At 35.2% G+C, this 72,089-nt stretch overlaps 1 protein-coding gene across 1 annotated transcript; it reads right to left on the bottom strand.

Moving 5' to 3' along the window:
* Window positions 1–16,362: 16,362 nt before the first annotated feature.
* Window positions 16,363–51,715, bottom strand: PDE329 (calcium homeostasis regulator). Its single transcript, XM_089788183.1, has 3 exons — window positions 51,149–51,715; window positions 50,903–51,067; window positions 16,363–16,860 (listed from the first exon to the last, which is right to left on the bottom strand). The coding sequence occupies exons 1-3, from the start codon at window positions 51,569–51,571 to the stop codon at window positions 16,555–16,557; spliced, it is 894 nt and encodes a 297-aa protein (XP_089644309.1). The 5' UTR covers window positions 51,572–51,715; the 3' UTR covers window positions 16,363–16,554.
* Between the last annotated feature and the right edge of the window lie 20,374 nt (window positions 51,716–72,089).

Genomic DNA, 72,089 nt, shown 5'->3' with positions numbered 1-72,089 from the left:
CCCTAGAAAAAGTTTTAACAAGGCCCTAGTTATACTATGTGTGAAAATAGAAAACCTACACATTATTTGAGTGGGTTTGAATATGAATCTTTGACAATGAGTCTTTGACAAACATCCTACAATCAAATTGCCAGTAAGTTGAAAATGTTTGAAGGATTCTTTGACATACGTCTACAGAAAATGTTGAGCTATTTTAAAAATCAGACCACCACAAAAGACAATCTAGGATTAACATTTAGTAATGAGCATATTGTAAAATTAGAAAACCTAGCAATTGCTCACTGTTTATGAAATAACCAAAAAATTGATGTCAAAAACCATACAAGATTTCCCTATTTCTAGGCAAGTAAGTAGTGTCTCATGCAAGATAGGATGTACTACTATGCGAGTTTCTAGGAATTTCATACAGAACAATATTTCTCCATGTGATCCATAATTAGTTGTAGTGCGAGTAAATAGAAGACTCGCACAAGGAAACAACAAATTCAAAATGACAAAATAGGACGAAAATGGGGCTAGAAAATTATTTTTTTAAGCCCCACGATGGGTGCCAAAGATGTATCTATCAAGTGTGGCCTTGTACCATAGAAACACACTTCAACATAGTCCTTCTATGTTATATTATACATGAAAGTGTATGTATAAAAAGTATCACACTTCTATAGGCCATTATTCTCAAGAATACCCATGATGAAGAGCATCTCAAAAGATGGCCTACAACTCTCTATGTGTGCAAGAGTGCAATGATAGTGTGGTGGCTCTCGAATGAATCTAGTTAGGCAACCCTTGCTAGTGCACCATAGAATGAAAGATTCTAAGGAGTATCGGCAAGAGTGCCAATATCCAAGAATCAAGTATGAAATGCAAATACAAGATAAAGGATAAGTGAAATGAAATATATAAGCTAACAAAGAGTTACAAAAACACCTAATTAGACTAGATGAGCTAAGCTATTGCATAAAAGGAAATCTAAGTTAGGAATGGAAGTAAAGAAAATAGTGACTGCAAGAGTCCTCAAGAGTGAGTAAGGAAAATGACAACATAACAATATAGTGTAAGCATAAAGCATGAGAGAGTGAGGAGAGAGAATCCTTTTAAAGAGAAATGAACGGTAGAGATAAAGAGGCAAAATCAAGGGTGGAGAATGAATCCCATGTTGACTTTTTGCACAAGAATATCAACTAAGAAAGATCAACGTTGTGTTTAAGAGGAAAAAGATGCGTGAGGAGAATTAAATTTATTTTGAAAATAAAGATTCCTCTCACATAGGAAAACGTACCCTCCATGTGTAGACATAAATGCTTTTTCTTTTTATTTTAAAAAAAATTGTCTTTTTATGTGCACTCTTAGGAATAAAGGGACTTTGGGGATTTTATTTAATCAATTAAATTAAAAACTTAGGATAAGGCGGTCAAACCATAGGATAAACTCAAATAAATAGTAAAGCGATGTTTTGATCAAAGATGAGTAATAGGTCAATTATGAAAAATTGCTAGAAAGGGGGCTCATAGTCTAGAGGACCATTTTTGGGTGATTACAGTTGCCTCTCTTTAAATAATGTGTGATTGACCTGGGAACACATTAAGTCAAAGAATGGAGATATCAAGCTAATAGATGGATTAGACTTTGAACCTAAACAAAAAAAGAACAAAGAGATAGATGATCTTGAATGCACAATCGATAAGTAGTGGAACCGGCCATTAGGAGAGAAATAGATAAGACAATACCAACACCCTGATAGGTACTAATATGTCCAATATAAGTAGCCAATTGAAAGAGATCGATCAAATTAAGACAAATTAGAACCTGAGATGAGTATTGACAAGTCCAAAGTAGATAGATCAAATAGATAGTTTAGAGTATTCCTACCCCTTGGGATCAAAATCGAAATGATATAGAGGAGATGTAGAAATAAGATAGATATGACCAAATTGAGATAAAGTAGAGTCCAAGACGATAGATAAGAAATGAAGACCAAAGGTTGACCACCAAGAAGTGAAGATATGCCCTAGTGTGACTAGATTTGATCAAAAAATAAAGCATAAGAATTAGGTCAAAACATGAAGAAAGGTGAAATGAAATGAACAAGAAGAGAGATGAAGAGAATATAAATGATGAAGAAATGGTGATTACCTCAAAAGAATCAAAAGATTAAGCCTTAGAAGGTTAGTCAACTATGTAGAAGAAGAAAGAATTTTAAAATCATAATTTTGACCAACAAGATGAACTTGGATTTCACTTTTGATCCCAAAAATGGACTTAGGACATCAAAATTAGGTAGGATGTAGTTTTCACAAAAATCTAAAGTGATAAAAAAATTAGGTCAAACATAGGACATTGATTCAAGCTTAGCCGGTAGCATAGCTGGCTCTGGTGGTATGCTGCCCTAGTAAGTAACTAATATTCAAGCTTTGTTTTGAGTGTTTTTTTAACATGTTTTCCATATTTTTAGTAGTTTTAGGTAGTTTTAGTTAAAAAGTTGAATGATACTACTAGAGTATCATACCATAGTTCTTTGAACCCTCGTACGATAGTTCTAATAATTGTAAAGTGTCATATGATAGTGTTATAATGTGTCATATTAGAGATATTCATCAGTTGTACAAGCTTGTACAAAGTATTTTCCTAGAACAAAATATCATATCCGTATACAATGAAGTATTGTACGATACTAGTTCAACCAATAATGAAGTCATACTTACAAATTGTGTCAAATTGTGTCATTAGGACTTAGTTGATTTCTCTTCTAAATGAGTATTGATATCATTAGTTTTATTTTTATTCCCATTGATGCATACTGATATATTTTCATGAGTTTGTGATGCATGAGACATTTCCAAATCTATCCATTAGGTTCCCTAAGGTTATTGGATTGTGACTTGTTCCCCAATTAGATCCTGCATAGAGAGCTATGTTGAGGGACATGAAATTTGGAGACTTACTTCAATTGCCTCATATCTAGGAAAATTTTGGTCTATTGATAGCATTAGCTGAAAGAGAGCAGAGCGAACATACCACATTTCATCTACTGATAGGCGAGGCATCCAATACCCTTCATCCATGCCCAACAGGGAGGATTGCCTTTGCACATTGTTTCCTTTCTCGAAAAGCTTGTATGTTTCTTTTGCATAAGGGATCATCATTCCATTTTCAACCAATACAGTAGATTTGACATCATCCTCCAAATAAGTTTTCTTTAAAACTTTATGCAAAAGCATCAAAATATCTATTCTCTCCCCTCCCAGGTTGAGAAAAGATGTGATGAAGAAAGAGTTAATGTCCATGCGCATGTGACATATCTTCTCATTTCTTAAGAATTCATGGTCAAGGACCATGAAAAAAGCATAGCAGAAGAAAGGCTAAGAGCAATCTTCCTTGCAAACCAGAGCAAGCACGTCCTCTAGTATCCTACCCAAAAAGGGCTTCTGTAGATCCAATGTGTTCATCTCAACCTAATTTGTGTATCCATGACTAGGAAAAAAATCTAAACCTTAGAACTTCTGCAAACTACCAATGAAAAGAACTCAAATGACAATCTCCACTACCAAAACTAAGAGCGAAAAATGGAATTGATAATTTGATAGTGAAAGAGAAACTGAAGAGCCTCTTTAAATAGTAGTTGCATTGAATTTTTTGTGATCTTTCATATCTTTAATTTAGGCTTTCTAATTTGATGGAACATAAAATTTTCCTAAAATTTTCCTTAAAAAAACCAAATTTTCACTAATCTTGGCAAATTAGGAAGAATGAAGCTAATAAGATCCAATTTCGCGAAATCGATATACAATCAAAAGCAACTTTCTGATTTCATGATTTTGGAATAATGAAAGAAGAGGCAAATTGATTTCGTGATTTCGGAGATACATTCAAAACATGAACTTGAAGTCCATGTTTTTGTGGTTTCAAAAGAGGATACAAAAATGTGTCCATAAGGGCAAAATTATAATAAAAGATATCCTAAGATTGAAATATTAATTGTTTCACTCGTTGCAAAAGGTCGAGTACTCGATGATGTGACACATGGAGCAAGGTGCGAATTCAAAAATGTGCAAAAAGTTATGAGCATTAAATAAGGAATGTTTGGGGGCTGATAAATCATTAGGGATGAGATATTTCATGTAAACTAAAAGTTGGAGTAAAGAAGACTATGATGGCACTAGAATTCACTTCTGTAGACATTCAACATTCAAATCAATAAGTTCAAAGTTTTCTCATGATCAATTGTAAGTTCTTCAAAATGCATGTGAAGAAGGATGTTAGTAGTAAAGAACATAAAGAGGAACAGGTAGAGAAGTTGATTCAAAAAATGCTATTAGAATATTTTCCTACGTCTTCCTCTAGTGACCAAATGATCATTTTCCATGATCAAATCAAAGAATGTGGTGATGCTAAAATGCCTGTGTATGGTCATTATTTGTTTTGGTATTTCTTTGCTAATAGCATTGAAAAGGAACCTAGGAATAATACATGGAGGCTTGACCTAGGGAAGATAGTTGTTCCTAATGTCTTTGTAGATGTTGAACTAATAAATGTATTGGCCAAGCATTATGAGCCCTCCACTAGAACTGTAAGAAAAGTAGATAGCATGCCTCTGTTGGTAAATACCAAATCCTGTGTTGAACAATGTTTTGGATTAAGCACTTTGGCCCTCACCAAAATAGATAGAGAATCTTTTAAGAATGAGTATTAGAAGACGATGAGATTTGGGAAATTTAGGGAGATTGCCCATTTTATGTGTAGGGGTCATAACAAAAAATTGATGTCTGTGGACAATATCGGACCTTGTTATGTTGATTCCTTCATGAATTTCTTCAAAAATACCTTTTACGCATGGCTCCAAATTTTTGGAGAAGATGAAAAGAAAAGGATTCCTTTGGACTACATGTATTTGTGTATGAAGATCTAAAATCCACACACACACTTGAAATTTGACTTTGCTGGTGAAATTGAAAAGAATCTACATAATCAATTGGATTATCAAACCCAAGTACACATTATTGAGGATATATGGATGCAGGAAGCCTTCTCATAAGTTGTCATTGTTTATCCTAGAGAGATTAGGGTTTGTGGAGTTTATTTGGAAAATGATGTAGGTAGAAAGAGACATAGCCCAACCTAGGAGGAAGGGCAACATGTTTCCTCATTTTATTAAATTTGAGGGTTCTATTATTGGATACAACATGATTTTGGAAGTACAAGAGTATATTAAGAATGGCTACTAGTTGAAAAATGAGAGGACAAGAGAATATGACCCTGAAGGGCATATCAGAAGTATTAAGGCCAAATATACTCATTAGTTGAATTTAGAAGATGATGTTATCAGAAATTATGATGATTTGGCCCAAGTCCATCAAAGGCTAAAGAAATGACATGTCTTGTCTAGAATTGAAGAGAGAAGGTTGAGCAAAGGCATGTCACGATTCTATTTGAACATAGATTTGGAAGTGATAAGGATTGAGAAATGTATTCACATTTATGACAAATTGTACCAAGAGTACATAGAGAAGGAGAAAGCCAAAAATGTTGAAACCACATCATCTTCCCGTCAAGTTAAAAAGAGAAAGGTAGAGCCTAGCCCTAGTACCTCCACATCCCAATAGTAGAAGGAATCTAACATATCACTTGTTTCATATGATGATTTTGATGATGAAGCGTTAAGGGAAATCTCTCAGGTTCTTGAGAGCATGAAAGATGACAAAGGGCCTAGACTTTCAGGACCTTCTTTGAAGTATTCAGAAAAAAAGACATGGGTATTATGCCCAAACAATGGAAATTGGTTCTCCAATTGATACTGAGGATGAGAGAGGGGCTATCTCTTTGCAGTTCATTGAACAAGAAAATTATGTTCAACAACAAGAATTAAAGGACTTTTGGATTAAATATAAGATGAAAGATTTTGAGGAGAAAAAAGCCAAAAGAATTGAAGGAGTTGATGAGTCTCAACATGCCACAATAATACAATAGACGATGAGTGAGTTAGATTTAGATAAGAAGAAATTAGAGAGATTGTGAAGAAAAGTGATATCTTGATTCTTCCAGGTCTAACCCTTAAAGAGTTGTTCTTACTTATCAAATAAGAAAGCAAGAAGATTCGACCATTGTATCAGAATTTGGGTCACTAGATAAGGTAGAAGGTACAGGTTACAATCCAAAAATAGAAACATTAGCCACATGCGTGAAATTCAAAGGAAACAAGCCAAAATTGATTGACACTTCACAGGGCGAAGAAGGAATGGCCTTAATCCAAACCGTGGAGAATATAGACCCAAAACTTACTGTTGCAAGACTAACTCATGAGTCAATGTTCAATCAAGCTCAGATTAGGCATATGAAAGAAATGATCAAGGAATTGCGACAAAGAGAAATGGAAATGAACTCTATTATTAATAAGATGCATGTGAAGAATCGAATACTAGAAAAGGAATTGAGTGAGAAAAGCTTAGGTGAGACCTCTAGTGCAATGGTTGTTCGAAGAATCCCTATTGTGACCAAAGAGGAAGTTCCAAGTATAGAGTTGGTCCAGAGAATTGATCATCATGATTGTGCTTTCAACACACTAGAGGAAGTGCTTTCATACAGAGTTAATGTTGTTCTGGATAAATGCACTGAAGTTTTTGAAGGTTATAATAATGTGTTAAGTATGTTGAATTTCTTTGCAAAAGGGATTGAAAAGTTGTCTGGAATAAAGAGGAAATGGAGCCCTTCAAAATTTGAATTGAATAGATTATATGAAGTTACTAAAAGAGATCTTGATGCACCTATTCAAATCAGGCATACCATTGATCTCCTTGATGTCAAAGAACTTAGCTTATGTAAATCAAGAAAGACAGAAACTTAGAGATAAATAGAAGGCAAATTCTATTGTAGAACATTCATGTATACCTTCAATTGTTGATGAATTCAGAAGAGTTAAATCATTTGAAGATTGGAAGTAGGAATTCAAAATGTTCCCACATGCGGTGATAGCAAAGTATAAAGGTGACAAGACTTTCCAGATAGATACATATCATAGATTGCTTGACAAACTAATTTCCCTAGAAACTAATTTGTCAAATTCATCAGCAAGGTTAAAATAGCCCGGGGTAAGAGATGGAATGATTTACAAGCCTTCGCTCCTACAGTTTCTACTTTCACATGGCCAACTCATGCACATATAGCTGAGTGGATTGAAGTCTACATGAAGGTACCAAAGGAAGTTGAGGATGTTGTTGCAGAAGAAGAGGTTGATGAGGCCTAATGATTTAATGCTTTATGTTTTAGCTTTTCCATAGTTAGTTAATTAGTTATAGTTATGCAAAGGTCTGAAGCTTGTTCACACCTTTTTGAAAAGGTACCAAGACCTATATTTATAGCATTTTGAGAACAAAAGGAAAGGGACATGATACAATCAAAATCAACACTTACAAGTTTTAAGTATGTATTAAATACTTTTATCTCTGTGTACTTTTCAAGCATGATTTCTCCTTGAGAATTATTGCCAAACTCAAGAGTATCACTAAGTCTACAATCACAATCATTATTCATCATCAAGGTACAACCACCTAGGTCTTGCAGAGCCTAAAGTGTTGAGGTTGAACAAGGTAAGGTTGTAGTCTTTGTTGTTGACCAAAATTGTGTGAGTTTCACAACATAGGGTAGGCAAGCTTATAGGAAGTCCACCTACAATTTTGTGCACAAACACAATTAATGCACAAGTGTGGGAAGTGTACTCACATTAATGTTAGAGTGCCTTCTTGAAATGTACTAATTGTTAGTGTCAATCCTTCATTTACGATTTTAACCTTGATAAAACATTCATTCCATTTCAATTATGGGTTGTCATGCAAAACTTTCACATGTCTCAATTCTAGAGAATTTCAGATGACTCCCCTTCTTTTTGAGTAATTGGGCCCGAAATACATCGTTAGTCATTAATCTCCAATTAATCAATGACTGAGAACAATACCTTTCACCAGGACAAATTGGCAACCATTAAGAACACATTATTAATTGAGTTTTAATGGATTGGTAGACTACACTTGGCAAAATTGCCATCAAATTAAATATTTTTTACGTAACCACCAAAGATTAGCCAATACCATTATTATTTGTTTCTTTAAGGAACAATTAATTCGCCTCTCACATTACAAAATCATTTTCGGTTATCCAAAAAAGTTGCCTCCATTTATTTATTTGCTAGCATGGACCTTTTTTAATTTGCCACCTTTTCATTGAAATTTGTGAGGGAAAGTTAAAAAATTGTCAATAGATAATATTTTTTTCCCTACATGGAAAAAAAAAATCACCCTCGAGATGAAAATTTTGTTGCCCGTATAATGTTGGATCTGCCAACATTTTACATATCTTTCCCTGGGATCAAGTTCCTCCCACCAACAATGAACACCTAAAGAATCTCAAGGGTATCAAGGGTATAGAGCATAAAGAAAATAAAGGTATAATATAGTAGGAGAATAGAGGATAAGAAAAGAAGCCAATTAATATATAAGGAAAATAACATGAAGTTGCACCTTGTATATTATAAAAATTTATATATACAAGAGGTAAAGAATATATTAGCTAAAGTGAGTTAAGCATAAATTAAATGGTATCCTTTGGGATAGATAAAGGAAATAAGCATTAATTCAAAGGGTGGAAAAAAGACATAAGCCCCAAGGGAGGAATATATGGTATAAAGTATTGAAAGAATATGGAGAAAAATGAATTAGACAACAACTAAATTCTGTAGAGGGTAGTAGTTCATATCAATTAATTGAAGTCAAACCCATCATTTGGCAATAGCATTTTTTAGTGTCTACAACTCCCAACAAGCAAAATTCAAATTTGTCCAAAAGAGGGGTGAAGCAAATTGACAAAATTCAACAAATGAAAAAGTGACTAAAAATTCACTTTCAAAACATAAAAAGGCCTTTTTGAAAAAAGGCATTTTCCAAATTAAACAAATAAAATAAAATATGAAATCGCTTAACTCATAGTAGAAATTCCCAAAGCATCAAAGAATTAATTAATTTTATTCCCACAATCAAATACACCCAAAGCACAATTTTTAGGTGATTAAATAATTAGCAATAAAATATATCAATCAGCATATATTAAAACATAATATAACTAAAATTGCTACTGAATGCCTAAAATGCACAAAAACTAGTCTAAACAATATGAAATGAAATTCATGCTCTTACCTACACGTAGCTAGAAGGTATTTATGCATATCGCATGCATCATTCCATCTAAGAACGATATTGGTTCAATATGCAATATGGCCAATGTAACTATCTCGAATGTCACTGCGAACAATAAAGACACACTCAAACCTACAGATTAGGTGGAACGATGTATGGTACTTGTTCTCTGAAACGTGCACATCAAGAGCAACCACACAATATAGATAATTAAATGCATGCATATAATAATTGAGGTATGTCTAATGGAACAGTCATGCTCAAGGGACACAATCAATCATATGTATCAGAATGTCATGGTACTAGCCATTCCATATTCAATTCTCAATGTACATGCAATACAAATTAAAACATTTAAATAATCATTTTGCGACAACATAAGAAAATAATGGTGAAAACTCTAATGCATATCCATAAAGATGATAAAGCGTAATATCACCGAAGTTCAAAAATAACATTGTATAATGATCCCCAATCTAGATAACATCTAAACACAATAAACTATCATAATCTAGTAACCATTGGCACATACATCAATGAAACCATCAAATCACATTATAATCCATATAATCTGCAATGTCTCATAAATCAAATGAACTATATGCCATAATAACCTTAAATGGTCTAGCATCTAGTCATATATGCATCAAGCCACAACACAATAGTACTCACAACTAGACATAAGAAACTTACTAATGCAACAAGATAAATTAAATCACCCCAAAGACAATAACCTCCCATGTCCCTAACATAATCACACAATAAAGCATATAACCTTTTTGCATAAGATGAGCTCAATTAATCACATAAAGAAACGATAAACATTGTAAGGCAAACAAGGCATCACAAGGGATTTCATCTAGCTACAGAGAAGCACTTACACAACACAAAGTTGAAAATGAATCCGTTAGAAAATTGTAGAAAGCAAACAAGAGGCATTGCAATGTACGGTCCCACTAGTCCTAAAATGGTGACAATGCATTTGCAAGCCTGATCAACCAACCTACAAAGAATGGACCCTTAGAAGAAGAAAAAAAATGTACTTCATGTTTACTTGATGGTGTACTTATTGCACTCACATTGTAATGTAAGCTTTTCCTCAAAGAATTTTTTTTTTACCAATTCCCACTTACTTCCTCTGCTACTAGTGTATCCATCAAGGCAATGCTTTGTGTACCTATAATCACATAAAAGGATATTTGTTATTAAAACCAAATTTTAAAAATAAATTTAAGAATTAAATTCTATTTAAAATTTTATTTATTTTATTAAAAATATTTTGCCAACAAGTGTTGATTAAATTTGGTTGAGCATATTAACAAAGACTTTGTAGTATCACAATTCACTACATGATGTTCAATTACTATTTGATGCAAATGCTTTAGATGCCCATGACAATTTATATAGTGTTGTAAAGCTTTAAAGATGACACAACAACTTTTTATCTGATCTATAACATAAACACTTTAAATTGACACATTGTCATTTCAGCTCATTCAAACCATTTTTTCAATTATTTAATTAGATGAATCCTCATTCATTTAATTAATTATCTAATTTGCAGTCCACTTCAAACTATTAATTAAATAATATTTATTATTTAATTAATAAAATCAATATTCATAAATATTTACTTCACCCTATTGTCAACCTTGATCATTAAATCGTCCCATGTTTATAATCAACCTTTGAATAAATCAAAAATACTGATTCAAGTCCCTAATCCTCTTCCCAAAAAATAAATATAAGCCTATCCATTTATTTAATCGTCCATTTTATGCACTTCTTGTTTAGTGAGCTAAACCAATTTAGCCACTAAACCTCAACACATTCATAACCTCAATCAATTTATTCAATCCTTAATCCTTGAAAATGTACACAGGCACAGGTCTTTGTACATGTATCACAAGCCTAGGTATATATCACATGGGTCCAAAATTTGTTCATGACCCCGAAGTACCCTTTCAACCATCCTTGTTATATGCTTATAGCTCAACTTAGAACTAGTTCTCACCAGGTAAGATGTGTAATTGGTAGACGGCGGATTCCAAAAGAAGAGTGGGCAAACAGAACATGTTTATTCTATAATATGGGGGTGGGGGAGACAGAGCACCACTTTATCATGGAATGCCCCACATACAATGATCTCAGATTTGGGTATGCTGAGATCTTAAAAAAAAAAGACTTACTTATTTGAGGAGAATCAATTGAGGGGAACAAAAACCTTGATTATCAAATTTCATCGATGGAGAGATGAGCTAATCAAAAGTTTACAGCTAGATTAATTTTTCCCCTATTTTGGGGGGTGGGTGCTATGTGTGGGTCCTCTAGGCTACCTAACCTCATGGGCGTTATTAAAATTTTTCATTTCATTTCATTTCATCCATCAATCCACTTTCTTCCAAAGGAACCCTCAAGTATTGATTTTCCTTGAATCTTTCCCTTATCAACATCCACCAACCACTTGAAGGCACTTGTAACCTACTCGTCCACCCAACCTCAAACGATAAGAGTCCTTGATCTTGCAACTCAATCATCCTCATATACTCACTCATCCAAAAATAACTAAATTGACATCAATCCACGCCATTATTATATAATATAATAATATGTGTTCCTTATATATCGTTATGTTGTTGCTACAAGCACTAAGGGTTGGTATTAGTAAGAGTTAATGTTTTGGTCAAACCTTATGCTTAATTGGATTGTAACATATGTTTGTAAGTAGATGGGTTAGTTTAGTTTTGTAATGTTCCCTTCTTCAATAAGATTTAATCATAAAATTAAAAAATAAAATAAAAATATATTTTTTAATTTATTATAATATAAATACTATATAGAATCAATCATATATATATAAGCATAGAAATATAGAATATCGTGCATAAAAAATAAAAAATATAAAAGACCATACATGTCAGGTCTTACAAGTATAAACAACACATTAATGTATCAACATATTGAAGAAGCTATACAACAACTTAATACAAGCAACTAATATATCAACGATGACTTTAAATTGGAAGCTATTATGTCTAGAAGTAGATAAGAGGATATGAAGATACGTTAATGAGGGATGTATCTACTCATACTAAAAGTGGTGATCTCTTTTGAGAACTATGGTTGATTACCTTTATGAGGTCGATTTGATGAACACATACTTATCAACGGTGAAGATTAGTTTTTGGGTAAGAGTGTTGGTCTCATATCCAAGTTGGCATACAATAAGACTTACCCTCTGGAAGATAGATAGCATATGTGGATTTAAAGTAGGAACCAACTAATAATTGCGTACACATTGTCAACATTCCCACCGCTGATCAAAGGACCATAAGGATTGTTACCTTCAAAAAGGACCAGGTAAATGATCAACGAATCTGAGTATGTGAAACGGGCGCATTTACCATCGATTTAGTTCACATGGAAGGATTAATTTAATGGTTATAATAAGCGTCAAGTAGGAATAAACCAGGAGACACATTGCATGTAGGGCAACTCCTCACTTCTGAATGAAGGTATAAGAGAGCAATCTGCAGTAAAAGAGAGGGAAGGAGATACACAATCAGGAAGTAATATTAGCAGAGGAGAAAAGATAAAGAGAGTTATCTACAAAACCAATTACGGTGCGATGCCTAGATAAGAGGGAAGGATCAAGACTTAAAGCATCCAATCGAATACTTATAATGTACAATCAGCAACAGAGCCATAATATTACATAGTCACACATGGACAACATATTGATATTAGTAGAAGACGTTGTAGACAAAAGAACTCAGTTCGGTGATCGTAATTGGAAGATTGTGAACATCATCATGAATATCATGATTACACATAATGATGGTAACAAAACGAGCAAGGAGGATCATACAAAACTATAAACACAGAACAGGAGCAGATAATCCAAAATCAATACTATTTGGAGAGAATCAACATGTCTTCGTAATAGGAAGCATGGCAACTTGAATGTTTTACCAAGGGACTGCAGATGATCATATAAGTTGATCAGGAATATACTCTCACAACATTTGGTTATGGATAAATGCCCAGCAATTGAGACTCTGAAAGGCTAAGAACACACAATATTGCTTCCTATTACCATTCTCCATAATTAAATATAGCAAGTGGCTTAGCGATTAATGGGAAAGGAGACATCGTGAGTTTTAGGTTTGCTAAATCGATCAAAGACATGACCATCGAATAAGAGTCTTCGAAAGAGACCAACTTGAAAGTCCCTAATCACCATCAGGAACAAATATATAATAATAATAATCATGGGAGAAACATCAGGTGTCAACATTGATGAATCAACCATAGAAGATCAATCTTAGTAGTAGAAACAAAGACAAAATTCTTCTGAAACAAATAGAAGATACTATGCATGTTTTTTATTAAGAAGGCACGGATTGGCAGGCCCATGAACCCTGTTATAGCAGCAGACTCCTTACAAAAGAATAGCCAGCGAAAGCTAAGCTAAGGAAACAAGCCTCCAAAACCGAGCCCAAAGGATCCCAAACCTTCAAGGATTTTCCTAAGGATCCTTAACGCACCAAGCCTGCCAAAACCACCATGACTTTCCAACCAAAAACAACTAACCAGCAAGTGCCCTTTAAAATTTATAGCATGCCTCACTACCACTACAGAGAACCAGGAATTATAATACCCATAAAGAAATAACCTGTTGTCATTCAATAACAGCCCGAGAAGAGACCAAGCCAAAAAGGTGAAACTAACCTCTAACAAGATAAATATAGAGAGCAGAAACCACAACAGCTCTATGGCCTCAAAACAGAGAACCAAAAACCCTGCAAACACCATAATAACAAAATAAAGGGATGTAAACTCTCAAAACACTTTCCCCAAAAGGGATCACCACTGGCTTCTGAACAAGTGGAGAAACAGAAGACTGCTCATGCAAAAACACTAGCACCTGAAATGTTCTCCACCCCCACCAAACTTCCTTCCCCAACATTCATCCAACAACAAAACCACTAGAGATTTCCAACCAGAACACCACCAGAGAAACAACCACCAAGATGTAGTCATAGAAACAAGACATCTCCCATCCTTGAGAGAGCAGAGCTCCACCTCAATAGCAAAGCATCTTGGAAGGGTAGCAAAGAAGCCACTAAATGTCTTCATGGTGCCGCTAGAGTAATCTCCAAAAGGGAACCAACATCTACAAGAACAGCCAGACACCACCAAAGGCAAAAGCCCCAAAACCTGAAAAGGCACATCCATGCAAGGTAAGAAATGCACAAGGAACCCACAAAGGGTAATGTCTAAGTCTCTTAGAAAAAGGCCCAGACAAGGGTTTAATCTAAGAAACAAAACAAGACCTCAGGGCATCAAGCAGACCTTCAGCCAAAGGCAGCCAAACACCCCTCAACACCCGGCACCACATGGAAAGAGCCATACCAAAATGCACAACAGCCATCACCAATCAAATGGAACCTTTCTCCCTGAAACCAATCTAGCCATACCCATATCTGCCTGCTCAACATCACAGCAGGCAGAGCACTTTTCAGATAAAAGTTGAAAAACCCCATCTCACAGTGAGGGTACCTCACCTCAAGGAGGGAAACTAAGAGAACCCACCAAGAGAGAAGAAGCATCCGCAGGGAGGAGACATGCACATCTATGGCTCCAAAAGGAACCGACCACATCCCACCCCACCAACGAAAAGAAATTCTATAGCCACAAGTAAAGAAAGACGAGCAGCCAAGCACTCACATTCTCACCCTAGCCCAAAGCTTCTCACACAAGGAAACAACTCTTTCAGTCACAGAAGGCCGTGTGGAGAGAAACACCTCCATTCACACCTGCAGCGACAGCAGAGTGTCCTCCACACCAAGAGACACCTCTGACACACAAAGGACAACAGCAGAGGCTCTGTAAACACCCAACCGTCCTACCACAAAGAGGACAAGGACGTCCACAAAAATACACTACCCCAACTCCCTCACAGCCAAAGGGAGGACCAGTAGCAGAGTCGAACAAAAGAATCTGCCCAGATAACTGCCAACATAGCCCATATCTAACCAGAGAGAGGCAAATGGATCAGCACCGAAAAGAACACAACCCACATCCTCCTCTAGGGTAACCGGTGGAACACCCAAAGAAGCAAAAAAGGATAGGCCATCATCCTCATCCTCATCCACATCAGACTCTCCATAGGCAGTTTCAAGAACACCTCTTCTACATCTCCTCCCACAAACCCTAGACAGCCCGCAAAACTTCACACAGACCCTCGCTCCCATATCTTTTGTTGTTAACTAGAGATCTTGTTAGTTGTGATGCTATGCATGTTAGTAAAGAGAAAGCATTGAAGGTCTTCCAATAGTCTACATAACAATATCTAAAGGTGTTTCTAAAGACATTATACTTTGAGAAAAGTCATTTACTAGAAAGAAGGCTTTTATAATCAGTTTCGAAGAAATCAGTCCCAAACGGCCTAGACAAGGGGGCATTACAAGTGTAGCTTGTTTATAGGTGTTACAACTGAATGTACACACATTGCATGAAAGAAAAAAGAATTAGCCACTATTACAGACAAGTTTTGTCACTTTTTTTTCAAATTCAAAGTTCTCTTTTTCAAATTTCTAAAATGAAAAATAAACTGAAAAAAAGGAAACGTAAATGAAAAATAAGGCTAGAGAGGTATAAGTGAATCTCAGGTTCCAAGGTTTTATCACTAAAAAATTTAACTAAATAACTTTGGAGTTGAGACAACAAAATTGAGAGATTCAAAATACCTTTTTCCTTGGGCGAATCCAGTAACTTTTATACATTAGGGAAAAGATGGAAACGTAAGGTCTAGAACTTATCTTAAAAGTGAGTTTTAGACCGTGATAATCTAAGGCTAATCAAACTATTACAGAAAACAAATCATCAAATATAAAATATAAATTCAACTAAAGAAGTTAATGGAAGCAATGATTTACCCTAAAAATGTGAAATTGAAACATGCTACACAGAAAAATGAGAGAGAAAAGTAAAAACAAACATTCTGAGGAAAAGCTAGAGTCCACTCCATATAGTAGTGCTGCTTATCTATGGCATCTGGTCATCTGGAACTACAATATCCACTTGGTTAAACAAGGTCATTTATCACACAGGATATTGTTGAGTTATAGACCTGAACTTATTTTAATTGAGCCCAACCTTTAGGTAAAGAATCATAGCCTTGTCAAAAACAAAACAATATTAAGAATCATATTTCAATGGCACATATGAAAAAATAGTTTGTCACAAACCCTGGCAACTTCGAACATTGGGCTTATCCATGATTTGATGAAATATATAACAATAACTGTAAGCATAAAAGCAACTTGGATAGCTGGGAATTTAGAAATACAACCATTGAGTAAGCCAAAAGCTAGCTGTATATAGTTTCTGTATCTTGTTCTAAAATGATGGGTTCTTTGGTTTGTTGTACTTGAGATTTTTGGCTTATTTCATCATTTGCAGATGATCTTTTCAGCCTACTCCATACAATTTTCTCTATCTCAGCCTTATCAGCAGTGGGAAAAACTGCACACAGCATAATATTAAGCAACCTTGCATCTTCTTCTTCTTCTATCATGTCCCTCCCCATGCAACATTTACAAATAGCCTCTAAAGCCTTTTCTGCCCTGGCTTCTATAGGTATCTCTGGAACTGGAGTCTTGGACTTCGCTCTTTTCTGCACAAATATGTCATCTTCAAAAATTAGAGAAACACAAAACAAATAATGCAAAGCTCGGGAATACAAAAGAAATGAAGAGAGATTCAGACACATCCACTAGATTTACTCTGTAGTCTTGTCACATTATATGGAATAACCAGGTATTTCTTGTTAGCAAATGTCAAATATACAGCCCCCAAGTTGTGATGGATGTTGAACCCCAAAAATATGCAAGAGGAGACCAAGTGAGAGTACAATTTAATCATTAATGGTATTCAATAAGGTCCACGCTATCATAAATAAACATGTTGGATCTCATGGTTCAATGAGGTACATGCAGAGACTTGGATTCTAATGAGGAAATTGGATCCCATTAATACTATTTCTGAAGAAGTAACTCCAAATCAACAGGATAGTTTCCAGTAAGAACTACCACAAAAAAGGTATTAAGCAAGCAAATATCTATCTCATGTGCAATTATTGATGTGCTTTGCTGCACCACACTGTAATTTACAAGGAACAGAAAATATATATTAAACATTCTAATTTGCATAATATTCTTAGAATGCCACGCCTCACTCTGAGATCATTGATCTTTTAGGATACAATGTTTTCCTATTTATCTCACAAATCCCGGAATGATACAAAATTGCCATACATAGTTCACTTAATTTCTAGATGGTCCTTAAGGAAAGGTGATTCAAATTCATATAAAACTTGGTAAAACAAAACCACTCTTATTAGAATAATTTTTAGTATCTTATGTTCCTGCTATACTCAACTCATTATTCTAGAACCTTAGTTAATGGAAGGCGAGGGTAGAACGAAGAAAAGCAGAGATTTCTGGAAGTGTAAGATAGTTGCTTAGGTTGCATAGAACAGTAGGCAGAGAACGGAGTCTGGCAGAGAACAGTAGGCAGAGAACGGAGTCCGGACTAACGGAGCGAGAGACATCCGGGCCTAACGGAGCGAGTTCTCGTGGGTCTCTGCCGCAGTGGGGGCGTTTTCACCTGCTTGTCTTTTTGTGGGAAAGGAGGGAAGAGGAAGCAGATGTGACCCGTGAAAGAGGAATCCGGGTGTTGAATTTCAATTTCTATTCAACAGCGTGCAGCAGCCAAGGTAGGGCCGGCAACAGCGGCAATCAGTGCAAGGGCAGATTTGGTTTGGTCGGCAGTTTTGGCAACCAGTGGGCCCAATCATCCAGTGCTAAAGGCTTTGCTATTACTAATGGGTCCATATTTGCGAGATTCCAGAGGTAGATCCCAGGTACGCCTTTTCCCTTACTCTTACTTCTTACATTTCAGTCTACACCTGTTCAGGCTTCCTATATTACTTCTCCTGGCTTTGGTAAATGTACAACGGTAAAACTACATAAGAATCTATATCAAGGCACCAGTGGGTACGATTATGGTCCCCATGGAAGGAACAAATGAGAAAATCATAGAAACACCTACAGAGAAGACACTTGTACAAGTATCATTGACTGATCAACCAAAGATAATAGAGGCACAGCCAGAACTAGGTGGGTCCACCTTGCAAAACACAGGATCTGTCAGTAACAGGGTGGCAGAGAATTTGATAGTCAGGGCACCTGTAACAGCAGAACAACAAACTAATCTGGGAGAAGCTTCGAAACACAATGACATCTCTAGTAACAGTGGCTTGGTCTTGACATACGGGGATAGTTTAATGCACAACAGCATCATCAAGTGGAATCAAGGGAGCTTCCTCATTCTTCCAGGACCCTCAACCAGACACGCGAGTTCATTCAATCTTGGAGGGACAAATGGTAATTTACCCACAAACACTTTGAGCCTCTCACAAGCCAGTGGAACACCCATAGGAGGAAACTACACCTATGTGAACGCCAAGCAATATAAAATAATAATTAGGCGGAGAAAGATACGAAAGTTTAAAAATGCAAAAAGAGGGAAGTTAGCAGCTTTACTTCCAAAACCGATTCCACATACCTCAGATAGCTCAAGGGAGGGAGAAATAAATTTGAGGTCGACTGAAATCTCTGAAACAATTAAGCGGTTTGATAATATCAGAGATATTAACGGCAAAGAGAAGACAAATAATTCTCAGGTGATAGACACAGTGGAAGATGGGCTGCCAAATAATTACAGCCCCACAAGGACACCTATGACATGGTACCCAGACATCTTTGTGAACGATTTGGTAGCTATGAAAGAAAGGGTGTGGGCACTTGAAGAGAGGAGCCAGATAGAAAGTATCACAATGAAAAGAGTTACTGAGGATAACTGGAAATTGGCAGCGGAGGTCAAGTCACTCAGAGAACAAATTCAAAAATTGCAATTTAATATGGAAAAAAGAGAATATGAATTAATATTGTTAAAGAAAGAAGTAGGAGAAAAGAGGACAGCAGCAAGTACTACGGGAGAAGGAGAGGCTACAGAAGGAGATAAAAATCCGCAAATGAAAAATATACAAGATGTCATGGCCAATATGGAAATAAAAGAGAATCAACTTAGAGAACAAATTGAAGAAGTTAGATCATGGGCTAACATAGTAAAGGGACCAACAAACACTCCTATTGACAACATAGAAAAGCAAGTTCGAAGACAGATTAGAGAGGAAAAAGAAATAAATGAGAAAGCAGCAAATATCGTCATCAAAGGGCTACGAGACTATGGAGAACAGGAGAAAACAACGGATTTAGTTAAAGACTTCTTTAAAGACCAATTAGACTGGCATGGAACAATCACACAAGCAAAAAGAATTGGAAAATGGATTAGAGGAGGCAAAGACAGACATGTTAGAGTGACAATGAGAAATACAAAAGATAAAAACAACATTTTCAGCAAGAGGAAGTTTCTTAGAGGCACACACATATATCTCGATGATGACCTCACCGTAACTCAGCAAGAAGAAAGGAGGTAGGAATGGGAAAAAGTGAAAACAGCAAGAGATAACGGTAAGTGGGCGTAGCTACAAAATGGCAAAGCCCAAATCAGCGACAAAATCACACGCAATAAATAGGAACTCGGGCCCACCCAGGAACATTCAACTATAGTTAGCTGGAACTATAGAGGTTATCCTTGGAGAAGAGGACCTGGGTTAGGGCCGATAGCTAAAGATAATGACATCATTATGCTTACCGAGACGCATGAGCATGATGGATGTAGGGTTCCAAATTTTGAAGGGTATAAGAAGGTATCACTGTGGAATGAGAAGATAGATAATGGTAAGGGACATGGAGGCATTACCGTCCTAATAAAAGAAACTTGGAGCAGATTTGTAAACTTAGAGAAAGAAGATGGAAACAAGCAATATATTTGGATTAAAATAACAGAGAATCAGATTTCTAAAAGGGTGGTTGTCTGTTACTTCGCCCCAAAAGGCTCAAAAATGTATAAAAAGCATAGATTGGATCGAGAAGACCCATTTGCTGCACTCAAAAAAGACATAGCAGCCTTTAGCTCTCTAGGGGAAGTAATGATAATAGGGGATTTCAATGCTAGAACAACAAACAACCAAACTCTCAATCCTAAGGAGAGTTACAATGAAAGCAGAGACCCAATTTGGCTTGAAGAAGAAGGGACACAAAAATGGGAAAGATCTTCACAGGATAGCATGGGAAAGATTAATCATTTTGGTGCGGAATTACTAGGTTTATGCTGCCTATATAAGATGGTCATATGTAATGGTTTGGAAAAATGGCCTAAATCAGGTGGAATCACATGCAAAAGATACAATGGACAAAGTGTTGTTGACTATGTAATATGCTCGCAAGAATATGTCGCAAAGATAATTAACTTTGAGATAGAGGACTGCCCCATGGAGCTAAAATCTGATCATAACCACATCTTAATAAGGGTGGCCACTCACTTTAAAAATCAACATATTGTCCCAAAACCTTTACAAAAGAGGAAGATGATTCCGATTGGCAAAGTTTTAATGACACAAGAAAACCATGCTACCTTCCAAAACTCTCTTTTGCGGCTGTCTAGGTTTCCAGAGAACCATCCTGAGTTTGATAAACATCATCTCATGGACAAGGATAATCTTGTTCCTATCATTAAAGCACTGGAGGAGTGTAAAAGATCTAGGGCCACAAGAGAAGCCAAGAACACTTTTCCGGCCAATCCGTGGTTTGATGAGGAATGCAAAACAGCAAAAAGAAATTGGAAAAAGAACATAAATAAAGAAAGTAGAAAGGAGTATGATCAGCTGATTAAAAAGAAGAAAGGAGAGTATGTAAACAAGAGAAGAATCGAGTTGATTAATCTTGGTAAAAACAACCCCAGAAAGTTTTGGAAAGAAATTCAGCAGAGAAAAACTCAGATAGAGAACAACATAACAGGAACCAAATGGCTGGAATATGCCAAGACTCTCTACGAGTGTGATCTAGGAGAACGTAGAACCATGGAAACAGAGACTACAGAGGAGTTATTCAGTGAAAAGGATATTATCCAAGGCATAAGGAGGTTAGCTACTGGTAAAGCGCAAGATATAGATGGGCTTCAAGCTGAATACTTAAAATGGGGTGCTGAAACCCTCACACCACACATCACTAAAATTTTCAACAGTATCAATAGAGAAGGTTTCCCTATGAAATGGACAACAAGTGTGGTGATCCCACTCCACAAAAGTGGAGATATAAATAATCCTTCTAATTACCGAACCATCACGATCAATCCACTATTTAGCAAGTTATTTGGCAGCTTGGTAGAACAAAAAATCAGCAACTGGGCTGAAACAGAAGGCAAACGTGCAATAGGGCAAGCAGGCTTTAGACTAAAACACTCTACTATAGATCATGGCATCACTCTTAGACACTTGATTGAGAAAGTTTGGGACACTCTGGGGAACGAGGCTTTTTGTTGTTTCGTGGACTTTAAAAAAGCATTCAACATAGTGCCACGTAATAAATTATGGGATAGAATGGAAGAGTTGGAAGTTTCTAAAGAACTTAGGTCAGCGGTTTACAAATTATATGAGCAGGTCAAAGCTAAAATCAGAACGACAGAAGGGCTATCAGAAAATTTTGACAGCAACATCGGGGTTAAGCAAGGGTGTCCGCTATCTCCAACATTGTTCGGGCTCTATATTGACAAGTTAGAATAGTGGATAAACAAGACCAATGGTGAGGGGGTGCAGCTGGCCCACTTTGTGATAAGATTGCTCTTATATGCAGATGATCTCATAATTCTTGCTAGAACAGCTAAAGGTTTGAAAGAGCACTTGACAGCACTAGAAAGTTTTTGTCATGAAGTAGGAATGCAAGTTAACACTAGCAAAACCAAAATTATAATCTTCTCACTGAAGAAGAATAGGAGCATACAAGACGAGTTTCTATTTGAAAATAGACTACTTGAGATTGTGGAAGAGTACAAATACTTGGGCATCGATTTTCATAACAAACTCAATTGGGATACTTGCAGATAAAAAAGGATCCAAGGGGGCTGGAAGGCGTTATACTCTTTACAAACCAAGTGTAGGAACCCAGAATTATGGGATTGGATGACCATGAAAACTCTTTTTGGTTTGCTGGTCACTCCGGTTATTCTATACGGATGTGAAGTGTGGGGAGGTAGTATGTCTGAACAGAAATGGCGGCAAGTAGAAAGAATTCAAAAACACTTCATCACATGCAATCTTAAAGTCAAGACCACAGTTCCGAATGAGATCCTTTTGACGGAGGTGGGTTCCTTTCCATTAGAGGCCGTTGCTTTGGTCCGGATGATAAGCTACTTAAAGAAAACCCAAGGGCTGGACACACATCGTTGGCCCAAGTTGATCATAGAGGAAAAACTTGTGAGGCGAAAAAGCAGATGGATGAAGCAAAATGACAAATGGATGCGAAAATGGGATATCAACATCCAAACCTACCCGGATAACATTATAGAAATAAAAAAGTTTGTCAATGAAAAATTTCGCAATATTCTGTGGACAAGACGCATAGGGCGGAAAAAATCTTATTACATTAAAGAATTTAATCCCACTTCTAGTCATGATAAAAAGGCCTATATAAGAGCACCTATTAACTGGAAAGCAAAAATGTTGATAGCACAACTTCGAACTAGTTCACGTCAGCTGCGATGTGAAACTGGTCGGTGGCAAGTTCCAAAGGAAGAGTGGGCAGATAGAACATGTTTATTTTGTAATATGGGAATAGTTGAGACAGAGCAGCACTTTGTCAAAGACTGCCCGACTTACAATGACATCAGATCTGGTTATACAAAAATATTGCAGAACAGGGACTTCAACTATTTATTCGAGGAAGATCAAGTGAAGAGAGCAGCGGATTTGATTACCAAACTTCAGAGAAGGAGAGACAAGTTAACCGAAACTTTACAACTGACTAGTTTCGCTCCTGACTCGAGAGGGTGATTGCATGGGTCTCATAGACTACTTTAGTCTCGTGGACGTCATTAAAATCTATCATATCATATCATATCAATGGCTATTTAGGCCTTATTTTTAGTTTTTTTAAGCTGATCTATTTTTTGACGTTGTCTTTATTTAGACAACTTGCCTTTTAGTTCACGCTATTTTAGTATTTGCAAACCTCTTTTTATTTGTGTATTGTTAATAAAATATATTTTTCATTTTCTAAAGTTTAATGGTATCAGAGAGGGAGTCAGTCTGGGTATGCCTCCCTTTTGTTAATGTTTTAATACTTTTTTCCTGAAAAATAATTTGTTTTATACAGTAAAAAAAAAAACGGTGAAATATCGCCGATCTCCAATCTTTCACGTGACAATTTGCAGGCCGAATATATCACCGATCTCGCAATATTTAGCATGATAATGTGCAGGTTGAATATATTGCACCATAAATTGGCTGCGAAATAAAGGAAAAAATCAGGGTGATGTAATCTGTATATATCGCACGAAAACCAAAAAATCGCTGGAAATTATCATTGAAAAGTCATCAGCGATTTAGGTTTAGTTTTACTTTTTAGACTTTACACAACACTAGGTGTTTTGAGTCTTGACTTTGCACAATGGAGCATTCAGCAGCGGCAGATTGAATTTGTCCCTCCATTTTGCAGCTCCTTGCATTCGGTGACTAGTTGCATTTGTCTGCAACACGATTTGGTTGGCTTTGTCTGCAACACAACTTGCCATTCAGAGTTGACTTTTTCTGCCTTTCATTTGTCTGTGTTTGCCATTCACAGTCAACTTTTTCTGCCTTCAATCTGTCTACACGTCTGCATTCAGTCAGATTTGTCTGCTTCAACTTCCAGGTATGTTTTTTTTTTAGTAGATTTTAATTGATTTGGTTAAAAATGAAACTTAAATGTAATATTTAACTATTTTGTTTTGGTAAGAAAATCACTGTAATAATGTTAATTTGCAATTTAAAATATTTAATACATTTTAGTTTTTATTTTACTGTTTACTATTTTGTGATACTTTAATATTGTTTTGTATTAAACATTTTACTGTTATATTTTGTAAAAATGAATGGTATTAAATTTAAAATACAGAATATTTAAATTACAGTAAATACTAAAAACTAAATAGAGTTATATATAACAGTATTTACTAGTTATAAATTACTGTATTTTAAATTTATAGTAATACTGCTTTGTATATTAGTATTCACTGTATTTTTTAATTAACAGATTTATAATTTATATTTTATTAGTAAAAAATTACAGTTACCAGTAGAAATTTGTATTACAGTTACCACTTCCCAATAAAAAATTTGCTATTTTATAATACTCATTGTTATTGAAAAATCCTGTATTTTACTATTTTTTATATACAGTGAGAAAAATATTGTATATATTTGATTTATAGATATAATTTATAATTGTAATTTGAAATTCCATAATACATGCTCTAATTATAATTCATTGTTTTTTTGCTAGATTCTCAGAGTCTACCTATTTAATCACAAGATGGCTAGTGGCACACAGAAGGACACTTTATGGATACATGGGATTCCAGGGACAAGCGGAGAAGTCCAATGTATCCATTGCCTTAAGCATATGACTTCGGGCATAAGTCAATTGAAATACCATCTTGCAAAGATTCCATGGAGTGATATTACATCGTGTACCATGTGTTTGGAAGAGGCTACAAAAGAGGCTTTGACAAGCCTTCAAAAATTTGAACAAGGCAGCAAAAAAGAAGACATAAATGGCAGCTCCAATAACAACTTTTAGTTCTACTGGATCACCAACAGGTGGAGAGGCTTCTTCTTCAATTGAACCTTGGATACGAGGATCGAGAAGTGTGGGTAGGTCTTTATCAAACTTTTGGGTTCCACATAACACTCTTGGTGCTCAACCCGGCTTGCTAGGCACCACATGGAACAAAGAGATGCATGAGAAGACAAAGGTGGCAATTGCAATATTTTGGATCCGCAATGATATTCCCAATGCTTTATGTAGTCCATATTGGGATAAGTGGTAACTTCAAATTCTTTGTCTGGAAAGGGGTTCAAGCCCCCAACTCGTTATGAGGTAAGTGAATCATTATACGGTGAGGTAAAAAACATTCATTAGCTTTTGGAAGAGCAAAGAAAAGTTTGGGAATAGAAAAGCTGCACTATTATATCCAATGGGTGGACAGATGGCAAGAATAGGGAGCTCATCAACTTTATAGTTTCTTTAGGGGGACAGTTGGTATTTCTAAAATCAGTTAATGCCTCTGATCAAGTAAAAAATTCAGAAAATTTGTACAACATGTTGGATGAGGTGGTAATGGAAGTGAAAGTGGCTAACGTCATCCAGATTGTGACTGATAATGCAACTGTGTATGTGGCAGCCAGTAGACTTCTAATGGAGAGGCATCCCACATTATTTTGGAGCCCTTGTGTTACCCATTGTCTTGACTTGCTCCTTGAGGACCTAGGGAAACTCTAATGGCGAGGCATCCCACATTGTTTTGGAGCCCTTGTGTTACCCATTGTCTTGACTTGCTCCTTGAGGACCTAGGGAAACTGAGTTGCATCGAAAAGGTGGTTAAAGATGGAAGGAATATTGCGAAGTACACCTATAAGCATACATGGGTCTTCAGACTTATGAGAGAGCAAACTAGTGATAAGGATCTTGTATGAGTAGGGATCACACACTTTGCTACTAATTTTCTAAACTTGCAAAGTATATCTGAGACATTGTTTGACCTAAGGCACATGTTTCTAGAGAAGAAATGGTTAGCGAGTCCTTGTGTCAAAAAGCCTAAAGTAGAGAAGGTTGTGAAGATTATGTTTGATGCTAGTTTTGAAGATCTAATGGAGAAGATCCTCAACGTAAGTTTTAAATTCTTGATTGACGATTTATTATTTAATTTTAAAATATTGTCATTTGCTGATTTTTGTATTATTTTTTATGTTCAGCTGTCGGCACTGTTGGTGAAGGTTCCACGAATTGTGAATGGGGATGAAAACCCCATGGGGTTTCTATATGAGGCCACGGATAGGGCCAAAGAGGCCATTGAGCACTTGTATAGGTCTAATGAGACCAAATACTGACCCATGTGGAACACAATTGATCACCGGTGGAACCAACAACTCCACCAACATATTCATGCAGCTGCTGACTACTTGAACCCCAAGTTCTATTTCTCCAACACTTTTAGAGCAGATGCAGAGGTTCAAATTGACTTGGACACATGTTATCGAGTCAGTTGTGAGCAATTAAACTCAAATCCAAACTTATTAATTTCCACTCCAACAGTTAAAACAATGATGCACAATAATAGAAAGTCATACACCATAACACAATGATTTGTTGACTAGGAAAACTGTTAGAAGCAATAGTCAACCAAGATAACTGAGGGGGGGTGGGGGGTGTGAATCAGTAACTGTAATCCAATAATTAAAACATTTATCAACCTCAAGCAATCTTATCCATTCAACCAAAGTAAACAGCAACTATAACAAGATGCACATAGACAATTACATCAAATATGTTAACTAGGGAAACCCTTGATCAGAGGGAAAACCCCGGTGGGAATGATGCCCACAAGATGATGTACTAATATAAATATTTCTTGTTAGAGGATGGACCCTATTAGGAGTCTATTACAACATTTAGTACATATGAGTCCCTGTTAGGAGACTTTGAATCCTTGTTAGAAGATTCCAACCCTGTTAGGAGTTGTAGAAGACAGAAGGACCCACTGTCCAAACAGCTTCTGGGGCAAGACCACTAAACTCACTGTCCAACTGATCTCTCAACTATTCCTTGCAAAATAATTGTATGTATTGTATTTTAACTTCTTTCCTCTGTCTTGTCAACCGGAACAATCACTGTCAAACCTTGTAGACCAGGTCAGGAACCTCAGATCCAAGTATCAAACTTCGGATCACACAATAAAACCTCGGCAATGAAGTTTCCTTCACTTTCGCTTTGCTCTGCTTATCTTCGGATTCCGCTCTTTGTGCTACTTACAACCATTCGCTTCCTCCATACATGATAAAGGAAAATGTTCTTCCTTTATACCGAATCCATAAAACAATTTCCTAAGTCGACTGTTACACCTTCTCAATTAATTATTACAGGACCACATTAAGAACACATTACACTTAGCAATAACATTAACCTTTCGCCTTGCAACTTGAATAACTTTTCGAATACGTAACATTATGACGAGCAAGCTTAGCCACGTCATCACCAACATGTCTTCTTTACATCTTTAACTATAGCTTCTCAGAATAACAACTCTGCTAAGAGATATAACAAATTTACCCGAACATGCCTCTATAAACTCTATCTTAGAACAGTCTTCACTGAAACTTGCATAACTTCTTCCAGACTTAATATCTTATGCTTCCGAGGTTAGTTGCGTATACTAGACACATAGTATAATCTCCCTTTAACCTTGCTAGTGAAAGTGCTCAACGATTTGTCCGTACCAACTTGATCTTTACTGTTGTTCTTCTGTCAGATACCACAGAAAATTGTTATGTTGACATCAATGACAAACATAGCCATGAATGTAACATATCATCATGATAATGATCTAATCATGTTTCTACAATACTCCCCCATAGGAATATCATCAGCATTCATGTTTCCAACAAAAATCTCAGTGAGGATGGCACCCACAAGATAGTGTACTAATATATAAGTTCTTTGTGAAATGGTGTGACCTTGTTAGGAGCCAATTACAATGCATTCGGTACAAAAGTTCTTGTTATAGGACAAATCCTTGTTAGGACACCTTGAACCCTTGTTAGAAGGTGCTAACCCTCTTAAATGTTAATAGGGAAAAAACTAGACCCACTATCTAAATTCCTCCAGCAACTATGAAGATTAAACTATAGGATAACATATCCAAAATCAAGTGAACTAATTGATCACAACTTACTTGCCAAAATTATTTCTTTGAAGCCCAATACCATCAGCCAAACCAGTCTCTTCTCTGCTCTGATCCACTAATCAAACTTGCATCTTCTGACCACATCCACAATTCATGATATATGTGATACATATGATACATATATCCAGGGGAAACAACTTTCATTTATACCCTTTCCAAATAATTAATTAGGTCAACCTCTTAAAGCTTCCCTAATGTACAATTAATAGCATAGGACCACTCTAAGGCATACACACATTATTAGGCATCGTTGCAATGTTTACATTAAGGTTCTCACACTATAAAATACAATTAATACATTTTGTAATGAAGATCAATTTGTTTCCTTAACATATTCGGTTGTCAATAAAACACATGGTATGTTTCACTTCACCGACCTTTCCAGAATGATCTCTAAGCCTTGCTATCACAAACATAGCATCATGCACATGTCTTTTATCGTGATCTAAGCTCATTGACGTTACTTCATCCTCGCTGATAAGATATAACCAATATGCTACCAACTATCTTTGACAATATTTCTTGTATATTGGTATGCTACCAGTCTTCACTAAATGAATTGTAACTCAACCAATACTCATCATTAACTCTAGGGAACATATATATGTTATCTATACTTATCCATGAACATAATCCTAAGTTCACATAGCTTAAACTGTTATATGTCAACTTCGTTGTGCCAAAATCTTCCTGTGATATACAAAATCTTTGTCTATCATGGTCACATAAGTTGTCATCAATGACAAAACCTATCATCAATATAACACATAAACAACATATCCAAGCGCCAACCAAACCTCTATTCCTAACAGTAACAACAATAACAAAATGTTCTAAAGAACTTATGACTACAAGACACGTATCGTCTTATGTAGGGTAACTAACAAAATGGCCATTAAGGGAGGGTATTTAAATATTTTCAGTATCTTAGGCTCTTTCTATATTTAGCTCATTATTCTAGAACCTTAGTTAGTGATCATTTAGGCTTTATTTTTAGTTTTCTTAATTTGGTATATTTTTTAGACATTGTCTTATTTAAACAACTTGTTTTTTAGTTCACACTATTTTGAGCATTTATAAAACTCTATTTATTTGTGTATTGTTAATACAATTTTAATAAACTAACCAAGTACTACCCTTATGGTCAATGACTGAAAACATGGCACTAACAATTAATCTCCAAATGACTGTATCCCAACAATACAAACTCACTGCAGTTAACCCATCATCATTTGAAAGCACACATAATAATCCTATGAATTAACTATGGTAACTCAAATTCCCACGAGTGGAAGTGAAGAATAATTGAGTTGTGCCCAAAGCTCGTTCCCCAACTAACTATACTGAAGTCGTTGAATACATAGAGTTATAAGTACAGAAGTAGATGAAAATCCATCTCCTCTGATCAAATCGTATCTACCATCCACCCTCAACCAAGAACTACTCATGTGTTGAACTAATGTACCCATCACACTCATTTCTAGATTAGAAACTAAACTTGTGTAAGCTGATTGGAAAGTGCACAGCAGTACTAACCCTAGAAATTGATCCTCTATTGCCATCATGTCACCAAAACTCATCACTAAAAATTGCACTGTGTCCCAAATCCTGTAATCAATTTCATTCTCATCACTGGAGTCAGAAAGGACTTCCTCATCCAACTCAAAGAGTGGATTATCAAATGTCCAATCAGCATTTATCTCAAACAAAGAATTGTCAACCAATTGAATATTATCCTTTATTCCCAACTCATACTTAGGCTCTGGCTGGTCCAAAAATTTATTGTTGGATTTTTTGGGACAATTATCCAAATCGTAAGTCTATTGGATGTTGCCAAGTTCCTTAATCACTTCTTTGAAAAACTCAACCCTTCCTCTGTTATCCTACCCCCTGAAATGATTAATCATTAATGACAACAGTCTGATTTTTTGTTCATTGAATTCTTTTGAGAAAATATCACTTTCATGAACTGCGAACATCTTATTTTTGTTTTCTAAGATAAACTCTTCAGAAAACAATGCACACTTGAACAAACTCCATAGGCTAGCAATAACTCTGTCTCTGATGAGTACTGTAGTGTCCTGCCCTCTTTTGCTCCAGGATTTGATACCACTGTAGGATGCCACCCCTGTTTGACTCTAATTTTTTTGCAATTTCAACGCGGAGACATTTTATCAAATAGTTTGCCTGAATGCTGTTTAAATGCTTCAGTTTGGACAGGACTGCTAAGAAGTAATTGCGATAATTCACATTCACATATTCATATCATAATGCACACAAGAATGAACACAATTTATGTATAATAGATATGTTCAAAGAACTCGCTGACTGATCAACAGATAAACTATCACCAAGAAAGAAAACATCATAAACCTTAATAGTGCAGTTTAAATATAGATTATTTAATGTTCTTTATTGCAAACTCCAATCTGAAATATATATTAATGTAGAGCTCAAAATTACACCACCAGTTCGCAACTGGAGAGTGCAAAATACAGCAGATGGGCAGCATTAAGTTCTTCATGACTCCGACCTTTGTCACCTCCAAATTCGTCCACCTACCAAGTGCCTCCTTTCAACCAAGTTTCCTCTTTTAATTGCCAAACTGGATGCTAAAGCTATGAGTTATATAGTCCCCCCTGTTCTAAACCAAATTTGGCACTTCTTCCACCCATTCAGCTACGTAGGCATTTTATCAAGCAATTTGCAAAGGCGCAAATCAGTCATTAAATTTACAGTTAGAAAAGATACAACAGCTACCTTGGGACTATGTTTAATTGCCTTTCTTCTGTATGACAAAGTAGGTCTCTGTCTTTGAACTGTTATCCTTTTCCAGACTATACCTGATCTCTGCTCCAGAAATCTATATACTAACAGCACAAGAATGATCCACAAATCTGATATATATAGGCATCCTAGAAAACCTCTTAACTTTCCTTTGCTCGTATTTAGGAAACCTGGCAGTAATCTCTCTGGTAAAGCTGATCATTAAAAGCAATCTCTAAGAGCAGCAGCAAATTATATGTTTATATAATCATTCACAACTGACTGTGACTGAGTCACAAGCTTCGATTTCTTGTTTGAGATTTGTCGACTCCATCAGAAGACAGATGAATCTCCCTTAGGCAAGCTGTGATATTTTTAAAGCTTCAATACATCACTCCACTATTCTTCAGCTGGCTCAAATGATTCATTTGTTGATGGTGATGCCAACATTCTTCAGCAATTACGAGACTTTTCACAGGAATCCTTTCAAAACAATGCCCACAGGAAAAAGGCCTGAACCATATATGAATGATCACAGTACACGCAGTTTTCACTTTTTAAAAGAATGAAGGTGTTTTTTCCCTCAATACTATTTGCTAGTTCTGGTAACACAGAGAAAGTGGCGACTACAAAAATCATAAGTAAGCCAAGAGAAAAGGCCAATGTTTAAAAGACGATGCTTGAGTTGGGATGAAATTTCACTTACAGCTAGCAGAAGTATTAATGTTTGGTCCAACCAACAGAAATCCCACACCAATTCAATCTATTTTTGCCATGTAAATCCAAAGCGCAATTTTAGGGTCCAAACAATCAAATATAATAATCGGCCCAAAGAAGTATGACCCAGAGACTCGAGGGCAGATGCCAACATTAATAAAATCTGCCCACAAACAAATATAATGATATACAATTTACTAAACTTCACGGCACTTAAAATGATTGTCCAGCTTTATATTTGCTCCATCCATATCTGTCCAAAGGAAATATTAGTTTGCCCAGGCTCTTTATATAATATTTAATCATCCAAGATTGATGCAGACAATATGATTATTATGCACTCAAACTTCAAATTGAACACTCCAATTATAAATCAGGCTCAGTCTAATATATCAGCTTCAAAAGCATCAAGTATAATCTAGACATATTTGTCTGATACTCAGCAACATGGCATATTCAGAATATTATAATCTTATATTCTAATATAGGTGTCCAAAACTCAATCACGCAACCAAGTTGTACTTCTTTGTCACTCGTAAAACCTCACAGGCTGGTAGAATACACTGCTTTGATACCACTGCAATATCCCCCTAGGATATTTGCTCCAGATTTTACCAAATATTCCATAGATAAATGTTTTGTAAGAAAACTGATTTTCATTCATTCACAGATTATTTTGCAAACCATATAATTTCAGATTGAAATAGAGATATGAATACTCACATATTTGCTTAGTTGTGAACTACATCACTATCCACCATAAAAATGAAGTGGATTTTTGTCCAATCCATCAAGAAATCCCAAAGGTTTCAATCCTTACATTTCAGTTTCCTGTAGAAGCTCCCAAAATTTTCAAGAGAAAATAATAAATCAAGCATGCTGAGAATGAGAATCTAGATGTTCTTCAATAACATATCCCTGTGACTCTCCGTTTTCCCTCTGCTTGCCTCTTGATATTCCTTTCATGTCTCTTTATTATCCCCTTCTTTAAATGAAAATGACTTTATTAATTTTCACTAAGCTCCATTAAAGTCATTTTAATACTTTGTTAAATAATTAAATTAAGTTGTCCTTAGATCTGATATAATATGACAACTTAATAACTTAATTTTTTTAATTGATTTTTAATGTCGCAGAAAGGAAACATTACAAAATGGCTTTACATGGATTAGTTTTGCACTATGATATGTTGCAGGGATATTTACTTAGGAAAGATGCATGATCTGATCTTGAATGAGTTGGACAAGAAAAGAAAATACAAGAGTTACACCGGGACAATCAATAGCTGGTAGCTCACAGCTACAAGGTAAATCCAAGGGTGTGTAGTCTTCACTCTTTGGTAACCCATAATCGCAATCATGAGACACTACCTTCAATCTGAAAACTTCACCTGGATCCCACATTTTGTGATTATCCAACCTTAAATAAAATGTGCACTCCACTCTTAATTGCCACCCTTAATTGACTTTTCCAATCTTCATCATGCATGTTAGACTCTTGCCAACCAATGAATTGCTATTAGTAAACAAACCAAAATCAGAGATTTCTTCATACCTTCCAATATTGTCATCAAAGGAGCCACTAGTTTCATAGATTTCACTAAATTAATTTGAATTTGAAGCCAAAGTTGGTGCTATGAGATTCTCATCATTTTTACTTACAAATCTTTCAATAAAATCATTTTGGAACTTGGTTATGCATACCTTTTCAAATAAGGCATTTTCTTGCACCTTTGGCTCATATAATTCTGATTTCCAAATCATTTTTCTTCATACTATTTCATCACAATTGCTTTCCGTTGAAGTTCTTAACTTTGTTACCTAAAAGCTTTCATTACATGGTCCCATTTAGCAACGTTTTCTATGATTTTTTGTAGGTGTTCTCTTGCGTGAATGCCTATCAACATAGCTTCCTTGGCTTTTCTTTGTCAGTCATCACACATGTTAATTTTCCTTATTGCATCTTCTTTGCTTGTTCTTAATGTGATTAGTTTCTTTCAGACCTTAGGGTTCCCAATTGTTGCTTGTGTATATGGAGGTGGTTCAGTAACTACCACAGATGCAACTTCAACTAATATTGGTTTCTGCTCAATGATCTGCTCTGACTTGTCCCTTCACTTAAACAATGACACTTCAGCTTCCTCTCAACTGATAAATAGGGTTTCAACAACTCAGGTTACTCCAACAACTTTGTTAGATTCTTTTCATATCCTTGAAAAGCTTTCAAAAACTGTCACAAGTTCCTGCTTTGTATCCATCTTTGGAAGTAGACCAATGATCTGTTAAAACTAATATGAACAAGTGCCGGTCAGTTATTGGAGGCTGCCTAAAAATGTTCTGTTTCTTGTCAACCCCTCAGCCTGATAGGATGCGTAGTTCTTATACCACTATAATATCCACCAAATAGGGATACTAGAAACATAACAATATTTCAAAAATTAGGACAAAAACTTTTGAAACTTTATTTCCATGAGTTTCTATGGCAAACATAGATTCATGATCAAATTATTAATATGATCTTCTGTTAATAGAAGTAAATTTTTAATATTACTGAATATAGGAAAAGTACATAGAATCCTCTAATCCTGCCACAGAATTTCAGAAATGGATAACAATGATTTTCTCTTATTTTTGAGATATAGATGATTAGAATATGCAGATTTAGATACAAATACCTCAGAATTTATCTTCAAACCCTAGCTGTCCTTAGAAAAGACTTCAAACCCTATTTGACCTTGTCAAATTCCCAATAAATCAGCACTACGATTGATAAATATCATGTCCCCTCTTTAGCAACTATAGTAATTTTATTATTTTGCTAAGTGTAAACTTTTTATTCTCCAACACTTAGGCAAATTATGGAAAAGGAGGAAACTGAGTTATTTTGGTGGTGAGACCAGTTTCACTTAAGTCCCTAGATTTCAGTTATAGAGGGGGCTGGATGAGAATTAAAAGAGAATCAATTTATTTAATCCAAACTTTGAAGTTGTGGCTCAAATTATTATGTTTTTGGCTTGGTGATGGAGTTCCTGTTTCGGTGCCCTAATTAGGGTATTGGCCTTAAGGTTGTGGTAACCTTATAAGGAAGAGCAAGTTCAAAAGAGGGTTATGTTATTGTTATTCTGATTTTTACTGTTCTGTGAGTCTGTCATCAGTTGGGACGCAAACCCCAGCCTGCCGCCTTGGACGTACAACCAGGTTTGGTCGTTCAACTATTCAACAGCCTCTAATCTCTTCTTCAGTGCTGCATATCAGACGCCAACAGATCTCTACAGCAAGTTTGTCCATTTCTTTCCAACGAAGGGCAATCTATGGCATCAATTTTTGGTACAGATTAGGGTCTGGTTCATTTACAAGTTTCTGCATGATTGAATAAAGGAGTTTGGTATTATCCTAAGACAGAATAATAAAGCTTTTCTGCTGTAGCTTTCTTTTTCAAGTCTGACCTAGTCTTTTTGTTCTGAGAATTAAATATCTTTGTTGTTAAATCCTTAGTAAGGATATTTCAATAAACTTGTCCATTTTGTTGTTGTCCTCAATGATGCTTAAAAATATGAAGCAAATTGTTGAAGGCTGTCAAAACCTGAATCCCTATTTAAATTTTTACTCTAAATTGGCCCCCAAACAATAATTAACTGACCAAAAACTAAACTTTATGCTTCAGCAATAACATAGTTAAGTTTCCAATCAAAATTTCTTTATTCTAAATATCGCAGCACAACCTTTATTTCTGAATGAGACCCTTAAAACCAGCAAATTTGTCTCCAATGGAGACTTCACAAATTGTGAGCTCTGTCACAAATCAACCCCGGGAAAGAGTCAGGCTTTGATCAAACCCTTGTTGATCTAGATAAGGTTTCCGTCCCCGGCTTCACATAAATATCACACAAATTTGTCGCATCAAATCCATAAAAGCACAGTTGCTCCCAACAAGCCTCCTAATAAAGAACTTCAACCTCTATCCAAAAGATTCAGCCACATGTAATTTTTGCATGGCCTCATTTAGAAAACTTTATTTATTGAAGCGTCTATTTTATTATTTTCACTTTATTTTTTAATTAAATTAATCAAACAAAGTCATCATTTTATAAAAAAATGTGGTCATTAAATCCTATGAATGTTCTCTCTCTTGGAAATTCCCTATATATTAAGTAGATTTTATCAACAACTTCTTCAAAAAATCATGGGTATCCTTTAGTAGGCACAAATATTAGGTCTTTTTGGAGTTCAAAGGGTTTAGGGTTCTTGTTGAGAACTCGATAGTGACGGGGATTAAGATTGTAAGAACCCACAATGGTGGAGAATTTTGTTTGTTAGAGTTTGATGACTTTTGTAGAAGACATGGTATTGTGAGGCATAAAACAACTCCATACACCACTCAATGAAATAGAGTTAGCCAAAGATGGAATAGGACATTTATGGAGAAATCTAAGAGCTTGCTTAATGGTGTTGGTTTGATATAGAAATTCAAAGCAAATGCTATGAATATGAGCACAACTTGTTACTTGAGGAGTTGCGCTTGAGAGGAACGACACATGAGGTCTGGTGGTGCCTTTTATGTATAGGAAGCCTATTGTCTACAAATGGGATTTCAAGAAGAAATACAATTTGGGAAGCAAGGTGGGAAGGTACAAAGTAAACCTAATGACTAATAGCTATTCCTAAGTTGAGAAAATTTTGGTGAGCTAATTTTCTCTTCTTGCAAGGTTGACATTCATTAGATTCCTTTATCGATTGTTGTTGTATTTGACTGTGAAGTAGAACAAATGGATGTGAAGACAAATTTTTTTCACATTGAAAAAAACTTTTGTGATCTTAAAAATTCCCCCGAGATGTTGTATCAAAAGTTTGACACTTATGTCATAAAGATAGGCTGTTTTAGAGCTACGTCAAATCATTATGCTTACATCAAATATAATAATGATTATTTAATTATTATTTGTTTATATGTTGGTTGATAGTATACTTCTAAGTTTTCAGCAATAATAAGGACATGATTAATGGCTCTAAAAACTTAGCTTTGAGTTCCATTTGATATGAACTTAGGGGAATCTAACTTTGTTGTAGGGATGGAAATTAGGGAAGAAAATGAACAAAAAAACATGCATAAGAGAAAGATGCTTTGGGTTGCAAAGGTTTAGGATGAAGGATTACTAACCAATTATATGTTCTCATTCTTGAGATAAGATAATTTAATTAATGTCCAACAAGAGACCGCGAAGAGGATCTAAGGGACTGTCAGAGCTAAACAAGAAAAGTCATCCAACATGGGCCCACCAAATGGTGCTCGAGGAAAAACAAAACCAACAACAATCAAAAGAGAGCCAAAGGCAGTTGTCAGCCACAAGCTAGGAATGCCTCGCAGGAGAGAATAAGTCATCCACGACCATAGGATGCAACCCACAATGAGAGGAAGTCATGCGCTGCCACTGAGAACCCCTGGAAGTGGAGAGTTGTTGCGAGTAACCCCTATGTGGTCTCACAAATTTGTTGTGCCTAAGGGTGAGGACACCAAGTGAATGCTTGGTGCCCCGATCTAAAGAGGCCCACGAAAAGGAGGTAATAAGTTGATCAAGGAAACTAAACTTGGAGACTATGGTCTTGAAGCTTCTCATGGTGTCTACTCGAAGAAGATGAGAGACGAACACTTGCTAAAAAGATAGTAGAACCTCCCTCTAATCTCATAGTTAATGGGGCAATAGAAGATATAGTACGCCTTTGTTTCGAGCTCCCCCATGTGACAAAGTCTGCAGATCCAATCATCCCTATCAATCTAATGATCAATCTGACTAATGTCGATGAGAGCTCATCCTGAAAGACCCTGATAAGATACAAAGTACATGTGTCCAACGTCAAGAAAGGTAAGTGGGTCACATAATAACCCCATCCTCTGCTATGTCTAAAAGGGCATCCTCCACTGTAACCCCCCCCCCTTGGGGGGTTGACCCAAGCCATATGTATATACTAGCTGAAAATGTTCAACTTGACATGCTTGTTCAGGTCCTAACTAAAAAGGAGATGAGCAAGTGCATCCAAGGAATGCTAAAAAGGAGGAAGGTGGTCCATCTCATTCCCCACTGACCTCAAAAGAGAAAACACCAGGAAAAACCAGCATCGGGTTTGACCAGAGGAGTTAGCACCCGCAATCGCCTGCGAGGAGCGATAGGAAAAGTAACAGTATATATGCCACCCTTTAACCAAATCCACAAAACACCAAAGAAGATGAAAGAACCAGCTCAATCAAAGACGGTTCCGAGTCTAAGAGGGTATGCCCCAAAGTCAAGCAAAATAATTCTGAGGAGTAGACTGGTGACATCTAATGATACACCTGAGAAGAAGGGCTTGGAGCCTCTCCACTGAAGCCTAGTCCAACTCCAAGAGAGAGGGGCCCAAAACCACAGAACCATAAAGCACAATTGGTCTAATCAAAATGTCCAGGAAAACCATCTTGGATGTGGTGTCTTGAAAATATTGTCGGAAGCACTATCACTCAGGCACAATGAGGGAGCCATACCCCTGTTAATGCAGGGTTGCATGGCAGGTCTCATGCAAAAAAGAGGACATAAAAACTTGACCCCCCCAATATATTGTATGAGGGAGATATCTCAACCTCAGGTTCCTATAAGAAAAAGTGGAGAAGAGAGATCCTTAAGAATTTGAAGACCATAACCCAAGTCTTGCCTAAGTTAACCACCAATTGTCGCCAGTCACAAAAGGAAGCCAAGCCATCAAGCAGTCGCAGAAGACCCTTTGAGAAGAAGGCTAAGAGAACCAGATCACCCGCAAAAATCAAAACAGAGATCAAATTTGATGCAAGAGGCAGCCATCATCTTGGAGTTGGTGCTCATTAATAAATGCCTCCCAACTAGTCAATATATGTGTCAGACAAGGTAGGGGAGAGGAGACAACCCTACTTCACCCCTATAATACTCTGTACGAGACCTGAAAAGTCAAGCTGAGTCCTGAACCTTCCCACCACACTCTCATATAACCTTATGATGGTTGTCAAAAGGATCTCTAGAACACCCATATCCCTAAGCCTCTGAAACAAGGCCACACGAGGAACATAATCAAAAGCTTTGTGAAAGTCTACAAAGAAGATAGATTTCTAGACAAGGTAGGGGAGAGGAGACAACCCTGCTTCACCCCTATGGTACTCTGTATGGGACCTGAAAAGTCAAGCTGAGTCCTAAACCTTCCCACCACACTCTCATATAGCCTTATGATGGTTGTCAAAAGGATCTCTAGAATGCCCATATCCCTAAGCCTCTGAAACAAGGCCACATGAGGAACATAATCAAAAGCTTTGTGAAATTCTACAAAGAAGATAGACTTTCACAAAGCAGTGTCTAGCCTCCTCAATAATAACCCGTAAAGTCATAATGTGATCCATAGTCTAATAACCTATCCTAAAACGAGCTTGCCCCCTTGCCCTAAGATGGAGTTGATCCAGCACTCTAGAAAGAATAGTATGCAACACTGTAGCATATAGCTTCGAGAATGTGTCCGACCAAAATGGTCCCGCATTTGTTGGGGTTTGAGGTCAGCCCAGCCTTGTGAATCGAATGAATGACGTGTCATGACCAAGAGGAGGGGAACCAGAACAAACCACCCTATTGAAGAGCATTGAGAAGAAGAGGCCCAAAGCAACAATGACAAGCTTGAAGAGCTCCACCTAGAACCCTTCCTCATCCACAACTCTACTGTTGTTCATAGATCTGACAACCTCATAGATGCTGGAAACAGTAAAAAGATGGCAATGTAGTGTGGGGTAAGGAGAAGGAGGTTGCTTGGGAATATCATAGAGGGTGGAAGCGTGTGCGGCCAAGGAGTCGAGGTCTAGCATGGATGCGGGAATGGCAGAAAAAGAAGGTGTGCTAGAAGGACTAGGGGGACTACAAAAGTGAGATGCAAGGGGATCTACACTGTAAAGTGATGCACGACTGCTTTTTACGGCAAAGGAGGTGGCTGTGGAGACCCTAAGTGAGGTGAACTTAGGGGTATGGGTCAAAGAGGTAGAGGCAACACGAACCAAACGATGGAAGGACTTGTAGTCCTTGTCATACCACTGGCTCATAGGGCAGAAACTCAAGCATTTCGGAATAACAAAAAATGAGGTTGAGTGGTGCGAGGAGAGGAGGGTGGACTCCCAAAGAGTTGTGGTGGGGCGATTGAACAAAATGGAGACAGGACCCGTGGCGTAGAAGGGATCAGGGGAGAGTCGCCACCTAAGGTGGAGGGTGAAGAGATCCCAGTCACCATCGTCAAAGGAATTGGAAGCGCGGGTGGGGGCTACTCTGGGAGGCGAGGGAAGAGACAGAGGGGGGCGAAGAATAAGGGGAGACCTAGAGGGTAAGGCATAGGAGGGCATTGCCAACCAAAGGAAATCGGGAGATGGTGAACTGGCTGAGGAAGGGGATGAGAGAGGCATAGTAAAGGGCCTAGTCCACCTCACTCACACAACTACACTGAGGCCAACAAGTGAAACAATTGAATCCAAGAAGACAAGAGAGATCACTAAGGATCACCAAGTCCGATGAATCACACAGTTAGAGTATATGGCGACAATACATTGTTAAGGGTCCCTCACCGTCCTATGAAGTACATGACAAGCCCAAGGTAGATGGGTCCAACCCAAATGTACAAACTGAACTCGTCACCCAGTCGTGGAGATGGGTCTGGTAGTCTCTAGTCCATGCACTAAAGTCCCCCAAAATGATGTCACCCATAGCAAAGAAGCGAGCAATGCAATCGTGCAAGTCCACAAAAGGATCCCCATTCTAATCGCCATGCATAGCATAAGATGAGGAGGTAGATTGGGAAGTAGCACACATCAATAAAGATGTCCCTAGTATGTGTGGTCAACCAAACTACCAGAATCTACATAATTTAGCTGAGTTGTCTGAATATACCACAAAAGTCAAACCCATCAGGTGGTCACCCCATCCAACCATATGACCTCAACCCTGAAAGCTGACATCCACTAAATCAATAACCCCCAAAGAGGACAAGTAGGGCTCTCGTGCATCTTCGTGACCAAGAGAATATCGGTAGAATCCATAGCATCATGGAGAAACTTAGCATGTACTACAAAGTACTATTACCATTCCAACAATTGACATGCATGGAGCAAGCCAGAGGCTCCCTCATGCCAGATTGTCTCCCTAACGGTCATTTTGCCTTGGAGATTGGTCTCAATTCCCACCTTGGAGTTTAAGAATCCTAAAACAACACTAAGACTCCTGATGACAGCCCACTTCCTACTGAGCCTAGGCTCTACTACGAGGCCCCAAGAATGTTTCAGCTCTACAACCGACGATTTTGCGAGGTCCTTGTCAAGGTAGATCTTAGTGGGAAGAGGAAAGTGCTTCCTCCTCGCCCGAAGAACCCTGAGGCTATCAACTAGTGATAAGAGATGGAGAAAAAGGATACTGCCATGGCGAATCCAAGCCTTGTCAAGTGTGATGTATGTGATGTCGAGTTGATCGCAAAGGAAGGAATAACCCACAGTAATAGGCTCAGAGGGAGAGGGAAGAAAGAAAACCCCAGACCCTCAAGTTGAGTTCTTGATTCTGTCTAACCTGTTCCTCCACCATCTTGGCAAGAGGGGAGCTGAATTGCTTCTGTTACAAATCGAAGCCCAAGACTTCAATTGCAACTTCATTTCGGATTTAAGGGAACATTGCTTGTTATCTAGCTCAAATTGCTTCTCCTTTAACTCATGAATTTCTAATAATTGTGTCTTATTACAATCAAATTGGGTTCTCAATTCACCAATATCAGTAAGAGTGGTATCTAGTTTAGTGAATTTTTCCAAGCCATGTTGGGCATTGGAATCCAGCTATTTTCTCGTCCCTGTCATCATTTCAAATACTATCTCACATAGGTAGCAATTCTTTTATTCTAATTTAGTGATCCTATCATAGTTCCAAGACTCTCTGCGAGTTAGGCAAGTATCCTAGGTTGGCGAGACGGGTCAACCCTGCCAATTTCAATATATGATAGCAAAACGGTGAAGGCAAGGGTAAATCTTCATAAAAATTTCAAGGGTTTTGTCGCTTTGCCAAGTCATAGTCGAGTCAAAGTCAATTCACGAGTTGAGTTACCCTTGCCGAGTCAAGGCTAGGTCCGAGTCTAGGAACTATGGATCCTATCAACCATACACTAATAGGTCACAGCAGTAGAATGTGTCTGTGAGTAAGCAAGGTCCAGACCAAAGCAACCTTCAACAATTTGGCCATCCGACCAACAATCTACAACAGAATTCAACTAACGATCAACCAAAGACAAGCAACACAATAGAAAAAAATAGAAAATGTCCTAGGAGCCCACAGTCAGCTCAAACCTAATGAAGGTTGCATAAAGTGGTGGAGAAAACCTAGCTCAAACACAAAAGAGAGCTCACGATACCGAGGAATGAAACACAAACCCAACACAAACATGCAAGAGCCCATAAAGCAACTAAGGATTGAAAAACGAAGGCTCTACAGACACGATGCAAGCAACCCACACCCAACCGCCAACACAAGCATCCAATGGCAGAAAATGCAAAGAATGTAAGAAAAATTCCAAAGGCAAGAAAAGGAACACAACCACCAACAACAAAAAACTCAGGAAGGTCAGGTGAAAAGGGTTTACAATGCTAGCAAGGATGGATGCACGAAGACAAAACAGAATAGACAAGATCCACCCAAATCCACACACCACAGAGGAAAAAGCATCAGAAACCCATGAGAAGACAAAGCCTTTAGTTGAATAGTACGCTTATAAAATTTCCCACCTGGATATGTAACCCAAAATCTCTCAAATAATTTTCATAATTACCAAGATAAACTTATGAAACAAATTTAAGAATAACCAATAATAAAACCAACATGTACTCAAATTAAAACTCTCAAAATCATTATTGCATTATAATAATCAACAATACAATAACAGAATATAATCCAATACTAAAACACAACGTTAGTTGTTTATCCTATAACAAAGGACCTAAAGTACAATTGTTTATCCAATATTCCTAAAGAACAGTTGTTTAACCAATATGCCTAAAGGCTTCCATCCTTAGGTTTTAGAGAGAAAGCTCAAAGCTTCCTCAATTTCTCCGAGAGAAATCCCAAAATCAAACTGAATCCAAGCATGTTGTCATGATCTCTTCTTTGCTCTTTTAAGGAGCATTTAATGACCCTTTAGCTTCCCATTCCTATCTTTTTATCTTCTTTCCCTCTTGTCACCTTTCTACCCTCTTTTTAAATGTTAACAAGACTTTTTTATTTATAGTACTTTGCATTAAACTCCAAATAAGTCACTTCTAATATTTTATGAATTTGAGTTTAAACTTTATAATGTCTAAAAAAGGGGACATTATGGTCCTTCCTCCTTGAGATTGCTTGTCCTAAAGCAATCAAGAATTTGTGAACCAATACCAGGATCTCATATCAGTCTACAAATATTTCTACAAACCAATTTGGAAGAACTGAAATAAAATCGTGTCATATTGTGAACCAAAGTGTCCAAGTACAACTCATTTATCCATAAGATCTTTGGATCCCAAATTAGTCTAGAAAACTCTGCTTCACCTTCCTATTAAGCCTTGACTTCAAAAGCAACTTGTCATGATCCACAAGAAGCAAAGCGCTCAACTTGTCAAAACCTGGATCCCAAAATAGTTTATCCGTCCTATCTTGGGAGTAGAAATAGTTGTCCATCAATCTACCATCTTCCTATATCAGCCAGTTGAACAAGTAGATCAACCCTACACCCCTACAGATGCCAAAAACATCTCCAATATGCACAAAAATAAACTCAAAGGACCACCAAGATATGTTGGTATCAAGAATGTTGCTAAAAGCATAGGAAAGAATTCCATCTCATGTGCACTATCACATATTCATATCTTCGCAATTGCCCATGCGACTCAACAACTCTTGTAGACCAAGCTAAATCTGAAAATGTAACAGTAGACCACACAGGTCGGCCAATAATAATTGAAGTAGGGTCGAAGATAAAATCACCATCCGATAAATAAATAGCTGGCATACCATGAAAACTCAGTGTCAAATCTCCAGTCGGACTATAGAAGCCTTCAGCATGCATTGAGGACAACTCTGAAATTTTGTATTCACCACAAGTGTTATCAATCAGATCTTCACCTCCATCAATGACAAAAAATCACCATCACATGAATTTTCAGAACTAGCATCACTGAATTCATCTTTATCCTCATGACATTGTGAAAGTATATAGTTGATGATGTAAAAGTGAGGATTCTTATGGTTGACATCTTGCAGGTCCTGAGGGCCTTCTATAAGTCTAGTGGTTGTATCGAGCATTCAAAGGTTGATCTTTAAGTGCAGCAACAACCCTAGCTGTTAACAAGTGGTATCAGAGCTCAGTCACTAGGTCGAATCCTTGTAGATTGCAGAGAGTAATATTGGGAGGATTGTTGGTAGTGGTTCGGTGTCCTTCACTGAATTCGCAATATTGTTTGACAGCCTCTTGTCTCTTCTATAAGTCTAGTGGTTGTATCAGACATTAAAAGGTCAAGCTTTTGGTGCAACGACAACCCTAGCTATTAACTGTATATTCCTCACCAATAGTCATAGCTGATTCCATCTCTTTGCAAGCTTGGGCTTCATTATTTTGGAGTTGAACTGTAGGCTTCTTAACTTTCTCAACATTGATCTGGACTTCTTAAGCTGACTCTTCTTCCTTGATGTTCTCACAAATTTGATCAAGTAACCAAGTATGCTAGCAAGTCAAACAAAGTTTCTCTTTTCTCATTTGGTTCTTGCTCATTTTTGGTGATATTGAAACCTATTTACCCATTGATATCAGCTCACTATCCATCATGTGATCCTTGAATCTCTCAATCTTATACTCGATCAATTTCTCTGTGAGCTTAAAAGCTGTGAGTGAGATTTTATATTCCTCTGTCCAGATTTTCATCAAATCTGATTGTAATTGTTTACATACACCATCATCCTCATCTATTAAGGACATGATAGTTTTTATGCAAGCTCTCACAATGTTTGGATGATGATTCCTAAACTCGCTTAAAAAATATTCAAACAATTCCATCACAGCTGAGATCAAACATGAAAATAAAAAATTTGGCTTTTGCCATAATCTCCAATGTCTTAACCTTGTTACAAAATGTAGGGCTTTTGATATCCTATAATCCACACAAGATATCCACTATCAGTTGTAGAACCTTCTTTTAAATTTATCAGCATAGGGTGCAACAAGAGTTGTTATTCTAATAATTTCACTAAGGCAAGAGACAACCATACTTATTACACCTTCATTCGGATGCTTCATTAAATTGTGGTGTACTATGGCAACCATTAAAGGTTGCAAGGCCCAATTTAAGAGCCTCCAATCAGACTGATCCATTTTGGATAAACAGGAATCTAGTTCTTCATATTTTAAAGGAAGACCATCACAATATTCCATGAACTCCAATTGCAATCCCACCATATAGAGCCCATTCCCTATTTTGGTTTCTCTTCACAGGTCTCTTAGCTATTAACTATTAAAAGTGTTATTAAATTCCCAGAGAAAACCTTGCTTTTCATATTTTCCATCATCCCAAATTTTGTTAGTTAAAGGTTACCCTTTCTGCTAATCAGATAACACATTGCTTGGTTGTACGGCTTTGAGCTATGAAGAATACAATCTGTTATTGCTCTGCAGTAACCAACCCTATTTGTCTTATTTCTCTTAAATATTTCCTCGCTGATTTCTTCAAAGTTTAGCACGAATTTGCAATTTGTGCTTCTCAGGAATTTTGAGCGAGACCACCGATGAAATATTCAAATGATTACCGACTAAAGCATCATTACAATTGTTGCCACAACCAGACATAACAAACATAGATAATTTATGCACTTACACTACTCTATTTTATCTTCTTTATCTCACAGGAATTTCGTCAAACAGTTTGCAGTTGTGTATGTAAAATTCCCGTTTTGTACTTAAAGTTTTGCAAATGCTGCCAAATTTGTTTATGGTTTGGAATTGATTTGAATCAAATATACAGTTTCAGATTTGTCACAATATTCTTCTGCAGTTGTAGATTACAAGGTCTCTGCCAAAATAGTTTTGTGCTCAATCCAACACGGCAACGATCTTACTCAATATTTAACAAGAAGTATGTCTCAGTAGTTTGTCTCAGTTGACCATAATAGAAGTTGGACATTTCTGCCTTTAATTTTATTGGTGGCTCCAAATATTAGTATTCAATGTGTGAATGATCATTCATCAATTAGCGATAATGAGTTCTCACATTAATCACCTAATACTTTGCCTTGAAGACAATTTGTGTCCCGTCCAAAAGAATCACTCTGTATTTTATCAAATAGCAGATAACTTATGCCATAAAAGGGATGCTTTGGGCATAGAGAAGTACAAATTGTGTAGGATGCCTATGACGATCAACACTTAGCATTTGAGTTTGCTTTGTTGAAGCCCCTTATGATTATTGCAACACATACAAGTGGGAGATTGCTATGTTTAGTGAACTAGTTTTGGCATACACTTTGCATGTAATGGATATTAGAATTATTTAATATTTTCATATTTTAAATAATAATTGTGCCCACATGAAAAAGGTTGTCCCACTTAAGTGAAATCGCATAGATTCCATAATTGGCACCCTCCAACACATGCAAGTAGTCTTATGATGGTTGTAGGAGTTGCTGATTTGGATTATTCATTCATGGACTTTAACTGGAATCTTTGTATGACCCTTTAGAGTTAGAATAAAGAGTGTGAGCACTGAGTGTCTCTCTAATTATTGCCATGTGGTGGAGCACTCGAGAGTTACACTTGAATCCCATCGTAACAGCCATCAAATCGGTCAAAACAAGAGTTGCATTTTATTTTGAGTGAAGCATCTTTTTTGATGGAGTGTGAGATTTGACCATGTGAACTTGGGGACCCATGGTTTTGGGGATTAGATCACCTTGACTATATAGAGAGGGCTTCAGATGGAAAACATATGTCATATTTGTTAAATTTTACAAACCAGAATGCAAATATGCAAAGAACTGAAACTCAAAATATCAAAGAACAGAGAACGCAATAACTTATCCTGGGAAACCCCTCCACTTGAGGGTGCAAAACCCAGCCCCACAAAAATATAGATCCTTTTATATGCTCAAAACAATTACAATATTTTCAAGCTTATGATTGATAACTATATCAATCAGTCAATAAGTCTTTTCCAATTTGATAACTTTAGCTAAGTAAATATAAAATACAAAAAGTATCTCACAGATAATTCTGCAACAAGAATGTCTCTTTTACAATCAATGATCATACCCAAACATATACAAAGCAATTTTGAAGCATAAGATTGTAATGGTCTGCCCTTATTCTGATAAATTTTGTTCTGTTAACTCTCAGGAATTTTGTCAAACAGTTAGCTTGCAACTGAATACTGAATTTCTATTTGGTTTTAATGGCCAATGTAATGTGTATAGCATTTCCAAACACCAATGAATAGGACACAAATACATGTAGCAATATAGATTTCAAATGCAAAGCTACTTATTAATTTCTGATAATTGAAGTTACAGCAGTAGATGAATATTCAGATTTATAACAGTATTAATTTCTTCAATGGAGCATAATTTCTTCAATGGAGCAGTCTTACTATAATTTTCATGTCATATAACATGATTTTCCTTAACTTAAGTCTCCACTAATTTTTACTTATGCTTCCCATGTATTATAGAATAAAGGGGGACATTTAATTAAATATTTCCCACACATTATAGACTATTCATTAACAAAGTTAAATAATTAAATTTAACTTTATAAAAGTCTTTATTAATGCATAATTAATTATACCAATGATAAATAAATTATCCTGTCAATATTGAGCAATTTACCATGGACATAACACTGCACTAGAAGTCCAAATATAGCCATAATGACTTACTATCCAGAATGGTCTGCAACCAAAACTGCATAGGCCAAATATCATCAAGATCCCTTAAAAGTATTGGTTAACCTATGGGACCATGGAGAAATAGGCTAATGACAACATCGTACAACACGTGCTATAAAAGGGGACATTACAAGGATGCACACTATAGCAGATAAAAATACTAATAGTTATTTTAACACGTCAATCATCAATAATGCAAATGCAGTCTCCCACGAAACACAATGTGTAGCATAGATCACAATCTGAATCTAATGCAATCATAAGCGAAAGCCATACAGTCTGTAGCAGACATTGTAATGCCAAGAGCTGCCACCATAAAATAAACTTCACAAGGGCCCGATAACAGTTATCTCACACAGTCAATAATGCCATGCTCATCCTTGAATTGTCCCCTGCACTCTCTAAACATTGCCGATGCAGAACATCGCCCAGCAAGACAAAAACAGCAGACAGCTGAAGAGACATCACAGCCAACATTAAATTCGCAATGGACGGCAGTTATTTGTCTGTTCTGAATTCTTCACACAATCACAGTGTAACTGATGATGCTTAAAGTCCCGCACAATAATCGCTAAGAATGACTACACAACATATGACATAGATTTCACACTAATATCACCACAAAGACATGTCTCCTACAATCACTGTCAAGCATACAAGTCACTCTTAACTTGGGCATTAATTTGTAACCATGGAAAACTCCAATAGTCTTTACACCTGGCAACATTTGCTCTTCAATCTTCATTAATCACGGACGGTGACAGTTAGATAATTGTGATGATTCGCCTTTAAAACAAAGTTGCATGGATATGGATACGGATACAAGTACAGATATGGTATTGGGTACAGACACAGCCATTTTTTAAGACCCCAATATGGATACGGCTGGACACGACATTAATTATAACACATACACATATATTTAACATAGTTTTCTGAGTCATTATAGGAGATTTTCATTACTTCAAAAGCAATATTAACACATTAATGCTACATAAATATTTATAAGTTAATTTAACACTTTACAAATTACAATATGTAAACATTGCATTAGAAGATAACCCAAAAACGGGTTGCTGAAATAGAAAAACATTTTATTTGTCTTTCTCATTTGGTGCAGATTTTGTTTATACTATTTCTTCCAAAAAATTGCTTTAATAAAGTAAATCTTAAATTAAATTTGGTAAGGTTTATGTCAGATCTTTTTAAAAGCCAAATACCATAGTATTTGGCATGGTTGGAAAATCAAGTTTTCTTAGGCAAAAATGGGTACAATATTTGACGTGCATCCAAGCAGTAACTGATACGTTTCCAAATTGGATACGGGGATACACGCGCCCAAGGAGGGACAGAGGAGTTTCTGGCAACTCTGCTTTAAAGCAATTGAGTAATCAAATGAGGACCTACTAAATGAAGAAAAGACATGGAGGCAAATACACATTGGCAAATGAGCTGAAAACGTTAATACAGCTCCAAGAAAAAACGGAACTGACTGCTGACAGGTGCAGAGAAATGAAAGAATAGACCAGCAAGAAACCTATGCAGCCACAGACTGAAGCCGTCAAACTTCAATACAGCAGAGATAGCAAATTCAACAATTGCAAGTAATAATGATTTCTCCTGCAGCTATAAAACATTAACAATATTTTCTGCATGGTTGTGCTTCATGGTTTCCTCCGAGACTTGGAGAATTAAACATCAGTAAAGCTTGAAGCTTGTAAATGTATTGTTAGCTGCAGTTGCTGATAACATATCGGTTTGGTGTTTTAGAAGCTTTTTTTTCCAAGAGTATATCAATGTTACTCTCTTTTGTGGTTGCCTCGTTATTTTTCTTCTCCTGCTTCTCTTCAATATTCTTGTTTCTTTCTAAGTGTTTTTTTCATGTCCTTACTTGTCTGTCTAAAATCATTTTTATTTTTAAAGCTCTCTCCTCTTACGATTAAGTTGGAAGTTTTCACATATTTCCTTTCGAAGTACTAAAAGCTTTCACAAAAGCTTTAGATAAAATTTAAGTTTGTGGCAATTAACCTATGGGGCATTTTAAATCATTTGGAGATGATCTTCACAAGCAGTCATTTACATTAGTGATAATTCATTTCATCATATATGCTAGTAAAAGTTACAAGGCATGGGATCCGCTCAGCACACAAGAAGATTTCACCAGTAGCTGTTACAATAGGAAAAGCGTGAATATAATTGATGCCTTCAAGTGTTCTGCCTCTAGCCTCTTTCCTTAATAGCAAAAAATAATTGAACATGCAACACTAGAAATCATCTTTCTTTAACAATTAGAACCAATGTGGGACTAGCCCATGCACAAACCACTCACTTATATCTGCGTTAAATAGTGAAGGCTTTCGTGGATATTGCAACTGGGTTGGATTGTGCTTCGATCATTAAGCAATACAGAGCAATGGCAACAACAGTGATGATCAATCATCAAGTCTGTATGGGTATGCTCCCCAAACTAATGTTATTTTTGACTGAATAAATAACTCTTAGTCATGACTTCTAAAGAGAGTTGAAATCAAATTTGAGGAATTACTGGTGGGAACTGCACAATTGCTGGGGTTACAATTCAGCACAAATTTAAAGCAACTAATGTTATTTTTCGATGGAGATCAGCCTTTAGGTTGAAGCTTTTTATCTAAGAGTCAAGGACCAGGGGTATCCAATCCACCAAATTTGATGCAGGCATGATCCCAGCCTTATCCCTTTTACATGTCAGAGCTTTGCACTCGGCAAAACTTGATCCTTCCTAGGTTCATTAAGAACCTTTCTAAGTTCACCAGTAAACTAGGGCCCCTTGACACTAATGCTGTTTCTGACTAACAGATACCCATTGGTCGTGATTGCTAGACAGACACAAATCAGATTTAAGGAATTACTGGCTGGAAGCTGCAGAATCGCTGGGATTTCAATTCAGCATAAACTTAAAGCGGCTATTAAATTATAAAGAGTAGCTATTTAATGAAAATCAAGCCGCGGGATTCAACGCATTTGGGTAGAATAATGATCAATTCGCATAAGAGAATGATTCACAGATTCAAATTGCGAAACCCACGACTGCAGAAAACATGTGGAGAGGCTATGGTACAAAAATTCTATAGTACTTTGGCAGGGACCTAGATTTAGAAATCTTAACAAAGTGATTCAAGATTATCCCACACTATACTAAAGGATGCCCATAACCTCACCCAAGATTTGCTGAGAAAATAGAACGACTGGTGTCAATTGAACCACTAACCAAAATAATTAAGTACAATGCTCTTGAACAAAAACATAAAACTTGTGGAGCATAAAAAATTTAGACTTACAGATAGAGCATCGTCCATTAGGATATTGAAATTGTCCTCTTCATACTGCATATCAAAGGAAACACGCAGCCTGGAAGCCCCAAGCAGAATGTCCTCGGACTTCACCAGGCCCGCCCCTAGAGCAGCCACCCAGCACCACAACAACACAAACCTAGGGTTTCCCGTCTACATTTCCAAAACCAATTAACATACATACATTGTAAATAAGAAGTTAAATGAAAGGGAGCAGCTGAGTATAATTTGTACCCTGCCATGGCGCTCTCGGAAATCATAAAAGGCCCTGGAATCCTGTTGGGTGCACCTGTTCTCCACTCTTTTAGAAAACTCTGGTAATTGAATACGGTCACCTGCCACACCACCTTCTGCATTTATGAGCCTATACAGAAGACCCACTACTGGCAGAGAGCCAATTATTTTCTCTGCAAAAGCTTTAACTGTATTGGGCTTCTCTATATACGCCCTAATGGTGCTTCTGCTTATAGAAGAAGAATAAGAGACTGAAGAAATGTATTTATGAAGCCGGTTTGAGTTTGCCTGTGAATTGAACTTGAATTTAAAACTTATCTGATGATTTTTTGTCGATTGGAGTTGGGGAAGTGAAAGGGGGACTCTAGTAGATGTTGTGGATAACATTGAGATAATGCTTGAATCCATACATGCCACTGTCATTTAGAGCACTGACATTTTCATTAGTGAATGATAGGCTAAAATGGAATTGGTCCACTCAATTTCACATCGGTGCATCTGCAGAAAGATGTTTTGTGATGGAATATGTATTCGCGCAGATATATCACTGCCAACTAGTGTGATCTCAGCCCGCTGAGCATCTAACTACAACCTTTATATGGTCCAACTTTTACCTGAATTTCGTATTTGAATTATTATTATTAGTCCAGGGAATAATAGGTTAGAGCCATTGAGTTCATTTTAGTAGAGCTATAGAATTAATCTAATCTTGGAACATTTGAAAAATTCTAAGGTTTGAAAAGGAATTTTTTTTAAAATTTACTTCTGTTTGTATAATTGTTTTATAAAATTTTGTTGAGCAGAATTTTGGTAGGAGTTATTTTCTTTTTAATTAAGAAAATAGGAGGAAAATGGAGTAGACACGAAGATAAGTATGTAATTATTATTATAATTATCAAAAGAGGTTTAGTCGGTCTCATTTATAATGTCTATTGCTCTCTTAATTTAATTCACATACTGATAATGTTGAGAAGACAGAGAAGAGGGTTCTGGAGCTTGGAATTCGTATCTATGATCATGGTTGTTTCTTATCAAGATCTTGCTCATGCAAAAATAGAGCACAAGATTTTGGAAACGTTTTCAGCGAGGGTGCAAGAATTTATAGACTGGGCTCTTTGAATCAAAACTCGTTGTAAATAATGATGTAAGTTACAAATTCCTCTCTATTCCAAAAAGGAGAAGGCTTCTTTTTTTTTTTTTTGAAATGGTAATGCTTATGGTATAAAGGTTTACACCTATGGATTAGGCATCTCACTTTGAAATTGTAAAATCCTTGTAAGATTAGTAGTATGTAATGAACTAATTTTTTGGCGCTAGTAGCATGTAAATGAGACTTTTTTTAGTGCTCTCTGGAAAAAAATAAAAGAACTTTGAGGTAGCTTGATCTACAAAGAGTCTTTTTTAGTACAAGAAACCAAGTATGCTCTAAAAAATTTAGATGGAACAAATGTTTTTTTATAAAAACATAGAGTAGTTGGGACTTTCTTCAACTCATATATAGTACAAGTTAGAAACTTGTAAAAGCCTGAGTAAAATGCTCTACTACTAAACAAGGAACTATGGACGAATGATGTAACCTGTTAACTACATCAGTTATCGTGGTGAAAAGGAAAATAGAGGAAAAAGTCATCTTAGGGTTCATAGTGTCTGGCACAATACACACCCAAGACCTTGCTTACCCTGTGAGGCATACTTACAAATCCATTTCAATACTTTTTAGAGGGACAAGTCACTGAAATGCATTGATAAAAGAAATTTGCAGTGTAATATTATTTAGTAATATTACTCAAAATGCTATAGCTCACAACATGAAGAGAGCAAACTCTAAAATGCTTATATTTTATCTTAACCACAAAAAATAGAGGTTTATGGGATTAGCTCCACAACTTTATTTAGTGGGAAAAATAAATCCGTATGATAGGACTATTAAACCAACCACGAATCTATGGTCCCCAATGTAATGCAGGCCTTATAAATTTGTGTGCATTTAGGGAAATTATTAAAATACCCACCAATAGGGTTATCTTTCCCCCACAAGTGTCCCATTGTATGGATATCCCCATATGTATTATTCTTACATGCTTTCATCATGTGCACATGTCTAGTTATCATCTAACTCACACTAGAAATATTGTGACCAACATGAAGAATATTAAAAGTTCCAATATCATGAAATATCATCTTGAGGAGCTGCTCTTAGGATACATTTTCTATCACTTCTTATTTTTTCGTTGTGTTTTCTATTCAAAGTATATTTTGATCTTCTATAATAATCTTTTTTTCCAAGTAAGAGATTATATTAGTGGGATTTTATAACTATGAAAAAGTTGTATTGATTTTTCTATATTATGTTTTTATTTTTTTAATCTTCTATGGTAATTGACAACATTTTTTTTAAAGGTTATAGCATTCCTATTATAACATATTTAAGATTCTTAAATAAGTTAAAATTGTATTATTCTATTGTTACTTTTACAATTAACATTTTTAGATGTTAGAAAGTAAAGTCCACCAAGACAACTTGGGGGGGGAGGGGGGGATGAATCAGTTATCAGATCAATACAGCTTTTATCAACATTATTAATCCTTAAAAATGTGATCAATATAAACAACAACCATAAGAAGATACACATACACAATAATACCATATGTGTTAACTAGGGAAACCCTTGATCAAAGGGAAAACCCTAGTGGGGATGGTACCCACAAAATGGTGTACTAATACATATAACCTCCTTGAAAGAGGATGGACTATGTTAGGAGCTGATGAAATACATTTAGTACATATTAGTCTCTGTTAGGAGACTTTGAATCCATGCGAGGAGATTCCAACCCTATTAGGAGTTGTAGAAGGCAGATGTACCCACTGTCCAAATAGCTTCAGGGGCAAGACCACCAAACTCATTGTCCAACTGGCCTATGTATTATTCCTTTCAAAATAATAGAAGTATAACTGATTTTAGCAACACAAATACTTGTTTTGTCCTCTTATCATGTCTCTTCCACATTGAACACTTCTTAGATCTCAATACCATATCTGCAAACTCGTATCACAATAATCCCTTTGATCACTTACTTGCATTTACCAATCTTCTTCACTTATTGCATTCACTTGATCCTTTCACACATTTCATTAAACATTACAATGAAAATAACTTTCATTGACACCATGTCCTCAAAATAATTCATTGAGTCAACCTTGAGGCTTTCCTAATTAATTACAATAGGACGTCATTAGAATAACACACTACATTACATCTTTGATAATTACATAATATTGTCAACTCACAATAATTATAATTACTTACATGTGCAACCACGAACTCCACGCACTCATTGATTTCATCATCTAGATGTCTTCTATCTCTATCTAATTGTGCTCAACCAAATTCTATCCCTGGTAGGAGATATAATCCAATTAGCATAAACCACTTCTTAGGAACTTTGTCTACAAATTATCTTCCATAAATCTTAAATAACTATTGTGAGTCTTCAACTTTCAGCATGCACTCTTAGCCACAACATCAAGACACACTGTAGAACATGTCATCAACTGCACTTGACCTCATCTCCAGTACTTAATCCATACAACCTCAAACATTGTTTGCTACTCTGCCAATCTTCTTAGTATGTTGGCATCAATAACAAACATAGTCATAAATGCACCACACAATCATGTTGTCAATCTCTTTAATGCTCCAACAATGTTAGGATACTCCCCCATAGGAATATCATCAACATTTATGCTAACAATCTCCCCCTTTGGCATTGATGGCAACATAGATGAAAAACATCTAAGTTCCAAGAATACCAAACATACTGTTGTTGCTCCATCTTTTCAAATCCTCTTCATCAATCAAATCTGAAACTCTCAGGAACAACACTTCATCAGTGATTTTGTTCTCTCGTTCTATACGCTCATCTTTCTCATGTACTCTCCCTTATTGACAACAATCTTTTCTTTGTAAGTCTCCCCCATTATCAGTAGATTTTTTTCACATGCACTCACTTCTCCCCCATTCATAGGAGATGTTTTTCATGTGATCACTTCTCCCCAATTGACATCAATGACAAAGACATCATTATGTCAATCTATTGCTCAAAGTCTTCAACCAAATCAAGTTTCCAAAGATATTATTCAATACCATCTACCAAGAGTCCTTAATGACTCAACTCAAACACAGATACTCCCCCATAGAGGAAGCATCAACATTCAGTCCAAATAAATAATAGTTCTTTGTGCCACTGGGTTGACGCATTCTCTGCCATCTACTCTGAAGTGGGTAGGGGCATAACCCCAAGCATACCTCACAAATACTTAAATGTATCCTTAGGCAATGGCTTTGTAAATATATCTACAATATGCTCCTTTGTATTCACATACTCCAGTCTAATCTCTTTCTTTGCAACCTTCTCTTTCAAAACTACTTAATAGATATGTGCTTTGTATCAGAATGTAACATAGGATTCTTAGACATACTCACTCTACTTGTGTTGTCACAATGTATAATAATAAATTCTGAAAACTCTATTTCAATATCCTTTAGCATCTATTTAAGCCACGTGATCTTATTACAATTTTTTTTTTTTTGTTGCATACTTTTCTTTTGTTGTACTTTATGAAATAATACCTAGTTTCTTGGATAGCCAAGAAACCAACCTTCCTCCAAGGAAAAATGCTCCATATCTTGTGCTCTTTCTATTATCCATACTGCCTACCTAGTCCGCATCAATAATGCACATAGAGTAAAGTCATTTGATCTATCATATCACAACCCAAAATCAAGTGTACCCTTCAAATATCTGAATATTCCATTTATTGTTACATAGTGTGATTCCTTAGGATCAGCTTGAAATCTTTCAATAATTCCAACTACATTTGCTATATCTAGTTTTGTATGAGTCAAATATTGCAAACCTACAATCATGGATTTGTACTTCTTCTACTTAACAGTAGGTGTCTCATCTTTGCTAGATAACTTATGACCATTTATCATAGGTGTACCAAATGGCTTACAACTTTCCAAGCCAAATCTCTTCGATAAATCTTTCAAATACTTAGTTTGGGAAATGAAAATGCCTTCATTATTCTCCACAATCTGCAAACCCAAGTAATACTTCATCTCACCAATCATGCTCATCTCAATTCTTTCTTCATTTCATCAACAAATTTGTTATTTTTTTCAAACTTACCTTCAAAGATTATATCGTCCAAAAATATCATTTTTTTTCAAATATAGGTTACTATCTGTAGTACCTTTAACAGATCCCAATTTTTCCAAATACTTATCCAACCTCACATGCTAAGTTCTAGGTACTTGCTTTAATCCATACAATGCTTTCTTTAGCTTGCATGTCACATCTCCTTCATCTATCAAAGGAAATCCTTCAAGTTGCTCAATGTAGACTTCTTCTTCAAGTTCTCCATTCAGAAAAGTTGACTTCACATCCATTTGATACACTTTGAACTTCTTGTTATCTACATAAGCCAAGAATATTCTCACTACTTAAATTCTGGCAACAGGCACAAATGTCTCTTCATATTATATGCCTTCTTGTTGTGAATATCTTTTGCATACCATTCTAGATTTGTTTCTCACAACCTCTCCTTGTTCATTCATTTTATTTTTGAAAACTCATTTATTACATATAAAATTCTTGTCCTTAGGTCTAGGAACCAATTCTCATGTATCATTCTTCACAACCTGATCTAGTTCTTCCATCATTTCTTAAATCCAATGATCATCATTGGAGGCTTCATTTGTACTTTTAGGTTCAACTTGAGAAATCAAACAAAATTATTCATGTATTCTGTTTCTTTTCATAACTCATTTGTCTTTTCTTCCAATAATCTGATAAGAAGGGTGATTCTTTGTCAAATTCTTGTTTGGTGTCGTTGTCTCAACTCTTACTTCTACTCTACGTTCAGATCTTGGTTCTTCTCTCTGCTCCACAACTTGAATTTTACTTTGTAAATCATTGTTAGATTCATAAAACAACTCAACATTTTCTTGGTTAGCCTTAGGATTAGCTTCTTCATCATAATTATAATCAAGTGTTCTTTCTTGAAATCCAAACTTCTCTTCCACTTTAACATTTTCTCTCCCAACAATAGTCTTACTTCTTTGATTAAAACATCTATAAGTTTTTCTTTTTAATGAATGACCAAGGAATGTACCTTTATCACTTCTTGAATCAAACTTACCAATATCATCATCTCTCTCGATATAACATTTGCTTCCAAAAAAATCTAAAATACTTTATTGATGGTGTATGTCCAAACCATAATTCATAAGGAGTCTTGTTTGTACATTTTTTGATTTACATTGTGTTCATTGTATACACTGTTACATTAATTGCTTCTCTCCAGAATGCCTTTGATACATCATTCTCAAACATCATAACTCTTGGTGCTTTTGTTACAAACCTATTTCTTCTTTCAACTATACCATTTTGCCCAGGAGTTCTAAGGGCTGAAAGTTGTCTGTTAATCTCATTTACTTCACAAAAAGTGTTAAACTCATACAAGGTAAAATCTCCACCTTTATTAGATCTTAAACATTTAACCTTTAGTCCATACTAATTCTCAATTATGTTTTTAAACACTTTAAACTTCTCAAATGTTTCAGACTTTTCTCTAAGAAATACTACCCACCTCATCCTAGTAAAGTCATCAATAAGAATCATGAAATACAATTCACTTTAGAATCCTCTTGCCTTTGGAGGACCATTCAATTGTGTGAATAATCTCTAACTTTGTTGTTGTATAAAACTTTGCAAGGAAAAGAGTTTTTTTTCTACTTAGCCACAACACATCCCTTGCACACAACATTAGTAAGTTTCACAATTTTAGGAAAATCCCTAACAACAAATGCATTGCTTGCTTTCACAATATTATCAAAATTTATATGGCAAAACATTTTATGCCATAACCAATTGTTTTCAACTTTAGTAAACAAACATGTCATCTCTGTAGGGTTCAACTAAAAAACATTACCTCTAGATCTTGTGCTAGTACCAATTATCTTACCATTCTTATCTTTGATGATACATGTCTTCTCTGTGAACTACAACTGATGTCCTTTATCAACTAGTTGTCCAACACTCAAAAGATTATGTTTCAATCCATAAAGAAATTAAACATCATTAGTGTTAGCTTTAACATCAAGAGTAATAGATCCTATTCTCTTGATATGACAAGCCACATTGTTACCAAATCTAACAATTGCTCCATCACAATTGTTGAACTCAACAAATTTATTCATATCACCAGTCATATAATGTGAACAACCATTGTCTATGATCTAATCAAATTTCTTCTCAACTTGTGACAATAGGTTTTTTTCCTCTCTAACTTCTTTTTTGGGATTTTCTTCTTTTATAAAAACAAATCCTAACTTATCATCACTTTCACTTTCAACTCTTTCATCTAATTCATCATCATAATTTGCATACAATCATTATCTAGGCCTTCTAGATTTGAAATTCTTTTTGTACTTCTTTACTCTTTTAGGACATTTAGAAGCATAATGACCAAATTCATCACAAGTCCATCATTTAAAGATTTTCTTACCATCTAGTTCTCTTTTCACAAGAAAGTCAATTCCTTCTTCAATCTTTTTGTCTTCTTTAGATCTTGATCTATTGCTGCTAGCATAATTTCCGCTAGTGTTTGCACTCCTTGATAGGTAAGGATGAATACTCAATGCACTAAAGGCAGTCTTCACTCTAGGAAAATCTCCAGACTATTTCAAATTTACTTTTGCTACTTCCAATCTTCCAAGAAGAGTCTCTCTAGAAAACTTCTATGTATAAGGTATCTCTTTATCATTTGTGATGTCTGCTTGAATGGTGGTGTCAAAATTTTCAGGATCTTCCATATGATCTCATCTTCTTCTTTAGTTCCTTTGCAAGCCTTGATTCCTGCAACAATCTCTGATATTTTGCCAATATAACTTCTTATAGATTCATCTTTCATCATCTTAGCCTCTTGAAATAAACATATTTATTTTTGCAATCTAACCCTTTTAGCATGTCTTTCACCTTCATAAGTAGATTCCAAAGCTTAAATCCAAATTTCAGTAGAGAATCCCAAAGATTTTACCAAACTGTATTTTCAGGAATAGCTGACAAAAATGCTTCTCAGGCAAGAATGTTACACATGAACAAATCTCTTTTAGCTTCAGTACATTCTTCATGTTTGCTTTCTTCCACAATTGTCTTCCCATTCTTTGTGATCAACCAATAAGTTGGACCCATGCATAATAGATGTGTCTTCATCTTCTCTTTCCAGTTGTCATAATTAACTTCATCAAAATTAGGACTTTCTTTTCTGAAATGACCTACCATTCATTTCGTTGAGTTGTTAAGTTTTTCCTTCAAGGACATGATGCTTTGATACCAATCGTTAGAAAGTAAAGTCTACCAAAATAACTGGGGGGGGGGGGGGGGGAATCAGTTATCATATCAATACAAATTTTATCAACCTTATTAAACATTAAACATGTGATCAATATAAACAACAACCATAAGAAGATACACATACACAACAACACCAGATATGTTAACTAGGAAAACCCTTGATCAAAGGGAAAACCCTAGTGGGGATGGTACCCACAAAATGATATACTAATATATAAGTTCCTTGTAAGAGGATGGAATATGTTAGGATCCAATGAAACACATTCAATACATATCAGTCCCTATTAGGAGACTTTGAATCTCTATAAGGAGATTCCAACCCTATTAGGAGTTGTCAAAGGAAGATGGACCCACTGTCCAAATAGCTTAAGGGAAAAGACCACCAAACTCACTATCTAATTGGCCTTCATATTATTCCTTTTAGAATAATAGAAACATAACTAATTTCAACAACTCAAATACTTGTTATGTCCTCTTACCATGCCTCTTTCACACTGCATGCTTCTTAGATCTTAATACCAGATTTGAAAACTCACATCACAATAATCCCTTTGATCACTTACTCACATTTACCGATCTTCTTCACTTATCGTATCCACTTGATACTTTCACACTTTCCATTAAACATCACAAGGAAATTAACTTTCCTTTATACCATGTACTCAAAATATTTCATTGAGTTAGTCTTGAGGCTTTCCCAATTAATTATGATAGGACCTCATTAGAATAACACACTACATTACATCTCTCATAATTACATAATATTGTCAGCTCACATGAATTACAACTTCTCACACGTGCAACCACAAACTCGACACACTCACTAACATCATCATCTGGATGTCTTCTATCTCTGTTTAGCTACTCAACCAGATTATATCCTTGTGAGGGGATATAATCCAATTACCAAAAACCACTTCTCAGGAACTATGTCTGCAAATTGTCTTCCATAAATATTAAATAACTACTACTAGTCTTTGAATTTTTGCACATGCTCTTAGCTACATCATGAGGACACACTATAGAACATGTCCTCAATTGCACTTGACCTCATCTTCAATACTCGATCTATACAGCCTCAAACACTTTCTGCTACTCTGCTAATCTTCTCAATATTTTGACATCAATAACAAACATAGCCATTAGTACAACACAAAATCATGTTGTTAATCTCTCTAATGCTCCACAATTCTAGGAAACTCCCCCATAGGAATATCATCAACATTCATGCTAACATAGTTAAATTCATATCTAATTTTATGATCAAGCTTTTTCAACAATAAGAAATTGTATCATTCTTTAATTTTACAACTAAGATTTTTAAATAGTTAAAAGATTTGTATTTAGTTTACTATCAAGATATATACACAATAAGAGATTGTATCATTCTAGATAATATCAAAAAATTTGCCATATATATTTTATGTATGACAAAGACAATTTTCCACTTACAAGTATATACAAAAGGAAAAGAAAAGCCATGATGAAGAAGCCCCTCATTTTCGCAAAGGAAAAGAAAACCAAAGATCACAAGTAAGTGTATGTTTAATTTTACTTGGTTCCTTGATATGCTAAACAAAGGAAAACGTTGAATCAAGCACATGCTCATCTAATAGTGTTTAAGCTCAAAACAAATTTCCAATTATAATGAATGGCTTGTTCATTACATATTTCTGTTCAAATGCCATATGTTAGGTGTAAGTATAGAATTGATCATTTGCATGAGTATAACACCAATATATCTCATGGAAACCTGATTGGGGTGAAAATCATGGTGTAAGAATGATGCTCACAAATTGTGTGCTCTTTTGTAATATGCTCTATTAGGACTTTGTCCAGTTAAGGGTTACAAGAACACAATTAGGTACTACCCAGTTAAGGGATTTTCCTCAAGACATGTCAACTTCCCTACCCTAATAGGAGTAACCTTGTTAGAGGATTTTAAACAGTCTTTTGAGAATATCACCTAGTTAGAGGATTTTAGAATGGGACCTATTATGATCTACCTGATAAAGGGATTTTTCTACTACAGTTGTTTGAGAGTAAACATTGTTATCCAAGTTTTGGTGTTTGTCTTTATATCTAGGTCTCAAAGTTTCATAGTTTTAGGTTAGGTACATGTTATAATTTCTTTTGGCCATTTGAGTGATATAGTGATGTTTCAAACTCTGTTATCTCTATTTCTAAGTAGTTATTTAGTCTTCTCTAATGCATTCTACTACATATATAGGTCATCATAGCCCTTTTGTAAACTTTATATATTAATATATCTTAGCAATAGTCTTTTGGGTTAAAAATGAATAAATGATCTATAATTCACACTACCTCTACTAGATTAGATCCAATCAAGCTATGCAACTCAATGATATACCATACTCTATTCTCCTTGATCACACTTGATTATGTCACTTCCTCTGTGATCATAACCTTCTCTAATTTCACAATCCACTTGTAGCCAACAATATGTTCATTATTTCTTTATAACCTTAGTATAATGCATCTTAATCGTTAACCCTAAACCTAAATCTAATGATCCATATTGATTAAGATGAACCTAACCATTCATTTTTTTTTTTTTTCTTCTAACCACATTCGCCCACATTTGATCTTCGCCTTGGAAATTATTCCATCTTCATAAGTCATTTGACCATGTAGAAACTTCTTAAACAACCTTCCTTATATGTTTTACCTTGATCTATGTATCATCAATTTCTTCCATAAATCATGCATTATCCTTTCAATTATCCAAAATTAATCATCAATCCTAATAACAATTCAAATCTTACGATCACACCTTGAATCTTTACAATTGTTCCTTGTTTACTAATAAGCCTTTTATGTTTACATTTTCATATGTTATCCTTTTTACCTATTTACCCATTCATCCTTTGTACATTTCCATCTAATTAACCTTTTATTTCCAATTTATCAATAAGCTAAGCTTATTTAGAGATAAGATCTTGTTTACTTCTCCGACTGTCTAGTTCACCTGTTTATCTTTTCCTATTAGGATCACTTCAAAATAGTCAAATAATATTTCCCTCTTATCCTTTCATGGTGTTATCTTAACCATATCATCTTAACATAATCCTCTATTATATCTAATTATCAATCTGACTAATTCTTTACAAATTTGAAGAAACATTCAAATCATTCAATTGTGCATCATTGACTATCCTAATAGTTATGTAGTTTGATTCCATCAATCATAACTTATTTAATTGTTCACATAAATGAATGTTATCATAAACTTAACACCATTACACATCACTTAACCTTCCTATAGGATAACAACACTTAATTCTCACTACTACTCATTCTTTGCTCCAATGAATATGTGGTAACATGTTAAAATACTTAGTCAATAGTTGACATCAATGACAACAATATAACTAATTAACCTGTCATCAAATCTTGTTCCAATCTTCATTAACTAATCATCAAAAGTATTCAATACTCTCCTCATGATATTTTCTCAATAATTATGCCAACAAATACATGATTTCTTCATTACCAAATCAGTTATGCCAACAATCTCCTGATTTGGCATTGATGGCAACACTTTGTGATCTTTGATCAGATATTTTATCTCTAATCTTCATCTATCGATAAAAATATATGTTCTCTTCATGTTTGTGCTTGTCTCGCCCTTTATGTTCATTTTTGTGCTTACTCTTCTCCCACTTGTACATCAGCCTGAATTTTGTTTATGTTTATGCTCTCCCCCTTTAATAGTAATGACAAAAGTAACTAATTATATAACCTTCATCATTTTCTTTGTCATTGACCTTCTTTTGATTACTCTTGACCTATTATTGCTTGACCTTCTTCTTTATTTGCTCATGTCAAGACTTCTCCCTCTATGGAGTAGTCTTCCTATACATCAATTCATACATATGATATTTATTTTTACACATATGAACTACTAAAATTTGTATCTTTCCTCTAGTTTATTGTAGATAGGGGAATGACCCCTAATTTACCTCTAAGATATTCAAAGTTTTCCTTTGGAAGTGGCTTGGTAAATATGTCTACAACTTGTTCTTTTAATGTAGGAATCTATTCTAGTCTTACCTCTTTCTCATGTACTTGTTCTCTCAGAAAATGATACTTTATAGCAATATGCTCTATTTTTTAATGCATCAATAGGTTCTTTCATATATTAATAGCACTTGTGTTATCAAAATGTATCACAACTGGTTATGTTACCTTCCCATGAATCCTTCAAGAATTTTCTTAGTCCAAATTATTTGTTGACAATTCATAATAATGGAAACATACTCAAATTCAACTATTGATTATAAAATTTGGTTATATTTCTTGCTTGTGCATGACATCAATCTTTCTCCAAGAAAGAAATCTCATCCATTAGTACCTTTTCTATCATCAACATTACCAACCTTATCAATACATGTATACACATTCAGACTAAAATGTCCTTATTTTTTGTACCATAGCCCATAGTTCTCTATGCCTTTAATATATATTCAAATATCCTCTTCATTGTTATCATATGAGAATCCTTAAGATTTGATGAAAATTTATCAATTATTCCAACTGCATGTGCTATGTTTGGTCTTAAATGAACATCATACTACTTGCCTATCATTGATTTGTACAATGTTTCATTTACCTCCTTTAAATCATCCTCAAATAATTTTCAGCCCATGATCATGTGTACCAACATGTTTTGAGCCTTCCATACAAAATTTTTTTAGAATCTCCTTGATATACTTTGATTGATTGATGTAGATACCTTTGTTGTACTTGAAGTCTATATATATATATATATATATATATATATATATATATATATATATATATATATATATATATATATATATCTCACCTATCTCATTTCATCTGCAAATGATCTACTCATTAATTAATTTCCACCAAATATTTTATCATCAAGAAATATTTTATCTATCAGTATCTGGTCCCCATATTTAGCTTTAACATACACATTACTATTATTACTTATTCTTGAAAATCCTATTTGAATTAGGTAGGCATGAAATCTTTCATACCATACTCTTGGTACTTGTGTCAATCCATATAGTGCTTTGTGTAATCTATAAACCATGTTCTTGCCTTTATCTACAACAAATCCTTTAGGTTATTCTATGTATACTTCTTCTTCAAGTATTTCATTGAGAAAATTATATTGTAGGTCCATTTGATCAAATTTGAATCCTTTGCATGTTGCATATGCCAACAATATTTTGAATCCTCCCAATCATGCAACAGGTGTGAAAGTCTCACCATAAACAAGACCTTCCTCTTGAGCATATCCTTTACAAACTAATCTTACTTTGTTCCTTATTACCTCTCCTTTCTCATTCAACTTATTCTTGAAAAACCACTTCGTACCTATCACATTTTTTCCATTAGGTCTGGGTACTAAAGTTGACCATGTTTCCTTCTTCTCAATCTAATCAATATCCTCTTTCATTTCTTTGATCAAGTCATCATCCTTTAAAGCATCCTTTACTATATTAGGTTCAACCTCTGATAACAAACAAGTTGTATCTCTAGCTTTTATTTGACTTCAAGTCAAGACTGCAACATTTCTATCACCATTGAATTAAAATAGGCTATGATTAATCCTTACATACCTTGGGTTAGTAGTTTTGCATGCTAGTTTCTTGTATCTTCATGATTGATTTTATCTTGATTATCATACATTGGTTGAACATTTCTTTCTCCTACATTCACCTATGGTTTAATTTCACATTCCATTGGTTCATAAAATATAAGATCATTGTAACCTTCATGTTTCTTCTTATTGTGTTCTTCATTCTTCTCTGAATATTCATCAATTTTTGCATTTGCACTTTCAATCATCTTGTTGGTCATTTTATTCAAACACTTGTAAGCTTTACTTTTTGAGGATTAGCCAAGGAATATTTCTTCATCTCCTTTAGCATCAAAATCTCAATTAATTTGATCTTTCTTGATATAACACTTACTTCCAAATATCTTGAAATAACTAACATTAGGTGTATTACCAAACCGTAATTTATAGGGTGTCTTATTTGTACCTTTCTTTAGTTATACCCTGTTAAATGTGTGAACTATAGTACTTATTTTCCTCTCTCTAGAATTTTTGTGTCACTCCTTTATGTTTCAATAATGCTCTTGCACATTCCATAATGAATCTATTACTTCTTTCAACAATTTCCATTTTGTTGTGGCATTTTAGGAATTATCTTTTGCCTCTCGATTCCATGTCCTTCATGGTATGAATTGAACTAATGTGAAGTAAATTCGTGTCCTCTATTAATCTAAGGAATTTTAGAGTTTTACTTGTTTCCTTTACCACTCTTGCCTTATACATTTTGAACATATTAAAATCATCATATTTAACTTGTAGAAACACGACTGACATCATCCTCGAATAGTCATCAACAAATAGTATGGAATACTTATCACCATAGTAGCTCTTAGGTCCAATAGGTCCACAATAACTAGTATGTACCAAATCTAGGATATTCTCTAAAAATAGACTTTACTAGTAAATCTTGAACTTGTCATCTTTCCTAATTGGAATTCTTTGTGCATAACATTCTCATGTTTGACTAAGGTAGGTATACCTCTAACACATTTTATTTTGCTAATCTTAAATAGAATGTGAAAAATCACATGACAAAACATTTTATTCCATAGCAAACATTATTCTACTTTAGCAATCAAACAATATTCAATAAAAGTATTTGATTTGAAAATATTACCTTTTGTTTATTCACCAGTAGCAATCAATTCCCCAGACTTTCTTGATATTTTCCATTAACCATTACTGGACCCAAATTTCATATCTTTTTTATTCAACTGAGATATACTTAGCAAATTATACTTCAAACCATCTTCCCAATAAACATCATCACATGTAATACTATCATTCAAAGCAATAGAACCTTTACCTCTAATAACAAAGGAGAACTATTTCTAAATCTTACTGCACCTCTATATCATTCTTCCATTGTAATAAACTTATTACTACCTCCAATAATATGATGTGTACACGCACTATAAATGATCAAATTATTATTATTATTCATGCTTGGAATTAATGTTTTCTCTTCATTGTCTTGGACATCAATGGTAGAGGGATCTTCTTTCACTGTAACAAACAATATCTCTTCATCACTAATATTTCCATTATAGTCATCATTATCTTTAGCTATGTAACATGCCTTCTTTCTCTTTTTTTTAGTTCTTAAAATTCTTGAACTTGTCTTTCTACTGATTGTTATTGTCCTTCTTGTCTTTCTTAGGGAATCTTGGAACAAGATGACAGATCTATCTACAATTCCAATAACCAAGGGTACTTTTTGCCTTTTTATCTTCCTTTTTCCTTTAAGAAACCTCTTAGATATCAAAGCATAAATTTCTTCTAATTCTTTCTCTTTGGCCAACAAACAATCATAATCATCTAAACTATGAGAAACATACTTTCCTTTTCTAGATGAGTCAAGGGTTATAGTGTCTTGAAAAGTAGTTTTAACTATAGGTAAACTATTATCAAAATTAATCAATTCAAATGCAATCATCTTTTTGACTAATGAATCAAAGGTAACTTTATCAGGGATAACATACCTTAACTCTTGAGTAGCATAAACTCTAATTTCATATCTAGGTATAAGAGTGCTCATTACTTTACTTATAACATCATCATCTTCAAGTTTGGATCCAACTCCTCTAATAGCAATAATAATCTCTTTTACCCTTGTACTAAATGGGAAATGTTCTTATCATCTTGTATCATCATCTCATCATAATTACCTTTAAGTATGTCAACCTTAGCTTTCAATATGTGTTTATCACCATTGTGTACTTTAATCATTTTGTCCCACATATCCTTAACAATATCCATGTCTTTGAGATAAACATGCTTTGTATCAAATAAAACATTAGCAATGGCAATCATCACTGAGTTATGGATTAACACTTCTCTTATGTCATCTGCAATAGGGGTTCCAACAGGTGGTGTGTACTTTGTAGTAAGGTATTCAACTATTGTATTTTTAAGGCTTAACAAATGTAATTTCATTTTTCTTGCCCATGTGATGAAATTTTCCTTTATGAGCTTGGGTACCTCATTCCTATACATCTTCAAGATCTTTTCCCTTAGTTGTTAAGCTTCCTAGATAATGGAAGTAAGATTTGATATCGATAGTAAGTATAGTACTAATTACTAGGGGAGGGGTGAATCAATAATCACAAAATTAAACTTTAAACTATATCACCCAAATTAACTAATCAAACTGATTAACATTTTGACCTCTTAAACTTCCAATCAACATATTAGGTAAATTAAACTTTAAGGTAATGTGAAAAACATGAAAACCATCCATATAAATATAACACTAGATATATCTTGTGGAAACTCGATTTGGGTGAAAATCATGATGTGAGAATGATGCTAAAAAATTATATACTCTTCTTGAATATGCTTTATTTTGAGCCTTCCTAGTTAAGGGTTACAACATTGTTAGGTGTTACCCAATTAAGGGATTTTCCTCAATACTTTTCAAAGTCTCTACCATACTAGGAGTAACCTTGATGAAGGATTCTAAATACTCTTTTGAGAATGTAACCTAGTTAGAGGATTTTATAATGGGACCTATTGGGCTCCACCCGATTAAAGGATTTTTCTGCTATAATTGTTAGAGAGTAACAAAAATAAATGATCTATAATCTACAATACCTTTTCTATGTAATTCAACAATATACCATACTCTATTCTTTGGATCGATCACACTTGATTCTGTTATTTCCTCAGTGATCATAACCTTCTCCAACTTTGCATTCCACTTGCAACTAGAATTTGTTCATTATGTCTTTACCCTTAGATAGAATTCATCTTAATCATAAACCTTAAACCTAAATCCAATGATACAAATTTATTAAGATGAATCTAACCATTCATTCTCTATTTTAATTTGATCATGTCAGCTCACATTCAATCTTCTCCTTGAAAGTTGTTCCATCTTCATACGTCATTTTGACCATGTAGAAAGTTATTGAAATTTCTTCCTCAAACATTTCACCTTGATCTTTGTTTCATCAATTTCTTCCAAAAATCATGCATAAGTCTTCCAACTATCCTAAACTAATAATTGATCCTAATAACAATTCAAATCTTATGATCACGCCTTAAATATTTACTAATTGTTCATTGTTACCGATAAGCCTTTTATGTTTACCTATTCACCTATTTACCTATTCATCCTTTGTACACGTTCATCCGATTTACCTATTTACTTCTAGTTTACCAATAGGCTAAGATTATATACCGATAAGACCGTGTTTACATGTTAAGTTGTCTGTTTTACATGTTTACCTTTTTATGTCAACATCACTTCCAACTAGTTCAATAGCCTTTACCTATGATCCTTTTATGGTTCTATCTTACCCATATCATCTTGAAATTATCTGCTATCATATCCAACTGATTCTTTATTTTTTTGAAGAAACATTCAAATTATTTGATTGTGCATCATTTCTTGTCTTAATAATTACCCAATTTGATTCCATTAATCATAAATTTCTTAATCTCACATATGGGTTCTATCATAAACTTAGTGTCATAGCACACCACTTAACCTTCATTTAGAATAGCAACACTTAATTCTCACTACAACTCATTACTCCAATGAATATGTGGTAACATGTTAAAATACTTAGTCAATAGTTTACATCAATAACAATAATATAACCACTTTACCTATCATCAAAGCTTGTTCCTATGCTCACTAACTCATGGTGAACAAATCCAATACTCTCATCATGATATTTACTCAATAGTTATGCCAACACACACATCATCTCTACATTTCCAAATCAGTTATGCCAATATTAGGGGCATCATTTTGTTCATGAATGCTTTAAAATTGTGTTTATTTTTTCTCATCAAAATAAAAGTACTGATGTTTTAAGAAGTTTCACCATTCTTGTACATTGAAATATCCTTTGAATGGAAAAGATACATAGACATTTTTCCATGAACAAAAAAAACTTGTTATTTTTTATTATATCTTTGGCTTTTACTCTTACCTTTCTGTAACTACTTGTCTCTTTCACAATCCATGCTTTCCAAATTACAACCAACTAGCTTGAAGTTCATATAGTAGAGAAATAGTTTAGTACCTCTCCCATTTGATTTCTATATTCCATTCTTATAGATGTGACCTTGATGCTCTTACTTTCTGAGTGATCATGTTGGGACCCATGAGTAGTTTGCACCCTTGTGGTGATTTAATTTATGATGTTGCATAAACATATTGTTTATGCTTTACGCTTGATTTATGAGATTATGATGTATTTGATGTTTTCACCGGTGTATGTGCCAATGGTTACCTAGATTGTATGGTATCATGATGTTGTTCTATGAGTACCTTTGAGATATGAATATTGGTTGCACTATATGTTACTTTGGATTTTTGCACCTAATTTGGTTATTGCAATAGTGTTGACTCATGTTGATTAATGTTATATTGATCATAACAATATAATGGTGATTTATGACGTTGTTTGGTGCATTGTACATTTGAGGTTGTTGATGTTGCTTTAGGATGATTGTTTGGGATTTTATGTTATATTGTGCCTTATATGTTGTTGGGTATTTTAGTATTATTTCCATTATCATATGCTTACAATAATTGGAAAATGAGGTATCCATATTTGGGTTTGTGGATTATGAATTTTAATTACATATTGAATATGTTCATTTGGATGCATGAGTATTGTGCCTCTCTACTATGGATATATGTTATGTAATTTTAGTTGATATATATGCTCAAATGATAAATAATGACTACTTAAATGAATTAAAATTTGATACTTTATGACATGATTATTTATCCTTGTATGCTTCAACTATTAATATGTAATGTGCATCGATACTTGATGTTTGATTATTTACTTGACATGCACTTATGTCCCTAACAGTAGAACCAAGAGACAATGATTTCAATCATTCATGTTGAGTCAATGTCATCCCCGTATGAGTGACATATATGTCTAGTTATTATTAACCCTTTGACAAGTAGTAAATCTAGATTCATAATACGTTATGTGATTAGACTCATGAGTGTGTTTGTGCATTTAGGGTTCCATAGTTGTCATGGAAAATATTAATTTAAATTTTGATTTAATTGATTTTGACATTTTATTTAATTAATTTTATTGCCATCTAATTTTTACTAGTTGAACTCCAAATATATGAAATTGATTTATTTAATTTGGGTAAGGGAAAATAGATTATTAAGCATGTTGATAGTCTATTGTATAAGTCACTTCATACACTACTTATGTTATGCAAAAAAGTGAGCTTTATTGGGACTTATCATTCTGTAATTTCATGGTTTTGGAGATTTTTTTTCAAACCCTCTATGAGTCATTTTTTTGTTTTTCTTATTGTCAGAGCTTGGCTCACCAAATCTTTTCAAGATAGATCTCATTGGATTCACATCGAGACTACTTCACTTTACCAAAGATTTCAGCCAAATTGGTGAAGCCTTATTATTTTTCTTTTTGTTCTTGGTTTTACCAAATGTGAGAGGTAGAGCTTTCTACTTTAAAATTTATTTGTACTTTGTTTTATCTTGTTCTTTTGATTACTAAATGTTAGGGAGTGGAGAGATAGTGTTCTCCTATGATTATGTGATTCCATTACCTAGTTGGATGGGGATGAGTATTTGTGTATTTTAATTTTTTTAAAGTGAATTATTTGGAAATGTGATGCTATCATAAAAAATTTAAATGCCAAGAAGTTGAATTTTATTTGATTTAGGTGAGTTTTGGCATATTCATAAAGTGGGGTTTCAATTTCTCCGAATTCTAAGATGTTTGAATTTTGGGTGTTTTTGGCATTGTCTCATTTTGTGTGTGATCTAGTTTTTTCCTGTCATCCTGCTCGGCTTGATTAGAATTTTGATTTAGTATACTTTACTACAAGGAGTAGGATCTTGGAGAAATAATGATTAGAGGATATTTTGAGGTATTTTATTTTTTGATTCAAAGTTGTGTTTTGAAATTGGATTTGTGGACTTGAGATTCTTTTCAACTTGTCAAATTGTGATTATGATCTTAGAAGTTTATATTTTGGGAAATCTACTCTTGCCTCATTTTTTATGCCACCCATATTTTGTTGGGATTTTGGTAGCATATATTTTGGATTATGGAAATGGATTATATAGCATGTTTCTTTTCATCTCTTGGTCTTTAACTTGTAGACATTGAGATTAATGTTGAATATATACTCCCAGATTTAGGTTGGCTGAGAGAGTTAGTTTATACTTGTATCATTTGTTGCATTTCTCATATCCAACCATTGCATTGGTAACATTTGATTACATTCATGAATATGTTTGTGTCCACATACAAGCATGTGTGTGTGTGTGTGTGTGTGTGTGTGTGTGAGATGGGAACCTACAAGATCCAAACTCCCAAATTTAGGTCAATTAAGAGATTGTTCATGTAGACATCCTAAAATTGGCAAAGACCTAAAACGACA

This window comes from Cupressus sempervirens, chromosome 6 (genome assembly GCF_028749045.1).
Source record: "Cupressus sempervirens isolate cs-2001-9-10 chromosome 6, ASM2874904v1, whole genome shotgun sequence".
Lineage (NCBI taxonomy): Eukaryota > Viridiplantae > Streptophyta > Pinopsida > Cupressales > Cupressaceae > Cupressus > Cupressus sempervirens.
Note: the sequence above shows the minus strand (reverse complement) of the source record. Positions and strands in the feature narration are given on the sequence as shown.

Bases quoted from the DNA above. Each gene is read 5' to 3' on its own strand.
- PDE329 (XM_089788183.1), bottom strand. From the start codon at position 51,571: ATGACAGTGGCATGTATGGATTCAAGCATTATCTCAATGTTATCCACA. The intron at 51,068-51,148 runs GTACAAATTATA...TTGGAAATGTAG, and splicing joins TCCGAGAGCGCCATGGCAGG to ACGGGAAACCCTAGGTTTGT. The intron at 16,861-50,902 runs GTAAGTCTAAAT...ATATTTGTGCAG, and splicing joins TAATGGACGATGCTCTATCT to AAAAGAGCGAAGTCCAAGAC.